Here is a 71754-nt window from a genome sequence, read left to right on the forward strand (position 1 = left end):
CCTGGCTAAACTTTGCTAGATGCGCCCCTGCACAGTTACCAGCCGTCAGCTACGTAGAAAAAGATCCTGGAGTAGAAAGTAATATTAAATAAATTCTAACAACAGCTGATCAAGCTTAAACGTGCTGCTGTTGTTCAGCCGCTGGTTTCCTCTTTCTGGTGCAAAGTGGGCCAAAAGCAAACTACAGAAAAGGACTCGCGACAGAAAAGCCGATCAGCTGATCATTAAGCAGTTTCATGATTGAAGTAGCAGCCGGAGAGCGAGAGGAGTCGCTTGTTAAGCTTAACGCAGGAATGCTTTACAAACATTCAGAGATGGACTTACACACTTGCTTTACTTCTCTCGGGATAACTTTGTCGGAGATGAAATGCCGGGTTGCTAGCGAAGCTCCAAATGCTATCCAGACCACCGACAGGTCCCGCATGCCACAGCCGCTCTATCACGTGATGCATACTGCTCCGACGTGCTAACGTTCTGAGGTGAGTTACGGCGTGTTGCAAGTTTTGTGAGGTGCTTTCGTGATATTTAATGGATCGGATTACATTTTTTATTTTTCTCCGATATCCGATCCAGTAATTTAGGTCAGTATCGGACCGATACCGATACGTAATATCGGATCGGTCCATCTCTAGTGTATATACAATATAGTTCTTACTAATATTACTGCTTCCATTACTGTTATAATTATTATGATTAATTCAACAACTGTAACAAAATAATTTGTCCAATACTGGATCAAAAATTAAAATAAATTGTTATACTGGAATATAACACAGTGAGACATTCTGCTTTCCTTTTTCGTGCTGAGTCAGCACACATACAAGGAAGGTTTGCTCTTCTCTTTTCTTTTGTGTTTGCCTGGGTCAAGATGTTATAAATGGGAAACAAGTGTAAGATGAACTGGAATTTCTCTTGAAATGAACATCCCAGCTGAGGCTAATTTAAACATCCACGCTGAGTGGTTTCCACTGTTACTTTAATGGCCTCAGGTCAGAAACTATCACTCATCTGTAATATGAGAGAATGGTTAGTATGCTTTTTATGATGCATCTTTATCTATTTAGGGCTCAAAATCTGTAGGGGAACAGTACAATCAGATCTGGTTTTGAATGAATGACAGAAATTCAAAGCAGCAGGTCATCTATGTTCTATTTAAGCACATAGGAGAAAAAAAGGGACCAGAGTCCAGGTTATTTGGAATTTATGGGTTTATGAGTAATCAAAAGGATGATAACTCATCCCAGAAATAGTCAGATATTTCCCATCTGCGACAGACGAAACAGCTATACCACAGCAAGGCTTAAAAAACTATCTGGAAAAATGGATGTTTGTCATTTCTATTAGAAAATCATATTCACACATGGCCTTACTATGCGTGCAGGTGCAGGAATCACACACCTTTCATATGTGTGATCACAGGCTACCACAGGATACTTAACCTTTGACTTCCACTATCCCTACTCTCTGAAAAACACAGAATCAGAATCAGAAACTTTATTGTCATTGTCACGAGAACAACGAAATGAAGAATGGTCCCCGATCATTGCATCATCCCTAGCAATATCAAAATATAAATAAAACAATAAAATTCAATAAATAAAATAGATAGAATACTTAAAATACTAATAAGATGTAACAGTAAAACATTCACATACATTTCCACACACATGCTTCAGGCCGTGCATAGATTAACACAAGAGTGGCGTGATGGACATTTTTTTGTAGTATTCAGATGTGTTATTGCAGTTGGATAACAGCTGTGTTTGAGTCTATTAGGCCTTGCTCTGATTGCCCTGTACCGTCTGCCTGAGGGCAACAGTTCGAACAGGGAGTGGCCAGGATGTGAGGTGTCTTTTATGATGTTTTGGGCCTTTTTAAAACAGTGGGCATTGTGTAGAACTTCCAGTGTGGGGAGAGGGCAGCCAGTGATCTTTTGGGCGGTGTTAATGATCCCTTGGAGTGCTTTCCTCTGAGCCCCTGTGCAGCTAGTGTACCAAATACATATGCAGTAAGTTAGAACACTCTCAATGGTGGCTCTGTAGAAGGACACCAGCAGTTTCTGTGTGATGTTATTCCTCCTGAGAATTCTCAGGAAGTACAGTCTCTGTTGGGCCTTTTTCAGCAGCTCGGAGGTGTTCACACTCCAGGAAAGGTTCTCCTCTATATTGACTCCCAGGAAGCGGAAGCTTGCCACCCTTTCTACACAGTCCCCATTTATGAATAGTGGTTGGATCTCTGCCTTTTTCCTTCTGAAGTCTATTATGAGTTCTTTGGTTTTTGAAGTGTTGAGGAGGAGGTTATTGGCCTTACACCATGACGTCAGCTGCTCCACCTCGTCTCTGTACGTAGACTCGTCTCCCTTGGTAATGAGCCCCACCACTGTGGTGTCATCTGCAAATTTCACAAAGATGTTGCTGTGGTGGCGAGGAGTGCAGTCGTGTGTGTAGAGAGAGTAGAGCAGTGGACTGAGCACACAGCCCTGGGGTGAGCCAGTGCTGAGACTCAGGGCTGAGGATATGTGATGGCCAACTCTGACTCTCTGTCTACGGCCCGAGAGGAAGCTGTTGATCCACATGCAGGTGCTGTATGGAAGCCCCAGGTCTTGTAGCTTGGCCACCAGTTTGTGTGGAAGGATGGTGTTAAAAGCTGAGCAGTAATCCACGAAGAGCATCCGCACATAGCTACCATGCTCTTCCAGGTGAGTTAATGCAGCATGGAGTGCTGTGGCTACAGCGTCTTCCGTGGACCGGTTTGCTCTGTAGGCAAACTGGTGTGGATCCAGGCTGCGGGGCAGGGCTGCTGTGATGTGTCTGCGGACCAGCTTCTCAAAGCATTTCATTACCACTGGGGTGAGTGCCACCGGTCTGTAGTCATTCAGGCCGGTGATGTGGGGCTTCTTAGGCAAGGGGACTATGGTGGAGGACTTCAGGCAGAGTGGGACAGTCGCCTGTGCGAGGGATTTGTTGAAGATCCTGGTGAAGATCCCAGCCAGCTGTCCTGCACAATCCCTCAATATTCGACCTGGCACACCATCAGGACCCGCCGCCTTCCTCGGGTTAACAGCCTGCAGCATGCGCCTCACCTCGTGCTCTTCCAGGGTGAGGGTGGTGCTGCTATGGGTGGCGTGTTGCTGCTGTGGCTCCAATACCTCCGGTACCCTGGTCTCAAAGCGGGCGAAGAAGATATTCAGCTCCTCTGCCAGCTCCAGGTCACCGTCCGCAGCTCCGAGATTGATCTTATAGTTGGTTAGGTGCTGGATGCCTTGCCACACCTGCCGGCTGGTATTACTCTTCAGATGGTCCTCAATCCTCCTCCTATAGTCCCCCTTTGCCTCTCTGATGCCTCTCTTCAGGTTGGATCGGGCTGTGGTGTAGTAATCCCTGTTCCCTGTTGACTGGCAAACATAGTGGAGGTGGACAGGTGTGTGGTCAACCAGCTGTTTTCAGCACACACCTCTGGTGTATTAATGTGCTTTATCCAGCAGAGTGCAGCAGCAGATTTCTATGTGAGTGTGTGTGTGTGTAATGGAAAGAATTCTGTATGCCCTTTGGCAGTGTCTGCACTCCTGATTCAGGAGTTTCGTACATGTGTACATCTGTAAAAATATATTTATGTTCCGGTCTGTCTGCGCTCTGCCTGTGTCTTTTTTATTGTGAGGTACGTATGGGACAAAACATTACACAGCACATGTGGTGAGTGATGTGGAAAACAACCAGGGGAAGGAAAAAAGAAAGAACCGATGGAGCAAAAGGAAAAATATAAAAGGGAATATGAGAAACAGGAAATTAAATGACAGAAATGGGAGGTCAGAGGAGAAAGAGAAAGCAAAATCTAAGGATGAAGTCAAATCACTCATGTCTGTCACTCCCACTCCACAGCTCCAACACTGTGGGAGAGGAACGTGCCGGGAAACTCAGAGAGGAAAGCAGCATAAAAATCCTGCCGACCTTAAATGACGATGTATAAATGATGAAAAACCAGAGGGATTATCAGCCCGCTTCTACCAACAAACATCTTTTTTTATTTTTTTTCACACTGTTCAATAAATACAAAATGTAAACAAGCTTCATATTCATAAACAACAAAGACAACGGGCATCATGAGATCTGACTGAAATTCAAAACAGGAAGAAGAATAACCAGAGCAGAGCAGAGAAGCGCTGAGATCGACTGGAGGTGTTTCAGACCTCTTGCTGTCGAGCAGCACTGATCCGTACGTGAGCGACAGCGGGTGGAACCACAACAATGAAAGCAGCAGACTGTGGCAGAGAGTTTTCAAACCCTGCCAACTTCACTGTCTTGTACATCTTGTATTGCTTATTATTTATATTCTTTACAGGTAAAAAAAAGGAAACACTTGCACGCGCACACATTCACACTGATTTAAGCTGTGCTTCACAAAGAAGCTCTGTCAGTCAAATACAACTAGCTCTCTCAATATTACCAACATTTAAAAGTCCAGCTGGATTTCTGAACACTGAACAGCGTTATCTGTTTACACCATTTGTCCATTTTTTGTTGAGCTGCTTCCAAAAAAATTACAATTAAAAATCCAACACATGATCAAGGCACGAAAATGAAGGCAGCATATAAGTAAATGCTGGTGGGTCGTCTCCGCAGTTTACATTCCTTCACTTATTGAGTCTTTTATTCCATTTTACAGGCCCGCTGTGTCCACTTTGCCTCGTTACAATCCTGAAGCTGATACAGGGTGGGTGTCAGGGGAGGGGAGGGAGGGAGGAAGGAAGACCTCAGAGAGCAGCTCTGGCTTTTTGTCCATCTTGGACGAATAAGGGAGGCTCAGGGATCAGTGGTGTCTCCAGGTTTGTCTTTTGTCTGGAGCCTTCATCACCATGTCATCTTCTTCTTTGTCATCTATAGATAAAAGCAAAATGTGCTGAGCACCCACGAAACAGGAAGTTGTGCTTTTACACTAACACTGTGCAGAAACAGCTTCCAAGTACAACGTTACCCAGCGAGAAGCAAATTCTTTCAGTGCAGATGTTTACATGTAATTAATAGCTATTTACACTCATCACAGATGTTTTATTACATATAAAGCGACCTTTCAAAAGGTCAAGAGAGTGTGCTTACCGAGACATTCGGGGCAGCAGGAGCCCTCTGTGCGGGTGATGTTGGAGCAAGTCAGTAGTGGACATTGTTTCCTCTGACACTTGGTCACACCATGCTGTGGAGAAAAAGGAAGGATTTGTGAAAATAAGCAACATGTGGCAGTAAAGGTTGTTTGTTTCCTCTGATAACATTAGATATACCTGCTGTATTTTCTAGCTGTAAACTCAACACTGAATAAATGCATTAATTGGGTCTCCTTTTTGATAATTTTTTCAGATTATCTGGCTTTTCAGCTACTAAGCACTATTTTCACTACCCACTCTAGCTAACAGAGTTAACTAACTCCATAAGCTAGAATGAGTACGTAGGATACAAAGTTTTTATTAGAGATCTTAACCGAAACCAGCTGTTGCCCACTGGAGCTGGAAATGAGGATGTTGAAAATAGTGAGAGTTGACCAAACAGATTAACCAATACAGCGAGCTGAGAGGTACTTTAAATACTGAACAGCAAAACTGGGGGATGACTCAACACACGCACACACACACGCACACACACGCACACAGCACACACACACACACACACACACACGCACACACACACACGCACACACACACACACACACACACACACAGCACATTCACATTACTGGCTTCAGTTCCTTATCAGATCTTGTATTCGGTTATCTTGAATACATTTAGTCTGAACTCTCTGGAAACTATGATTCATTTCCTTAGTTATATAATGAAAATATCATCTATCATCCATTAAGTATCAGAAAAACCATTAATAATATAAAAGTAACATTTTGGTAAAGTAAGAGAATTTCCTCGTGTCATATTTACTTACATCACACCAGCAGTTGATGCACTTCATCTCCCCAAAGAGTGGCACCCAGGGATGCCAGCTGTCGCTGTTGTGGTAGTAGTTCTTGCCAAATTTGCAGTATCTGGGGCTGTCTGCTTGCATCATGTCACTGTGCTCCAGGGCTGCAGTGGTCCTCTCCTCCTGGGGGCACACCTTGCAGCAGTCGGTGGGGTGACGTCTCACTGGGTGACTGCAGGTCAGCATTGGACATGTCACCTTCTCACAGTGAACCTCTCCTGTAGATCCCTATGGATAAAACACAGCCAACAGCAGGAGGTCAGCAGCAATTTTTAACTTCAGCAGCTGACTTATTGCTTTTTCCACATAAATAGTTTGGACATATCCCAAGAAAGAACTGATGAGAAATGTATTAAGGCTTCACTTTCTTTGGACTCTAATACAAAACAAATGACCCATTAAGAGCCAGAAAGTAAAGCCAGCCAGATGTGAGGGGATTTATTGATATGTATTTACCTTGCAACTGCACACGGCACATTTAATGTAGCCAAAAGGAGGAACAAAGGGGTGCCATGTGGTCCCAGGGGCATGCATCTTCTGGTCTCCTTCGAAGTAACAACCTGACAGAGAGAAAGGGTTACTGAGGACAGTCAGTAAGAAAATCCCTGAAGGAAAAAAATGCAGCACCGAGACATGCAGAAATAAAGGCAAAATAAAAATGAAAGAAGACCTGTTACACGTTTTATTTTTTACATATGCTGTTATGGTAGTTTATCTTTTACACGCGTGTACGTACAAGAGCCTTTAAATGATCATTTTGGTCTGATTTTTGGTTTAGTAAGAGCAGATATCCTCAATATGATCTTAATGTGATCATCTCTGGCACATAGCTCTGGCAAAAACTGCAGAATCCCCACCCACCTGTTGCTCTAATCTCTTTTATGAGGGGCAGCCAATCAGAAAAAAAGCTGACTGAAAAAAAGAGGAGGAACAGAGCTAAAATGACTTTCACTCAGCAAATAATCTGAGGAGCTTTGTCAAGGCCCAGTATTCTTTCAACTCACGCAGAAGTACTAAAGTAAAGATTAAGAAAAAATTATAGGAGATGGAAACGAGCAAAAAAAAGGTCCCTTTTAAAGAATGAGAAAGAAAGAAGAGCTGAGTTATAGACAGAAGAAGTGGTCCCTACCTTCAGGATGTTCATCAACCCTCTCTGGAACTTTCACGTCTTTGAGCTCCTTCGTCTCTGTACAGGAAAAAGGAAATGGAGGAATTAGTTTGAAGCTTTATGATTGCTGTGGGAATAAAATAGATCCACAAAAAGCAGTATGAAACCTGATGCTGAACTAAAAACGGGCTAACTCACCATCACAGATGGGGCAGCATTTGCCCTCCGGTTTAATGGTTCTGGAGCAGGTCAACGCCGGGCAGATGACTGGATCACAGATCACTGTTCGCTTCTACAGAAAAAAGCCCACAAAGATTTGACACGGACGTGAATTTTACATGACCTGCTTTTTAAATGTTTTAACATTCTATTAAAATGATTCATTTAAACATCAAAAAAACATTTTTTTGTGTTTCTGGTGTTAACCTGGCAGATGCAGGAGAAACACTTGTCATAGTTGGGCGTCCAGCTGGAACCATGAGGGTAGTGCTGGTTCTCAAAGAAGCAGGTATGGGGGTCTTTTTTTAGCTCCTCGGGGTCCTTTGACAGAAAGTCTTCCAACTCCTCCTCCTCCTCCTCCTCTGCCTCGCTCCTGGTCCCAAACTCGCAGTTGTTTGGCACGTGGACCTGGTGAGAGGGAATGTGTGAGGAAAAGAAAGGAAGCGACAGATGGACATGGAGGCCATGAAAGAAAAAGAAGAAGGGGGAGGGGGAGAAATAACAAGAAAGATGGAAAAAAAAAGAAAACAGGAGAAAGCAAGGTTAGAGCAAGAGTGATGTTGGACACAGCTGACTAAAAACCGGTGTCAAGTCATCTATAGTTAATTGTTCTTAAATGGAGCATTTTTGTGCTCCTGAGCAGATGGCTGTTTATGTGTTGGACCTGTTTCCTATTAAAACAGCTGGATACTTCTGTTCCAAGTGTGTGAGAGAGATCACTCTTCTTAGTTCAACTGTTAAACAACATATTGTTCAACAACTACACCTGCAATGCTGCAGCTAGCTTTGCAAGCAGCTGTGGGCTATGGCTGTGAAAGTGTGTTGTTTTGTGTAGGCTAGTAGGCACTAAGTGGGCAATCACGCAACCTCACAAATACAAGGCTTCTTTAGATTGCTAAAAGAAGCTCCCGTTTGCACACATCCAAAATTACACTTCTAAATGTGAAAATCTTAGTGGTTCATCTTTTATATATGACCTGAGATTGAAGTGCCTGTTTTAAAAAAATCCAAAATAAAAACAAACCACAAATTGAGCACGCCAAAGTTGTACATACCTGTCCTCGTATTTCTCCTCTCGGGTTGAGCTTGGTGCTGACCTGGATGAAGGCTGTTCCCTGGTCCAGATGTTTCAGTAATTCAACACTGATGTCCTTTAACACTCCCTGAGCCTTGAGGAGACCAAAAGACAAAAACATTGAGTGGCCTTCTTTACTCCAAATACACTGATGTGCGTAAGGACACATTTATTGTGTACACTGATGTACCTTTGAGCCATAGAAGCCAGTGAGCAGCCTCATGTGGGTGCTATCATCTAGCTCTCCGATCTCAGCCAGTCCGTGGAGGCGGGCGTTCACCGTCAGGTCGTCAGTTTGGCTGAGGCCTGCAACAAGTATCTCATAATGCAGGTGGCAGTATTTGTCCACTGACACCCAGGCGTGGCCAGAAGCACCTGTTCTTACTGGTGGGGACACAAAGTGGCCAGCTAGAGGGGTGGGCAACTCTGGAAGAAGAAGAAGGAAGCAGTTCAGAATATTTGCATGCATATTGGCATGGTTTTTTACATTAATTTCACAACCTTAATCAATGTATACCATGTCTAGGTGCCTCTAGGCCACTATAAGGGAGGGCCTTGATCTGCCCCCGCAGCTCCCCCTCCTGGCTGTGTGCTGTTGCGACATTGATGAAGAGCTCATTCTGCAGCAGCATGTGCATGTGTCGGGCCTCCAGGCGGCTCCAGCTTCCTATCGCCTGCCCCGTGGCCTTGCTGAACTCTGGCGTTAAATCGCACAGGATGGAGCGCTTGTTTCTCCTACGTGGCTTCAACTCGATGGTGAGGCTGACAACATCGCTGGTGAGCCCTGTGACCTGAACCTGAAGAAGAGGAGAGAGAAAGGTTGAAGTCTAATCACTGTCAGTGTTGCCTGTTTTATTCTAAGGGTGAGGGTTACTGCTGATCTCTCTGTGTTTATGCTTTCCATGTATACATGGAAACATACAGGGTGGGGAGGCCCCAGAACAGAGTCACACTAAACCACATGGAAATAATAATCCTATTTTGACTAAAGTACCTTGACAGAAATGCAGCTGGACCTCTTGCAACACTCAAATAAAATTTGAGTCAAATCCAGTCAAAATATGTATTGCAAGACACATTTGTGAACAACAACAACCCTGCAAAAGTGAGCAGACTCATACCTGGTACTGCAGCGTTCCATTATCATGGAGGTTGAAGATAGCAGATCCCACACCTCCCGTCTTCCCTGGGATCAATGCATCCCTGCTGGACATCACACTCTGAATAGCTGAGCCAGAGAAAGACAGATTCATATCAAAAGTCCACTTCAGAGCACATTCCTGCTCACACTACTTATCTAAAATCTGTCACATTCAAGTTTTCTGAGAATAAAAAATATTACAGCCACATACCCATGATTTTATCCATTTACTGAAAAAGAGTCATTGAGAGGGCAGATTAAATTGGACAACTAGTCAGGAGGCGTGTCTGCTTGTGTGGCACTCAGGCCAAATACATATATGTTAGCACACGTGCACACACACACATGCATACAATAACCCACCCAAGATTTAAGCTTCAAAATGAGGTAACTTTGGCTGAATGCAGAAGGCTTAAAAGAGTGGGCTGAGAGGACAGAAGGGAATGAGTAAGAGAGGAGAGTGCTGAGAAAAACGTCTGAAAATGACACAGACAGAAAGAAGCCAGAGAAGAGGAAAGATGCCAAAGAGGACAGCAGATGATGGGATAGAGAAATGAAGGGAGAGAGAGTGGGAATGAGAGTGGGAAAAAGTGAGAAGGAGGGGGGGATTGGGTTTGAATTCTTCAGACATAATATCAAGCTGTTAATCACAGGACTGGAACACTGGCAGGGAAACCCACGTCCTGCAGACTGTGACCTTGGCAGTGCAACTGTGTGAGTGACTATGTGAGTGTAAATATGTTACAAACCAGCATCTTCATACATATGTGTCTGTGTATTACAATAAATGTTTCACGCTAATGTGAAATGTCCAAATATGCATTGCACTGAAAGACTGTGTGCATGCTTTAACTGTTTCAGACGATTAAGCTGTCCACAACATTCCTCCAGCCATTCCCCGCGCGCACACGCACACGCACACACACACACACACACACGCACACACACACATGCAAACAGTCTTGGTGGGCCACCAAGTCAAACAGAAGGTCTGTAAACATGGTTTTCCCCCAGCGATAAGACTTGAAAGAACCCAGACAGAAAAAAAGTATTTATAGAGGTGAATGACAAAAACAGTCCACAGATGGACGAGCAGCAAACCAACAAACATGTTCTCAGCAGCCTCATTGTCTGGTGCCTTAACACTGCTGGTGACATGTAGGCGAGGATGGACCGATTGCAGTAAATACTTACTATCACAAGATTTTCTGCCTGTGATGAAACCTGAGATTTGCCTGGGATCCTGACCCTCGGCGGCCACAGCGATCTCTAGCTGACCGCGAGATAACCAGAACAACTCACGACTCTTCAGATCTGTCAGCACCTCTGCAAAGTCCGGATCCTGCACACATTGAAAAGTACGAAAAGTTAAATGTGGATAAATATAAAACCATTTTCCTCTTAAAACAAATGCCTTTTCAAATGCTAGCAATAAAAATGTCACATTATGCCTTTTTGGATGTTGTTGACAGGATGTTGGTTCAACACTGGCATGTTACCAGAGTAACGAAACCTCAACTTATTTAAACCAGTTTCCAGCTAAAATAAAAAAAGTTTCTTCATTTTGGGACAATTAAAATGTGATCTGCAGCACAGAGAGCAAAAACAAAAGCCGAAAGACAGTGAAATTGGCTTAAGATAAAATAAATAGGGCAGTCAGAAAGGAATCACGAAGTCAGAACGCATCAAGGGCACAAATGGCTTTCTTACAGAAAGAACACAGATTTAAAATTGCCCCCACTCATACATGCACACTTAAAACTTGAGGCAAAAAATATGGCTTGAATTGCCTTAAAAAGTTTCATACTGAGAGAAATTAGATTTAATGCAGGCTGACCGGTCTCCAAGAAGACGTTGAAAAATGTTGGATTAATAGGACAGATGCACACGAGTGTTGGAGAAATGTTACTTTTATGACCTGTGGGGCCGCAGTTCAATATAAATACACATGTACCATAAATCCACACAGCGAGGGGCTAAAACAGAGTGGGAATGGCGGGGGGTGGGGGGGGTGAATGGACACAATTATGAGAGAGGAGGAAATGTGTTGTACAAATAAAGCCAATTATCTTCATCATCATTGCCCAGCTAGAAATAGTGTATGATATGTAATTCATAGTTAAAGTGTGTGTTTTGCGTGTATTTTTCATGGACAGTCTCTCAGAGAAAGAGAGGTGCATCGGCCCTTCACGCAATTCCTGGCAGAATTAAAAACAGGCCCGCCTTTCATCACTCCTCCTCCTCCTCCCTCCATCCATCTCAGCCCCGCAGACCACTAACCACTGACATGTGTGAGGAGTGTGTACGCAGTGCATCCTCTTTACCTCCCTCCTACCCTCCCCTCTTTTCGTCTCCCAGACGTCTCACATCTGTCTCATGCAAAACTACTTGCTAACTTTCTCCCCTCTAGTTTCCTCTCCATCCAGTTTTTTTTTTTAGTCTTGTCTTTTCTGTGATCAGAGCAGCGGCAGTGGCAACATAACTAGGATGTGGTGACAAAACCACATCCATCTCTGAGAGAAGGAGGCGTGGGATGTTCTGTGTCCTAAGTTTTTTAGTGAAAACAACACTGCTCCTCCCCCAGTCACCTTTTAACTTTTAGTCTGTCTCAGATATAAATACATCTATTTTACTTTACCCAAAGTGCCCACTTATTTTACTTGGTGATGGATTGAAGAACATCTATGGCTCTTTTTGAGTACAAAATATAATACCTGTCAACATTTTTCAAAATCTGGCATTTTATTCAGTTCTTTTTCATTTAATTTTCAGCATAATACCCAAATATTTTGTGAAACTGTGACATTAAACTAAAAATTTCCCCTCAATATGCACAGTAACTACCTGTCACTTACGGATGGATGCATTATTTAAAAATAACATTTTTAAATAATTTCCCAGAAGAAACATGAAGAAGAAGTGAGTCTTAAAAAGGAGTGTTGCGAGGTGTGAAATGGTAGCTACACCAAGCTGGGTACTCACATGAGACGTGATGTTGGCTCGGATCTCTCTCAGGATGTGCTGCCGGCACAACAGTTGGACTCGGATGGGCACCAAAATGGGGTCTGAGAAGAGACAGAGTTGTCTCAGTGTCACTCTTTTACATTCCTTGACTTTCATATTAATGCATCTACATTTATAGAAAGATTTCAAGTGAACTTTCTCCTTCCTCTCACCTCTATCTCTGTGTTGGATGAGGCCCTGCAGGATGAGGATGAAATGGAGGTTGTTCTCAGTGTCACTCAGCGTCAACATAGCAATGCCTCCCATGGCTGAATTCTCTTCCTCTGACGTCAGTATTGAACTGAATGTCTCTGTATGTAACACATGTGCACATTAGATCTGCATTCTCTTACAGGACTTGTAAACAAAGCCGGCACATTTTAGCTACATTAATCCACGCGAAGCCTTTTAAGATTACATGAAAATATACACGGCTCTGCTGCTTTGTAAATATTGGGCTTCTTGTGTACTGTGACACAAAGACAAAGGCGTACACATGTCTCAAAAAAAAATGAGCCATTAGAGAGCTACAGCATCCCACATGGATACACACCAGCAAACAGTGCTCTGTGTTTGATGATCCTTCCCTCCACTTCGTCTCGTTGGCCTGTGGACGTGGACATACTGATGTGCATCTGCTCAGACTGCAGCTGTCGCAGTAGAGGCTCAGCCACGTTCTTCCATACTCCACAGATCTACACACACAGGTAGGTGCTTAAAAGATGGAAATCATTTTATACTTCTTCAGGATAGCATGCATGTGGCAAAAACACATATCAGACACCACAGGCACATCTGTTGAATACATCCAACCATTGTATTCTCAATCCTGGGCTGCAAAGCTTCAACATAAAACCTCTCCCTGAGAGCAGAGGGAAGAAATGTGGCGTTGTGCCTGTGCCTCATAACTCAAGAGTTCAGTGGTAATCTCCATTTTAATTAGCGATGTTCTCTGTCCCCCTGCTAAGCAGTGATGTAACATGTGAAAAATCCTCTCTTTCCCCAAAGTTTTGCTTAAGCAAAACCCCCTTCCTTTTCTCATGCCAGAGTGTTTTCTCTAAGGTCCTCTGGCGCTTGACGCTGCCATTTATCTAAAAATAATAACAGGCCCAATTTCTGGGACCTGCATTTAGGGGGCTCCTGCCTCACTGAGCAGGCAGTTCAGGTCTGAAATGGAAAGTGGAGATGTGTGTGTTTTGATGGGAAATGATGCTTAGTGACAAGAGTCAGACCTCGAGGAGCATATGGACATGCATGCACATTTAATACTGTTACATCAACATATCAGTTTACTGATTTATCTGGATAATGCTAGCCTGCTATTAACCTTAAAAACCTGAACGGCCACGTGTTGATGCTAACCGCAATCAGGCTGACTCTGTCATGTTTAAGAATGGGCAATGGAACAGAGAAGAAGTGTCACCGCATGTGTATTTGGCTGTCAGCGAGTGTGTTTATTGTTTATTATTGCAGAGTGAGTTATGAGTGAAGAAGTGGCAGGGTGAGTGCTCATTACACCGGTGCTTAGTTTCCCTTTCTGTCCAGGAGCACTCACGCACATGTAACAGGATGTGAGGAGATGATTTTCTATTCTTACCATGTCGGAGTCTCCCTTGGGGACTCTGTACTCGAAAGCAGGGGTCCCATCTGAGTCCAGGAAGACAATCTTAGTGGGATGGCCCATTCTGGAAAGCCAGAGGGAAATGTAAGCGAAATGCAGGCAGAAAAGTTGACAAACTTTTAATTTATTGAAAATAAATCTTTTTTTTTCACCAATTCCAGTTTTATATTCTATTATACTGACTGCTACTCAAAAAACAAAGTTTGTTTTTACAAAAAATAAAAATATATTAACACAGGAGGTTTGTTTGGAATAAGCTGGAAAGGCGCTGGAATAGTTAGCAACAGGCACTGATATTAGCGTACCTGATCTTTAAAAAAAAAGAACAGAACGACATCTGAAGAGAAGCAAAGAGTCTCACCTCTGGTATGTGATGGAAAAGGTCAGGCTGCTTCTGGTCAGAGTAAAGCGAGCTCTGGCAACTCCACTGGAGCTGGGCAGCCACGAGTCCTTCAGTCCTGTCAGCACTGCTACAAAGTCTGCACCACAACAGAATGTTTCATGAGCTGTAGTGTTTTATTCAGGCTCTGTGTCATGTGTGTTCAGGACAATTCTGTCTATTTGTAAGCAGGTGCTCCATATGTACCTGTGCGGCTCTCCCCAGGCCCCACGTCCTCAGAGCTCAGGTAGGATCTATCATTGTATGACTTGTGGAGTTCTTCCTCTCGCTCTTTGCTCTTTCGGGGGAAATATTCAAAGGAGTTCAGCACAGAGTCAATCTGTTTTTTACCACCTATAAAATAAAATAAAAACACTGAAAGTCACTAAAAGAATCTGTAAATTACTGTCAAATAGTGTATAAGCAAATAGACAGTTTCCCAAACTACTGTATTGAAATGTACACTGGCTATACACTGCAAATGTAAGTAATGACCTTGTGTAATTTCAATGATAATATAAGCATGTAAATTTGAAAAAAGTTTAAATGAAGAATGAAGGTAGAATTAAGTTATCTGTACTCTTTGCCTGCATTTATTTCATTTGTACTTTTTCTCACGGGAATAAGTTCAGTTAGGTTATGTTTAGTCTTCTTGTGGATGTGTAATGTGGTTTCCACTGTTTGTGTGGCTAAGAACACTCTAAAGGGTTAGCCAATAACACATGAATAGGACACATGCATGGGAAGAAAAATAAGATGTTTGTCTTTTAACACATAATATAAATCCTGTGTATAATAAGAGTGCAAAAGTTTAAAAAAAAGTTAAATCAAGTTTTTTTTAATTTGATATACTATAATTGGTATATTCTTTTGGAGGCAATGAGTCTGCATATTTTTAAGTAAAGTCAACGTGTCAAAATCGGACAGTGTGTGACTTATCCCACTTCAGTAAATACAAAAGTAAGAAAATGATGTAAATAAACATGTGGTGTAACTCAACTAAATACGAATAAGAAACATTAACTTAAGGCGTTTATTTTGACTTGTGAAATACTTCAGGATGATAAGTCATATGAACTGCACACAGCACGCCAGAGTAAAAGAGCTCTTATTTGAGCCACAAGTTCTTGCATAAGTGAAGCCAAGTCATCAAACTCTGGAAAAAACCCCAACTGCTATTAACTACTTTTATGGTACTGAGATTTCTTTCAGCATCTGCCTTTGAAACAGTGTCAGTACCTGGCAAGATAAACAGCATAAAGACAAACATTTGAAAACACATTGTGCCAAAGTCTGGTTCACACATGACAATAAAACACTGGCTGCTGTGTTTTAAGAATGGATGGAGTGCGAAGCATGTGGATAAAGGGATCGGACAGTGACAAATCTAGGCTGATCATGGCAGGTAGAAATTCCAGAAGAATGAGCAGAGACGGGAGGAAATAAATGAGGCAGAAGACGTCAGACGCCACTTATTTCTTGTTTCTCAGCACGAGGTTGTCTCTTGCAGCAGAGGAGTTTAAGGAGAATTGGGAGCGACACTGGCATGCGATCCTAACAATGACCTGCTGTTTCACACAAACTCTCCTGATGCTATGTGTGGCCTTCGCTGCTTTGCACACACACACACAGACAAAAAGTGACACATAAAGCCCTGCTCATTCAGCCAAATACAGCCTCTCTGATATGTTCTTTGAGAAAGCAATCCACACACTGCCTCTTACTCACTCAAACGCTATTTCATCAAGGCTTTTTTTCCCTGAGGAACTCAACTGGACTGTCTGCTGTGTGATTCACACACACACACACACACACACACACACACACACACACACACACACACACACACACACACACACACACACACACACACACACACCACCTAAAACTCATCTCCAATCTCATAATTCCACTGCTCTACTGGGCACGCTGAAGCCCTTCTGGGCAGCATCACTCTCACTTCTCCCCAGTTGGTAATACTACATGCTCAGGTGCTCACACACACACTTATACACCCACCATTTTCCAACACTTACATAAATATACCAGGTGCAAGGTTGCCAAAGCTAAGACAAACACACTCAACCTTTTCCTTAAAGCTTGACCACAACAGACACGCACACACATATATAAACACACAGTGTCTCCACAGTGTTTTACCTTTACTTTCCATTCCATTACCACACATGCCATGGAGAAAAACACCCATGGAGAATAACACTGCAGCATGAAGGCCCACCCTTTGTGTGTGTGCGTGCGTGTGTGACCATGTGTAAAGCAGCTCTGACTCCCTAATAGGGTGAGACTGTGTGCGCAGCAGTGTGCAGACAAGGTAAGTGACTATGTGAGAATGAGGCTAAATAGGTGGGTGGTGCTTTCAGCTGAGACTGGTTAGAGAAAATGTCCATTTGATGCGGCTGAATGGAAAATCAATTGACTCGCTCATTGTATTCAGCAGCTGTTCTGACGGCGAACAAGCTTACCCAAGGAGGGAAGAAAAACAACAACAACCAAGGAAAAGTTATAGAGAGGAAGAAGAAAAAGAAAGAAATAGAAGTTGAACGGAATAAACAAAAAGAAAGTTGAAAAAATTGCTCTTGTGACAAAAGGGGGGAAACAACTGCTCTCTCCACATACAGTTTGTTTACTGAATTAAGAATGTTCATGCTTGTTTATTCAGCTGCCTGTTTTTCGTGTGTTTAGGACTACTAGAATGGCTTGACATCTACAAAAGCTGAGAGCAGCATTTGAGCTGAGAGGATGATTACCTTGAAGACAGGTTTTGCAGCAGTGACCCGCCAGCTGGACGGGATTGTCGCAGTCCAGGGCCGGACAGTCCTGTTTTATGTTTTTGCAGTTTACCTTTCCCGACACCTTACCACGGCGACTCTTTTGCTGCCAGAGAAAAATAAAAACAAACACACACACATTAGTCAGCTCACCTGGAGTTACAGCTTACTGCAGGGGAAAAAAGTCAAACACAACATGTGGAGTGAGATCACACTAAGCCAAAACTTACAGGTTCACAGTGGCACTGGACACAGTGCATGATGCCAAAGGGCTCCCCCAGGTCTGGGTGCCACTTGTCCTCCAAGGAATAAAAGCGACCTCCAAATGAGCATCCTGCAATGCAAACGGTGTTGATTACACACAGCAAAAATTAGGCGATTACAACCTCATTTCTTTGGCTCTTTCCAAAATAAAGAACTTGATTAGAAAAGCAAAACGATATGCTTAAAAAAATGTTTTTCTTTTTGAGATATGCCAAAATTAATTAGGGAACACAACAACAACAAAAAAACTTTAAAAAAAAAACATTTTAAAAGATAAGCTGGACTTTCTGATATTTAGAGTTTTCCTACTATGTTCTGTTATAAGTGGTGGAACCTCATATTAAACATGGGCAATGTTTTCAAGGCCGAGCATAAGGCAAATAAGGATTATATTGAACGGAATATCATGCAAAGCTATTCTAGTAAGTTCTAGTAATAAAAAATTAAAACGTTTAAAAATAAAAAACACACAACTTAAAAAATAAGGATAATACTCCACTTTAATAGCAAGAAAAAGACTAACTCATTTTTATGACAAACCACAGATACCAGACCACGTGCCCATTTGCATACTTAAAAACAAATAAATCCCACACATGAGCTCACTGCCCAGACTTGCTGGAAGCTACCAAAACTCCCTGGATGCCTCAAATTTTGGAACTCGAGCTTTGCATCCTGTCTGACCTAAATGATCCAGAGAGAAGTTCCACTCAAACTTTTATCAGAGATTCCCAGATTCCCCAGAAACACACACACGTCTTAATTAATTCAGTGGGCATATTATAAAGATTATACAGTATACTGAACTTCTAGTGAAAAGGATTTTTACAGTACATGATGAGTTCAGTCTACTTTGAAATGAAAGTGAACAATGGGCTGCAACTCTTCCCATATTTTGCCCAAAGTGGATGCGATGGAACTCCAACACTCTTGCAGAACATGTGAGCCTTTCACTTTAAACCCAGTGTGCTGGAGCAGAGCTACGGCTATAAAATACACATCCATGTCCTAATATGTAGGGACGGGGCTGTATATTGATGTTACAGGGGATAAAAATAGCTTTCAGTGTTGTTATTACTAGGCTGCACTCATAATTAAGTGTTTGTCACGCCGAGTTACCGCAGGAGTATTATAATTATTTTTGGTTAGGGTGACTGTATGTGGTGTGTGCACGCACAAACTTGATGTTACCCTGGCCAGCTTCACTCGAGCTGATGGCTCTCCCCCGCTCACGGCTACCAAGCTGGTTCGCATTATTCTTTCATTAAAGTTACTGCACACTTTAAACAGTCCAGTCGAGTTAAAGGGAGAGCCAAACAGAGAGCCTCGCCACTCCGCGCTGCGCTCAAATAGAGGAGGAGGCTCCGAAGAGCCAGCGGTTGTAATGGAAAGTCGATTGATTTGAGTTTCCAACATGAAATTACACGTTATAAGGGGGTGGTTAACGTGGAGTTCCCGCTGCTCTGTGCTCCAGAGTAGTTACCTTATAAAAACCGCGGCGAGCTTATGTACGAAGGGGCTTTCACATATGAATCAAAAGACATCGACTGCGGTTATGACTCACATGTTTGCCGCTGGTTTACACATGAAGCAACCTGGAACCGGGAGAGGAAACTAGAAAAAAACGACTGTGTACTACTGCAGCGGAAAAAGCTAACTTTTAAATGTCGAGATTTAACGGTCTTTAAATGTTAGCTAGCTCCGCTATCGGCGCTGCTGTCGCGTGCACAGCTAGAGGGGTGAACTGGGGTCATAACCCCACACCCACGAAACAACTCACGGAAAAATAGACATTTTAACAGTAAGTAATTTTATATCAAATTATGCACATTTTTAAAATACATTCTTCATATAAAAAAAGAAATAATTAATAACAAAAGTTTTAAAACAAACAAAACTTTTAAATTGTTAATTAGCTGCTGCTCAGTGCTGCCCCCTGGGTCACAAACTGTTTACACAGCTGATTTGGAAGCCTGAAACTGATGCTAACAAATGCAGCTTAGGTAGCCAACTTCTTCAGAGGCTTTCAAAGCGTGCGGCCATTTTTATAGCTATTGCTGGTATAAAAAAAACCCAAAACGAGTATACTCCAGCTGCCAGCTCAATTCTGCAACACCGCTTTTCTTACGTGGCTTTTCTTACGTTTCCAAAAACAACATACCTGATGTTCCTTTGAAGGGCAGCGGTTCTCTCTCGGGCTGGATGGGCAGAGAGGGAGGCTTGAGCCGTGAGGCCGCTCCTCCGTGCAGCCACCACGCGCAGCTCAGCGCGCAAAGCAAGGAGTGGAGTGCGCAGGGAAGCAGCATCACAAACCTCCGCAAAGGACTCCCTTCAAAAACTTCCGAGAAACCGGCTCCTTTAAACCGGGAATTACAGTAATGAGAGGGAATAAAACGTTTCCTCCTTATAACAAAACGTCCTTTGTCGTTAGATGTGAACGTCCGCTGTTGAGAATCATCCGAGTTTCGGCCAGACAAAAAGTTTTCCGTGAGCAGGGCAGTACTTGCACCGTCTTTCCTCGGTACCAGCGGTCTCTTCGCAGCCTTGTCTCGTTTGATTTTATAGGCTGCTTCCCTGACAGCTCCAAACAGCCGGGAGGAGGAGGAAGGGGGAAGATGAAGGGTGGGCCGGGTGATGGGTGAGGGGGTGGATGATGGACAGGGCAATCGACACCCCTATCAACTCAATACGCTGTCGAAACGACTGGGCAGTTACAGCAGTGTGTTTCAACACACATATCTGAGACGAGGTGACGGCATAAATATCTTTCCTGTCATTGAATTAGCTTGGTAAATATTTTTTTTCTGGTTGTTGTTAAAATAAAATAGCTTCTCTGCAACACCCCCTCCTATTTTTTTCATGTTGCATGTTTGATGTTGAGGTTATAAAGGACCGTGGGTGCTTTTAATAAAGTTTAATACGCTGCTGCTTCGATATTAAATGTGCCAGGTATAATTGTTTTTTGTGTGCCAATCCCGTGCGTGGGAGTTATGCTGCTCTCTTGATTTAGTTCTTGTGTAATTGAATCAGTATTGGTGTTATTTAGCGGTGATTACCTATTTATCTGTCCGTTTCCCCAACTTTAATCATTTGGCCTTTGCGCACATTAAAGCGCTGTGCCGTAAGATAAAGTCTAATCTGCTCACCGCGATGAGCGGCACGCTTTCAGCCATCTGACGCCCACGGACATGAGCCACGAGCTCTGGGGAGAAAGTGGGAATCTCCAGCTCATGTACAGTAAGGAATGTGTAAGTGTCCGCTGTTTTCTGTTCCCTTATTTTTTCAAGTGCGTTTGGCGCTGAGACCTAAGTGACTTAACAGAAACAAATGAAAATAGTTGGAATACCTCATGGCAAATTTCTCCTGGCCCTTCTGCAGACCTCTGTGTCCCTCTCCCGCGCAGTTTCCCTTTGGCTTGTCTCGAAGCCATGCCTGCTTGAACGATTCCACTTAAAATCACATGTATTTTAAAATAAAATGTATTCATTTGTGGATGTGTTGGGGGCTATTTAACATAAAGTCTTTAAAAAAATTCACCACGTCAACAACAAGTGAATTTTATTAGGGACTATTTAGCCCTGGGAAATATCTCCATCAAACACAAGTAGCGGTTTACAGTCCAGTTCCTCACTGTGGTCCCTACAGAGGGGAGCCCAAAACAAACTGGTCAGGTTTACATTACAATAGTGCTGCTTTGGTTTATACCACAGGGTTCAGGAAAGGTCAGGCTTTGTCAGAATGTTACCAAGCTTTCTGTGTTCACAGTTCACCTGGTAGTTTGTGTCTCATTTTGCTCTTCTTTCCTATCAAATCCACACACCCCACTGATGCACAGCAGCATTGTGCACTCCGCTGTATATTATGTACCCCCTCCTATACCAGAAATCGACTGCAAGGGCCATTAATATTACCTCCATATTAAATCGTTGCGCAAAATGTGCTAAATCTGTATGGCTTCGCTGGTAGATGTGTTTTCGCCTCTACGCACCATTTCAAACTCCTCCGTGGATTACTTTGTCCACACATAGGCTAGAAAATGCATTAATATTGATAGCTCTATTAAACCGTTACATTAAAAAAAGCGCCAGTTTCATTCATTCCGTGCCAAAGGCGCAGGCAAGGTGTTATTTTTTTATACATGTGTCACATTACATGGCCTTTAGGAGCCACTTCCACCCGAGTGTGAGGATTTACGCGGCTCCCCCCATCGCAACTGCCCAACCCTCTTTCACCTCAGCAATGGGACTCAATGATGGGCTATTTGCTCTTCATGATAGGGTGATAAGCGACTCTTTTCTTCTGCGCTGCAAAGTGATTAATTAAGCAGACGGGATGGCAAATCGTCTATATAAAAAACCCCGCAGTGTACAGCCCCCCATACTGACAGCGGGTTTTTGTGTATTGGAGGTGTCCTGCGCTTAAAATCAGTCTGGCACATCTGTTTCATAGTACTTAAAACACGACATTTCTCTGGGGTCTCACCGTCATTCTTTTCGACCATCAACCAAAAGATCACAAATACACATTTAAGTTTCAAGGTGTCCGCTCTGCTCTGAGCGGAACTTTTATTTTGATGGTTTGTAAGGCTGGCAGGGGGAACGCTGATCGAATAGTTTAATCCTTCGGTGAGTTAAATCAGTCCTCACCTGCAGTATTTTATTTTATTTTTATCAGGGGAAAATCGTCATATTTCCTAACTAAAATCGGACTTTTAGGTTCAGAAATAAAAGCAAATGATCAATAAAGTCATAATTCGTGTATGTTTTATCAAGAGACACATTTAGAAAAAATAAACCTGAGCATGTTTATAATGACGTATTTATGACCTGTTGCTGATAACTCGCAAAGATTCGATCGCATTGTAAATCTTTTTTTAACGAGTGTATCTTGGCCTCAGATCCTTGGATTCCCCTCCACCGCAGAATTTATAGGGTCGTGTAATGGTCATTATTCGGTATTAATTACAGATTGTTTCCTGGATAAAAACAATGGTCTTGGATTGATCACTGTCCCTCATTAATCTTTAAGGCTGGAGATGAGCGGACTGGAAAGGAGAGGCTCAAAAGTCTTAAATCATCTCTAATTTGCCACGAAAGGTTACAGCCCAATAAAAATCGATTAACCGTGGATATGGATGCTGGCAGCTCTGTGCGGTTCTGATATAATTAAAAGCAGACATGGTGCTCTCTCTCTCTCTCTCTCTCTCTCTCTCTCTCTCTCTCTCTCTCTCTCTCTCTCTCTCTCTCTCTTTATTAAGATTCCCGCTCCGCTGTACGGGGAGCTTTCTCAGAAGAGTGCGTGATATGTGAGTGATATGAAACACTGCTGGCACGGAACGGCCGTGGATGTTTTTTACGTGACACCATTACAAGGACATTATTAAAAGTTCTCAGCGATCCTGCTGCGCGCGCCTGGGTTTGCGAGGGAGGGGGTGGTCAAGGGTGGGTATCGGCTGTCAGTCACGCATAATAAAGGTTTACCCATGAATACGCTCATGGATACTTTCCTCTGTAACGGAGAGCAAATCGCTGTGTATTTGCTCTTTTTTTCACGCCAGACGACCACAGCTTCATCCTACCCCCACCTCCACATCCAGACTCAGAGCGCTCACTCAAGGGGGGGGGGGGGGGGGGGGGGGGGGGCATCCTGTTTGCTGCTCGGAGTGACCGAAGGTGTGAATATCAGTCAGCCCTGGATGCCCCGCTCATGCACCTCCCTTTCAGTCACCACCTGTTCCCAGACTCGATGTGCCTCCACGCGCTCACATTGAGAAGCGTCGGTTTCGGAATTATTCTGTTTAGAGTCGAACACTCTGCGTGACCTTCCCTTTTTTGCCGCCATGCATCTCAAGACCCCAATTATTTCTGACTCATGTTTAGATACACGGCCCCTGTTGTAATTACGCGTTTCCCTTTTGGAATCCAGCGTCGTTTTAGGTTTCTATCAAGGGCGGACATCTGAAGAAGAGGTAGCTTACTTCGAGGTGCTGGAAACCGCCATCAACGTCATCAATAAAAATATTTTTTTTAAATCTATCTATCTATCTATCTATCTATCTATCTATCTATCTATCTATCTATCTATCTATCTATCTATCTATCTATCTATCTATCTATCTATCTATCTATCTATCGTGTTTTTAAAAATGTGCTCTGAATATGGTAAATTAAGACGCACACCATGTTTTCGCCCCTGCCAGTGTTATGCTGATGCTGATAATAATAAGAGGCTGTAGAGCTAATTGTGTACTGATGCCGGTAGCGGAAAAGGGGAGAGAGGGGGCGGGCGAGTGGGGAGTCAAATGGGCCTTTGCTCAGTCAGTATGTGAATGTGCAAATGGAAGAAGACGTCTTGCAGAGTTGGTGTTTATTCATACAAACTGAATCAATTTGCAGACACAGTCGAAATTGAGGAGAAAGGAGCGCTGCTCCTGTCTTCTCACCGTCTCCTATTGTGGATCGGGGAGGAGGCGTGACCATAATTACTGCAGGCAATTAGCGAGCATAGGCTATGTCCAAATGCAGCGGAGGTGAGTGTGTGTGTGGGGAGGCTGCTCGGTTTGTTTTGACACCTCCGGGAAAAGACCTGTGTAGTTACAGCGTTTAGTTTATCACCAGGAGAAGTTTGTGCGTGTGGGGAGTAACAGATGATTACTAGTGGAGAGTCTACAAAGTTATGCTGAAATTATAAAAAGCTCTTCTTATTTCCAGCCAGCAAACTTCCCGACACTGACCTGTGCACGGCGGTGATTAGGATGTGGTTTTCAGTGATCAAAATACTTATCAGTGAATAATTGTACTAAAATGTAGGTAGAACGATGAGCTAAGACTTAAAGGAAACAATAACGATTCCTTTTTATTGTAAGCATGTTTTTATAAGCAGTGGTTACTCGGGGCTAATTCCGAAGAAGAATGCTTTGTTAATTCCAGAGTGAAATCAAGGAGAAATATTTTAGAAGATTTTGAAAACAAATTATACTCTAAGTATTTATGCAATAAGCAAATTTACACAGTGTTTAGGTTAGCGTTTAGGTTGTCTGTCTGCAATAGCACTGAGCTTTATACATACATAGAAGTAACTTAAACATGACCTGCAAAGACTCAATTAGAAGTATAGGTCTGAATTTAATTACTCCGATATTCAAGACATGGTATGGTTGTGTTTGTCAGTCAGCACAAAATCTCAGATTGTGTGACTATTCAAGAGACTTAATTTGCTTAAAATCTGCTACTATTTCAACCCAGTATTGTAGAGACCTGACAAAGCTGGCAAGCTAAACTCAGCAGAATTCAGTTCAATTCAATTTTATTTCCAGAGCGCCAAATCACAACAGCTGTCACCTCAGGGTCCTTTATTCTGTAAGGCAAAACCCTAAAATGATAAAGAGCAACAATCAGATGACCCACCCATGAGCAAGCAGTTGACAACAGTGGAAAGGAAAAACAAGAAGAAAACGCCAACAGAATCAGGCTGAGGGAGTGGAGTCCATCTGCTGGTTGGGGGTAGATGGCACAGTATTGTTAAAGAAAGATTTAATAATTATATGTAGTGCGGTACTTTAAAGTCTGGCTATTTCAACAGTTAGTATGTTTCTTCTTAGGTTCTTTTCCTGTGTTAAATGCATTAGTCTGTTATGTTTTTCAAAATATCACTCTGCAGAGTAAAGGTGTATAGATAGATCCACAGACTCTGAAAGATCAGGTCAAGAATAAAGATATTGGCAGCTAGGTGCACTTTTGGGGGGCCTCTTTGAACAAGAAGACCATTCAAAGTAGCTACTTCACAGGATGCAAAAGACAAAAAGTGAACAAACACAAAGAACCAAAAGAAAATATAAAGAAGTATAAAACATAATGAGATCATAGAATAGAGAAGACGTGTTTGATTTAAAAGGTGAATAAAAAAATCAACTAAAAACATGCAACTGAAATGCTCAATTATAATTATCTCAAGCACTTGCAGTACTTGAGCAAAAGGGGGGAAAAGAAAGTCCAGCATCTTGCTGTGCAGTTCATGTTCAGAGAGCCAGAATACGACAGACGTTGCCAAATGTGCACACATGGCACGACACGTTATCCATCCTTCCTGGCAGACTCCCTTCCCGCCCTCCCCGCTCTCTCCTGTCGGCCCTTTGAAATCTGCATCACTCCGGTCTCATTTCTGTTTACAAGGCTCAAATTGCTTCCACACACTTTATTTGTAAAAGTCGATAGATGTGCAGAGGGGAGAGAGAAGGAGAGAGCGAGCTGTGCCAAAAGCGGTCACGGCACATGCATTTTTTACTCGCGCGGCAAATACCTCCACCGTTAAACATCAACACGCAGTCATCCTGATGAGTGGTCCGAGAGGCGACAGTCTAACAAGCTTCTCCTGACTCATCAGTAATTACCGAGTCTGGCCCGCTGCTTAACTGATTTCGTGCTTGCATGAAATGAATGATGCTCAATGTAAAGTTGGTCTGAGTTCCACTGCTACTCCTCCACCTCTTCAAAAGTGCCCCTGAAGAACTTCTGCTGGTTGATGTTTGTTTTAATTGCAAGGATTTTTCTTTTTCAATGAGATTTACTGTTTGGGTGGTCTGACTGAACATTGGAAGACAATGGAATAGGAAAGAAAAGGCAAACAATCGCTGAAGACAGGCAGGGAGGAGAGGATGGTACAGGAGGGAGTTGCGCAAAAGGCTTTATTGCCTAATCACAAGTTAAGTGGTCAAGAATGAATGTGAATATCAGCCGAGCCAAGAATAAATAGTCCTCGGCACCAGTGGTTCTTCCAGCGGGGCTTGGAGCCCTGAAGATTGAGGAGAAAATGAAGGAAAGTTTATGCTTTCATTATTTTCTTTGCCAGAGAATCACAAAATGAATCTTTCCCAAACTTACAAGTCCAGAAGTGTTTGGAACAAAGAAAATAAACAAAAAAGAAAAAAATTGAAAAAAGGGAGGTGCAAAGAAAGGAATAAAAACATAAAAAAAAAATATTACAGATTTGACAAATAAAATGGCAAAAACAGTACCACTTTCATTGTATAGTATGCAAAATATAGTATGTTATTAGTGTGGTGAGGCTATTAGTGAAACCAAGTGGAGCCAGAGACCTAACAAGGCATGAAATGTCCAAAAAACACAACTTTAAAGTTTTTTGTTGTTTTTTTTAAATCTGCAGATTAAAATGAATTTAAACACCAATAACAAAGAAATGAGCAAATAGCTGTTTCTGTTCAAAGAATGAACACACTTATGGCTCAGAATGGTTTCACACTGACGTGTGTAACATGGCCAGCTAGTATCATCGTTTGGTGTCTTCTTCTGCCTTCCCTCTTTCTTAAGTATTTTAAACTGTTTTTAAACTGTTCTTATGATGCTTTTCTGCAGCACAGGCTTGGGTCTTATTGGATGCAGATTCACAGATTGTTACTAATATTTTTGCTTTATTCTTGTGTCAAGTCAGATACTTTCTGTTAGTATACTTTTTAGCAGGATACAGGCCTGGCAGAGGTAGGAAGTGAAAGATTTCAAAGAGTATGAAAAAAAAGTGTGAGATTTGTCTAAAGACCCAGAACAATTGTCAGGACACAATGACTTGACCAAGTCAAGAATTGTAGATTTAAAGAAAACAATTACTGGAACCCTGCAAAGGAATGGATTGTGAGGATTAAGACCAAAAAAGAAAATTCTATTTCTACAGAAAAGATTAAATGAAACTAGAGATCTTTGGCCACAGAAACACTGCTTAAAAAGATGAGAGACATACAACCGAAAGAACAGTGTGCCCCACAGTGAAGCACGGTGGTGGGAGTATGCTGCAGTATGTCCAGAAGTGGGAATCACACTAAGGTGGATGTTTCATGAATATATAAAAGGATATGTGAAGATTTCAGGAGAAAACCCAAAGCGCTCAGCAACGAAACTGGGTCTAGGTCACTGGGCACAAATCAGGATTGTCCAACGTGTTGAGGTCTCCCAGATAACTTCTAAACCAGCTAAAGATACTAAGGATAGATTCTAATGAATGATTTTTATTTTTGAATATATTTTTCCATTCTGGAGAAGGATTTGTCTGCAAATAGGGTGGAAAAACTAAAATGAGCCACCAAGTTGGTCATATATCCAGTAAGAAGCCTTTGTCCAATCAGATGTCTAGAAATGCTGATCAAGTGTCCAAATATGCTCCTATCAAGACAACACACTTCTTTAGGGATTTGCTAGAGATATGAAACCTCAGTGAAATTTTAATAACCAGATTATGTGTTCAATTTCAGTCCCTGTCAACAGTTTTCAGACATATCTGAAAATTATGGTGTATGAGGTCAAATGCTGGTTTCTTTATTTGTTCTTGCTGTTGTTGCAGTAATACAAGTGGTCACTGAAAGAAGCTAGGGCGAGTAGGAGATAAAAACTGGTAAAATCAAGAAAGAAATACAATAAAAATGCTTCAAAAGTGTGCAAACGTCTTGATGAATGCTCAATCATCCAGGTAAGTAAATCTCCAAAAGTTGATTCTGTTCCAGATGAACAGAATCAACGTTTGGAAAAGTGTGCAAAGTTTCCTCAAAATAAGGTTTAAACAGTGTTTGTCCCATGCCTTACAGTAAAACAATTGTGAATCTTGATGGCATTACCTTGGGACCCAATCACGCTATGAGGAATCTTGGAGTCATTTTTGACCAGCATACGTACTTCAATGCTCATATTAAACAAATCTGTAGGACTGTTTTCTGCCATTTGCACAATATCTCTAAAATTAAACATATCCTGTCTCAGAATTATGCCAAAAAAAACTAGCCCATGCATTTATTGCTTCTAAGCTGTATTCTTATAATTCCTTATCCCCAGGATGTACTAAAAAATCCTTGACTGCTGATGTTTTCTCTGTATTATTGTGGGATCTTTACCTTACAATATGAAGCGCCTTGAGGTGACAGCTGTTGTGATTTGGCGCTGTGTAAATCAAACTAAACTGAATTGAATCTTTACTGTGCACATGTATCAGCGGAGAGGCGAGACAGATGCCATCTGTGCCATTTCTTCAATAGATTTGTCTTCCAAATTTATGTGTGTGCCACATCTGTCTTATAATATCTCAGACAGCTTAACATGCACATCCAGATATTTGCAAACAAAATAACTTTGATTTCAGTGAGTGCACAACACAAATATAAACCACTTTATTGTGAATGCTGAGCCGGCACAGCACATAAAGTAGTCATTAGACCTGTGACTGCAGTAATTGTGTAATTAATATAAAGTATTTTATAGCTAGGCTTTTAGTTCAAAAGACATTCCAGTAAAGTTTGGTTTTCATTTTAAAAAAAACAACGCAGTAAACATTCCTCAGTGTGTGCTCTGTGTGAGAAGACTTTATGCATTTGTCTTAAAGTCTTGTCGGGTTTTAATGAAGATTTGACACTGTAATTAAATAGTGTTGAATAAAGATTGTTTCAATTTAATTGATTTCCCTGTTTGATTCTTCTTAAAGTTCAATGAGCAAATTGGCAATGTAAAAAAGTATGCCATTCTATTAATATACTGTATGCTGCCTTAAAAATATGGTCTGAGCCATTTGATCCATTAGGATGTCTTGGAAGTGAAAGCAGATGGGAATCACTCTCTGAGCTCATTCCTTTTTGTCCAGTCCATCACCTGTTGTCTTTAATTTATGCATGCTGTTTTGTCTTTTCCCTCTCTGCTCTTTTAAAGTCTTTAGAGGCCCTATGGGTTTCAAAGGGTCAGAAAGGGGCAGGCTTACTGTCCTATCAAAGACAGGCTGCAGGATAAGCGTAGTATACCACCTGTCCTTGGTGCTCTGTGTCAACACTGCTGGTGTCGCTGTACTCATGCATCATCATCTCCACCCCCGGCTACTTGTACAGTGGTTCTTCCTATGCACGCAAACACACACACAAACACACCTTGAAATCCAAGACTAACTGAGCAAATGCTCAGAGTTAGTGCTTCTGCTCTCTCACACACACAAACAAATGTGCGCACTATGAGCACAGGACCCCTACTGTCTGACAACCATCACACAGAGACAAATCAAGGAGTCCTGCTGCTAAAAACCCACCCTTTCCTCACACTTCACATCACAGAGGACTCTTTCTGGCCCAAGCCAAATCTGTGGGGGTTGTTTAGCTGAGAAAAAGGTTGTCTCCTGGTGAGAAAGTCAATTGTAGGTCCGGGGGTCACGCAGGGAGTGGAGAGACACTTCCAAAAGTCTGTGAAGATTAAAAATTAGCCTTTCAAATGACAGCTAAAGTTAAAACTACACAGGTCATCTGTGGGAGTTTTTGTTTATCCTTTCATTGAAGAGAAGGTTTCACAAGCTCTTCTTATTAGGGTTCAGTTTCCTGTCCTGCTTTCCCTGACTGAAAGGTCCCAGGAACCCCCACATCTGGAAAGGAAGCCAAGGTGGAGCATGATGATCCAAAACTGGACACCAGACCTGAGTCTGAGTCAGAAAGTGCCAGCTTCTCAAACTTCTGGATCACTTTCCTAACCGACTGAAAGGGAACCTCTTGGCGCCACTCACTTCTGCTGTTTCCATGAGGCTCCCTGTAGGTTGAGCTCTTACTAAGAAATACGTAAACAGGTGGGGGTAGGCCACAGCGCAGTCTCAGTCTGCCCTGGCCCAGGCCCAGGGCTGGGACCACTCCAGCATTGCTGAAACGTGTTGGCAGTGTGGCGAGATGCTCCTGGGTTAGAGGGTTGTGGAAGCTTAGGGTCCCTCCTCCAATGTTTAGGAAGACCCCAATGGTTTTGATCTGAGGTGGGATGGTACAAAGTTGTTCACAGTTCCCATCATACACTGCCCAAAAAGTCAAACTGTGCCTCTCAAGCCACCAGCCATTAGAACCATCCACTGAGATCACACCTGAGGGAGACAGAAAAGTTTCAGTTTTCTCTGCACTTTTATGGATTTGGTTATGCATTAAAATAGTCTTTAACAATTCCTGGCTCTGGGGATAACACTTTGGCCAACGCTCAAATATCCCAATAGCCATTCAATTGATTTTTACAATATTTTATTTATTTATTCTCCTAAGACGATGCATCTGTTTGACTTTGGTGGCTTTCTTACTTTTCCTCTTGCACCACCATGAGGTTGACATTTGTAGTGTTTATAGACACTATCAGATCATTAGTTCACATTGCTCAATACTTTTATAACGAGTCAGCTTAATTAATGTTATTCCCATCTGTGTGGCTAAGTTAATATAATGTAACTAAAATAAGCTGACAACTGTACAATAATTTAGGGTTGAAGTAAATAGCTTAAGGAATAAATCAAATGCTACTATAAACTGTAGGCATTTCATTGTGTGTTTGTTATTTTTGCTTAGTGGAAATTGTTGCTCTTATTTGTCTGTGATGTAGTCTGGATGCTGAGGAGGTGAGCCACCAACTTGGTGGTATCATGGATAAACAAGGAGAAGACAAAAGACATCTTTCCTTGAAACACCACAGATATACCCCTCCTGCATAAACGATACCCTCCGGGACCATCACCGCAGCCTGGACAGGAACAAGAAATGCTGTGATTCATAGTTATGAGTTACAACACTCTCAACGATATTGCTCAAAAGAGTGGGAATAACTAAAAAGAATATTTAAATCCAAAAGAAGTGTTGAGTTTTTGTTTAATGTTGTGGTCTGCAATGGTGTTCTGAATAAAATAAGTAAGAAACCAAGTTTCTTTTTATGTTAAATCTTTGTTTTGTTTTAATTTGACTGATTTCATTTCATTTCATTTTTGTGTTGTATTGGCAAACAGAGTGAATAAATGTCTTTACTGAGTGTCATCTACAGCTGGGTACTGTTCTGATACTGTGAAGTATAAAGTTGGGTGACTATGAAAAACAACATTTTAACTTTGTTACATGCATGTCCTCTACGAGTTTATATCTTAAGTGGAAAACTTTAATTTTTTGTGTGTTTTTTTGTTGGGCAACATGGTGGTGTGGTGGTTACCACCATTGTGTCACAGCAAGAAGGTCCTGGTTGAAATCCGCTGGCCACCTGGGACCTCCCAGTGTGGAACTTGTATGTCCTCACTGTGCCTGGATAGGTTATTTCTGGATACTCGAGCTTCCTCCAACAGTCCAAAGATGTGCATGTTAGACTAACTGGTGATTCTAAATGAGCTGGAGGTGTGAATGGTTGTCTGTCTCTCTGTGTTAGCCCTGTGACAGATTGAGAGCATGTCCAGTGTGTACCCTGCCTCTTGCCCTATAATAGCAGGGATAAGCTCCAGCCCTGCCTTAATCTTGGATCGGTTGAATATAAAAAGATCCAATGATGTTTATTCAGAAAAACACCAACAAGGAAACCTCAGTTACTCACATCACTGCCGTTGAATGTGATTTTAACCACTAGAAAGCATCTGATCTGTCACACACACATATATCCACAAACACAAATCCAAATGTCTTGATGCATGCTCAATCATCCAGGTAAGTAAGTCCCAAAAGGTTGATTCTGTTCATCTGGACGTAGCGTTTTCAGTGAGAGAAATGTTTCATCACTCATCCAGGTGACTTCTTCTGCCTCAGCTGACTGCAGGTTTCCCCAACCTTATAAAGAGTATATTGCACAATGACTGAAACTAGCATCACTGAATGAACAATAGGCTGTGAAGTCAGTTCCTTGATCATTAATATGTACATTCTCATGACCATTTATTAACAACTACTGATCAAAGACCATTGATCATTGATCAAAGACCACTGATGGCTGCAATCACAGCATTTTAAGATGGCGAAAGATGTACCCTTAGGCCCCCTCCTCAATTCAGACATGGTCTTTCCCTTTTCATCTGACCGAAGAATGATGGACACCATACATTCTTGCCAGTCATACAGTAAAACATATCCTGTTTTCTTGCCCCTTTTTAACTGGGGAGACCATTATTGACCAAATAAGCTTCATGTTGTATTGTATAAGATTTGAATTTAGTGACTGACAAATAAACTCATTACACTAGAGTTTACTGAGGTCAAAGTGAAAAGACAATAAGGGCTGTTTTAATATAAACTTGTGTCTAAAGACACTTCTTGTTCTAAATGGAAGACTTGTCCTCTGTTGGCCATTTAAAATAATGCAGATTTAACGTTTGGCTGTCTTCTCAGTTCTCCATTGTTATCAACCTGCTTGTACAGCACAGAAGAAAAGAGGAGGGAAGCTGTAATGCTACTGATTTAGACACTGTGTGTGTCTTCCTATGTGTGCCATGAATAATTAAGTTGTTGTTTTTACCAATCTTGTAGATGGAGCTATTACACACTTCCACCTCCCAGTAGTACTGCCCCCGTGCAATTACTACATCAGCACGAATATGATGGAGAGTCCCTGGGTCTGAGGTCATCACAGGTCTTCCAATTTTGCCTTCTGGAGCTGGTACAGGGGGATTCTCTTCGTGGTAGGTGACAGTTAAAGAGGAGTCAGAAAGACGGAGAGATGGTGGGGCAGTTGAAGCATCAAGATGATCCAGAGCAAAATGCAGTCCTAAATTAGGCCAGAGTAAAAATAGGATATATATATATATATATATATATATATATATATATATATATATATATATATATATATATATATATATATATATATATATATATATATATATATATATATATATATGATTACCTACCAAAGACAGAAGCCTCCATTTCCTCCTCCCGGAGATCTACAGCACCATCCACTGGTGTTATCGTGGAACTGGCAACACTGGAATCTGGGCCAAAAGAGGGAAATGTCTAGGTTACCTTATGAGAATCTTTTGGGTTGTTGCTTGAAAGTGAGGTTGCTATACTTACAGTATAAACTGGTCTGACCTGTTACTTTACTGCTGTCCTCCTAAATGTGGCGATGTGTGGTGAGAAATAATGAAATACAGAAGAAAAATGCCAGAGACATTAGTCATACAGCATAATAATCCATTTATTTATTTATTTGCACAATCAAACTTTCCATGACTCTCTGACATCTCTCTTATTTAATCACAGTACCCATCTGAGATTCAGGATGAAGCATGTATTATTTATCAAATAAATATGCCAGAAAAACCAAACACATTTTATTTGCAGCAGAGGTTGTTGGATTGGATTGTTAAGTAATAACATAATGATCCTATTAATAATGACCATAATGACCCAAGTTTTTAAAAACCTCACAATGTTTTATTAATGAAAAGGACGTCTTGGATAAAATTTCAATATGGACACTGGTCTTAGAATTAAAACCTTTTCATTACAAGAATTTTTGTACTTGTTATTAATCTCTGTCTCTCTTCCACAGCATGTGTTCTATCCTGTCTTCCTTCTCTCACCCCAACCGGTCGCAGCAGATGGCCGCCCCTCCCTGAGCCTGGTTCTGCCGGAGGTTTCTTCCTGTTAAAAGGGAGTTTTTCCTTCCCACTGTCACCAAAGTGCTTGCTCATAGGGGGTCATTTGATTGTTGCGTTTTTCCTCTGTATCTATTATTGTAGGGTCTACCTTACAATATAAAGTGCCTTGAGGCAACTGTTGTTGTGATTTGGTGCTATATAAAATTGAATTGAACTGAATTGAAGAAATTCAAACTGAACAGCAACATATTATTGCTGAAACTTCCCCTTGTCTGAACATTTGTCCATTTTCATTGCCTTTTTAATCATAGTGCCTTAAAAAAACCCTATCTGCCCCCTTATTGATTTGGGCTTTTTTTTTGCATATATGTCACACTTGAATGTCTCAGATCATCAAAAAATATTGGACAAAGGTAACCTGAGTAAATATATAATATGATATATAATATATAAGCATTTTTCACTGATAAGTAAATACAAAATCATCATTTATAAACTGCATTTTATGTTTACTCTTGTACAGGAATGACACTGTAGGGGTATAAAATTTTCCTAAATCACAATTAAGTTAGTAATTGTGGCATTAAACCATTAAACCTCACCAGTTAAAACCTGACTGGTCTGTATTCAAAATATAGATCTGTTTATTGCTAGTACATATATATAAAATGTTGATGACTCCACCTTTTTTCAAAGATGTTCTCCCTCCTTCTCCAACCTCACCCATTCTGTGCATCTTAGGTGACAGATGACAGGTGGGTAGTCGCTTCTCCTGACTCTTGACTTCAAGCCATTGGTATTAAAGCTTTTTCACATGACTGTAGTAGTTCTAGTTCCCAGTCTGTTGATCCAGCTCATTCATCTTTTTGGTTGTACCTGTTTGTTTTTGTTTTTACTCTACATCAGTCAGACACTTTAGTCTATAGTGCCAATCTTGTTGAATGAATGGATAAGGGGATTGAAAGGGGTTTTATAAAATCAGTCTTGCTGTTTTTATATTTGCCTTCATCAGAGGCACTAGTAGTTAAATTACATTTCAAAAAGGTTACCAAAGGGGATTTATTTGACTGTACAAAATTAACCCATAAGAACCCACGGTGACACCTTTACACATTGAGGAAAGTTCCTGTTACATTTTCAACGTTGACTTGCTCGTAGTTTTCCTGACACTGGACCTTTTATGGGACATTGAGTATTTTATTTGGGGTAGTGTATATTGTCTATGAAACAAAATATCCAATGCCCCATAAAAGGTCCAGTGTAATGTAACAAAGCAATAAACAAAACAACAAAATACAAAAAAAGATTTAAAAATGTGCTTATCACTTCCCACAAATATGATACACAAAAAGGGTTGAAACAGCAGGCGGCACTTAGAATTGGAGATTATGTATCGGAATTTCAGGAGCAGGACCACGCCTCCAAACATGCTCCTTCCGGCTGTCATCTGGGTTCCCCCAGTTCTGCAAGCTGATCATTCTTGTTTACGTGCCCCACCCTCCCTCCCTCCCTCCTTCTTCTCCATTCTTCAACTTCTTCAATTCTATTTAGTACACGGGGATCTGCCAGGCCCGGGAGCCATTGGCAGTCCCCTTCGAGGCCTTCCCCAAACCGCAGCTCAATTCATGTCAAAGCATTGACTTTTACCTAGTAAAACACTGTCAAAGTTAAAATGAGGACATGGGCCCAGCTAGTGAAATAATAGATTTGAAGAAGTGTGCATGAAGAGAGAACATGGAACAGCTTTATCAAGTAATAGGCTACAGCTCTGTTAAAGACACTAACTAAATAATAAATAAATACATAAATTCTACTGTAAAAACATTTATTTAAAAGAAAAAACCCTGTAATTTTAGTAGGCCAAATCTGATCTACACAACTGGCGTCTGATCTTGTCATAGCTATGTAAAGCTTGCAATATGTCACAAATACAACGACAACTAATAACAGTGACGTGAGCAAAGTTACCAAATCTTAGGTCCAGAAAAGCTTTTGCCGTTTGTATTTGTTAATTTATTTGTTAATTTATGTCAACAGATATTTTTTTTATAACTAGAGCCTGAGTAACATTAGCTTGAATACTTTAAACAGAATATGTTTTGACAGTAGTGCCAGTGTGACACTCAGCACTGCATGCTAACACATGCACTTGCTGTTGTGCTTATGGGAGCCTGGCTAGGCTCACAGTTTTCACATAAAGCCCATCCCTGAATGGGTAATTATCTCAACAGGAAAAAAAGCTACAAGGTATCTTTTGATTTTGAAAACTAAAGCAGTGATATGTGGAGTAGCCAGACTAAGCTAGCTTAGTTACCAAAAAAAGTACATACAATAGTAAAGTACCTAACTCAAAACTCGTCATACAGTTAACTTTATTCCTGTAGATGTTTATTGATATTCATTACTTACTTGCTGGCCTTGATGTGCCATAAGAAGGCAAACAGTATAGATGTTAACTTTAGGTACACATTAAATAAGCGGTAACCTGAATTCTAGGCATGCTGGCAAGTGTATTTTGTTTTCTCTTGAAACACTCAGACTTGTTTCCATAGGTTTCAAGTGTTTCTGTGCTGAGCCAAGCAATGCTGTTTTGGCTTTTAGTGTACCTTGGAAGTATTAATAATCTTTTAATTTAATTAATCTAAATCTATCTATCAAGAGACACTTGTTCGATTACGGGTTTTTGGCTACTAGTGTTGTGCAGGTTTTGGTATCGATCCAGTGCCAAGTAAATACAAATTCAGTATTGGTGATACTGATAATTTAAACTTATGTAAGGACTTATGTAAGGAAGAGTAGTGTGTCAAGATTTATGAATGACTGATGAATCATCATTAGTTTGCCAATTATAAACACACTCTAGGGACCATTAAATACCGGTGAATGTACTTTGTACCATACTTTGTTAATGCAACAAATTCCAACTTTCAGCTTTTTATCAGTTTTTTGAAGACCTGAAATGTAAATTTGTCTGTCTTTGAAACACTTCAAATACATAATGATAAAATAGAAATAAATAAATAGGACAGAATATGTTTCTGTTCTAATACAATAATTAATTCATTATTATATGTATTTATTAATTTAATCTACAAATGATACAATATAAAGGTAATCAGTCTGTTAAAATAACAACTATGATGACCAATAATACGTGAGTACAGAGTCAGTCTCTGTGCTGGGGTTCTAGAGCTGCCTGAGGGATATCTTTCCTCCTGTTCGTTTCTTTTTTGTGTGCTCCTTCATATCTTTATATAAGTTAATAATGGTTGAGGGACCAGGAGAAAATTTCCTTCCATCTGCTGCGCTTTCTTACTGCAGCCTACATGTTGCTACTCAGAGCCGCTGAGTCACATGACCGCAGGACAAATAAACACACCAGAACAGGAAAGAGGGTGACAAAACAAAATGTGCAAGCATCGGTCCTCTCGTGCAGAGAACTGGTGATTGCACAGACATCTAGTGCTGTGTGATACTGCAGATTTTGGTACTGATCTGATACCAAGTAAATTCAGGGCCAGTGGTGCTGATACCAATACTGATACAGATACTGATACATTTAACCTATAAAGGCAGCATGTCATAAATCATGAGATAACTCTTAGTCAATTTGCAAATTCTGAACACATTTTATTTAACACTGCAAAATTATGAGTTTTACTTTCCACAATAATGACACCTTGCAGCTTTTCATGTATTTTTAAACTGGGTTTTCTAGAGACCTGAAATGTAAATATGTCTGTCTCTAAAGCACTTAGGGTCAGCTTGCTGTTTAAATGCTCTATATGGTATAAATAAAATAGTCGTGACAGGTAACACAAAAAAAGATCAGACATTTTGATAGGGCATGTTTGAGGTGTATTTTTTCATAAAAAAAAAAATAAAGAAAGAACTTTGAAAATCAAAACAAAGTATTGATCCTATCCCTCTAGTATGAATCTTATACCAATTCAGCATTGCTATCAATACAGTTGGATAGATTTGAATTGGATAATTGGTTTTGCTTGACTGGTGATTCAAAAGCAGTGATGCTGTGAGACTGGTCATTGTGTGTTTCGGGGGTTAAGGGAGTCTCAGCACCAACTGACAGACTCTTCTGGCTTTATCTGTTTGTTTTTTATTAGCGCTGTCACATTACAATTCATAATAATGGTGGTCAACAAAATCCCAACAATATTATTGCAATACATGTGTGAAATGTGGAAAGGTATAATAGCTAATAAGTTTTAAAGATATTAGGTATGATCTGTAAGTATAACTGCACAAAAGCTTACAAAAACAACAGTGATATAATCAAGTCATGATCTGGGTTATAAATGGTTATTGTCAGTGTAGTATTATCTTACCAACAGTAATAACTCCCTCTTGTGAATGTAGCATTGGAGAGTTAGGATTCGGAAGTGGGTTAGACAATCTATTTTTTTTTTAAATGTGCTATCAGGTTTATGGCTACTATCCCAGACCCCAAAAGGCAGAGTACCTACCTAGCCTACCTAGACCACATTGTGTTTAAGTGGAAATGCCAGAATTTCCCTAAAGGACATCTGACCTGCACATGTGGCGGGTGATCCTCAGGTGAGGCCTCTCTGTTGACATGATTAGATCTCATGCTGGGATGTTTTGGGAGGCAAGATATGGCAGATGACCAGGTCAAGCACGGCAGCTCCACAGGATGCCGACAACAGGGGCACCGCACAGAGCACATGGGTTGACGGCGTAGCCTCGCTCCCTCTCCAGCTGCTACACACTGACCACACATGGTGTGAGAGCATGGCAGGATCAGAGTGATGTCATAGTCTTGTTTACAAGCTGGACAGTGGGGGAACTGCTGCAAACAATCTGTGTCTTTGCCCTCATCCTCTCCCCTTCTGCATCTTCCCACAGTCAACTCCTTGCTCGTTATTTCAGAAGAACCGTGTTTCATTGCTATTTAGGTGTTCTGTCTAAATGCAATGTCATTGTAGATACACTACATCAATTTTTTGTTTGAGATCCACAGCTGTCTGACTGCATGTACACAGCCATGGTCTTCACAAGGCATCAGTCAGTAGAAGCAGCATTCGAAATCCGTTCTTCCAAACAAAAGGGACCACGCGTGCAACGTCTGTTTATAAAGATGTCCTTTTAGCAAACCGCAGAGATGTTCGAATGGGAAGTGGTATCCTCCTGTGGCCTTTCACAAAGTGAAACTGCAGAATAGGAGGAGCCCAGCTGAATAGATGTATTCTTGTTGTGGTGTCCAGTATGCCTCCCAGCTGGTTATGAAGGGGTGAAACCGGTGGAATGACCAAGCAGATAAAATATGGAAAGAGAGAGACAGACAAAGAGAGAGAGAGGGAGTAGGAGAATATGATTAGTGGGGAGCAGGAGAGAGGAGGCCAGCCTTTTGAAAAGTACTTATTGCCTGGCGTTGCCATGGTTATGGCTCTTCCTGCAGAGACTCACAGCTGCAAGATAATGCACCACAAAAACCCACTTGTGCATGCAGGCACACACACACACACACACACACACACACACACACACACACACACACACACACACACACACGTGCACAAAAGCTTGCAAAAACAACAGTGATATAATCAAGTCAGGATCTGGGATATTATTTTGCACTAAAAGATCAGTGTTTTGTACGTTAAAACAATAATTAACGATGACAATGTGTGTGATAAAAACATCTTAGACAAGCATGAACAGACTTCTGTGATCAGTGTGATTATCTGTTTTGGCAAGGTCCCCGGTATTCCTCATGGGAATTCCTGTGAACCACGATCACATAGTTGCAGTATTGCTTAACATAATACCAGAGAAGTTTGTCAAAGCCTGTAATCTCAAAGGGCTCACACAAATGTATGAATTTGTTACTGTAGCATGGGAGAGTTAGGATTCAGAAGTGGGTTGGACTAAGCAAATTTTTTTCATATTCAGAGAAGGGTTTGGGGGGCTAGTGACATATGGGTATTTTCTGTCTTTGCGGAGCAGTCAAGATATACAGGAAGGTGGGGACAGAGAGAAGGGAAAGGGCCGTAGGTCAGACCCGATCCCAGGCTGTTACGCATCAGGCAAGTGGCACATGTTCCCTCGCTCACCCACTGAGGTAATTGGCGCTCAAGAGGAGTTATTCGATTGCTCCAGTGAGCCAAATTCATACATTTTGAAAATACTACACCATCTGTCCATGGTATCCCAGCTACCATGGGGTGAGAGGCAGGGTAGAGACAGACAACAGACAACCATTCACACTCACATTCACGCCTATGGGCAATTTAGAATTACCAGTTAACCTTACCCAACTAAGTGCATGTCTTTGGACTGTGTGAGGAAGCCAGAGTATCCAGAGAGAACCCACAGAAACCTGGGGAGAACATGCCAACTCCACACAGAAAGGCCCCAGCCAGGTGGTAGAATCCAACTCAGGACCTGCTGATACTAATATATTGCGAAATAGTACCGAAGTTCACGTGTAGACTTGTTGTTATCCCATAACACTTTCAGCTATTGTACTTGTCCTTGCTGATATTTCTTTCAACAAGCTCCACCTTCTTTCTTAATGACTCACTTTCTCAACTGCTATGTGAAACAGTGAGCCTGGAGTACCTGAAAAGAATGCTCCCAAAGTACAGGTAGCACACCTGAGGACCTGAAGGTTCAAACCAGATATTCCCTTTAAAAAGAACTGTCTAACAATGCCTCATGAAAATAGGGCACATCCATACAAAAACATTGACAAAATATTTAACTACATTTATTTAGTTTATTTGAGAAAATACATTTATGATGAAAATATCTCTTGCTGTCTATTACACTCTACATGTGTGACTGCAGTGACAATTAAATGACCTGAGTAGTGTGCAAAAAATATTTTTGCATTTTGCTCACCATATAGAGATCACTCGGGAAAGGCGAGTAGTGAGTAGCTTCCACTGCTGAATTTTCTTGTCTGTGTTTCTGGTGTAATGGTTTACACAATCATTTAATAAACAAAAGATTCACAGCAGGAGACACAAATCCCTTTGGGGTTGTGTAAGGAAAGGCATATGGTGTAAAAAACAAATCAAAGATGGGGAGTGGAGTTTCTTGTTGTGGTGACCTCATGTGAATATGGGAGCTGCTGAAAGTAGCTTGCTGTATTTTCTGTCTCCTGTGCCACACCCTTGCAGGAAACATTCAAAGAATGCCACTTGAATGTAAAGTGCATTCATGGGGAAACCTCAGCTTGCTTGCTTTACCCATATAGCATGCATGTCTGTTCTGGAGAGGGTCTCCTCCAATGGTTTCATCACTTTTATTTTGGTATCTTTTCTTTCTATGATGGTGATCCAAAACAAACTGGATTCCTCTATGAGCAATGAACATGGCTTGACCATTACTGGATGTGCCAAAAGCAGCAGTTGAAACAATGTTGTTGTCACAAAAGCCTTCTCTAGCCTAGTGCCTTATGTAACCCATATCAACTACTGCCTGTCACATGACCCACGTCAGCTGATTTGAGGTCCCTCTTCTGATTGGCTCCTTTCACGTCGCGGCAACTCTGAAAACCGGCTGTGGAGGGATACTTCCGGGTTCGACTCCTGCTGTGGCTGTGAGCTTATGGCATTTAGAGCGGTATTGGAAAACAAAGCGTTTTCTCTCCTCAATTCATCTTTAAACTTTAAACTCAGCGGTAAGTGTCCTTAATATCTTACAACCTTTGTCAGTAACCAGCCGATCGTTTTCGCGATTAAAAAATGACTTTGTGCGGCGGCGTTCCCACCGCGAGCAGAACTTCGGTTCAAAAACCGCTGTTTTTGAACACTTTTGTTTACTTAAGCATTTTTATGGGCTTACTTTGAAACAAAGTGCGATTGAATGATTATTGTTATGTGTTGCCTTGAATTCGGCTATGCTGTCTGTTAGACAGTTGTTTTTCTTTATTGTTGTTTTTGTATTGTTTGTAGCGAACGCTACTGGAATGTATAGATTAAGCTACGTAGCCAAGATGATTAATGATTTAACTGTTGTACATTGATTGATTGATGATGATTTATGATTTGCATTGTTACCTAAACTTGCAGAAGAATATATTTGTTTACCGCTAAACTGAATTGAACTTGATGTGCTAATGGACATTTTTCTGACCTAAAGGTCAGGTTTTTTTCCCCCTTTGAATTTGATCTTCTTCATATTGAAGTGGCGAGCCGGTAGGACCATCCTTTGTTTTCCCCTCTTTTCCCCCACTTAGCCGTCTTTGGATTACGGACATATTTCCCCCTTGTATGAAGCTGGACCCTAAGGAGGAATACCTTAAAAGTGAACTTTAAAAAGAAAAGGACCAAAAAAAGGACTCTTAGCAAAAGGACTCTTGCACAGAAAAATCACAGCACTGATTTATTATTTAATTGTGGACATTTACGTTGTGTGTTGTGTTAATTATTTTGTTCCATTTCCCCTTTCCCCTTTCCCCTATTTATTCAATATATTTTTGGTACAAGACATTGCAGTTTTTGGTCTCATCATTCACACCATCTAGGCTCCATAAAGAACTATTTCTTCTGCGCGTCAGTCAGTAAATTCATCCATTGCCATAAACTAGTCCTTAAAAAACTTAGCGTTACACGTGGCGAGCCAGCCAGGAGCCTGATGGGTGAATGAGGGGTTTTTTTTGTGGTGTTTGATGTAATTTGATATTCGGTAATTTCTGTGGTTTTGATAAGGAAAAAACAAGAAAAAATGAAGTTTATTCAGGAAAGTGGGGTCAATGTTGCACTTTCTGTCATTGTTTCTGGTGCCACAAACACTGAGAAAGATGAGGAAATTCTTGATTATTTGAAACAATACGGTCGTATAAAAACGGTTATTTTCGTGGATGACGCAAATAGTGTTTTTTACAAAAACCTGATCGTTGAATATTGTGATAGTTCTGCGATAACTGCTCTTAATACGTTTTTTCCCATATACTCATCAGTCAAAGAATCACTCGGCTTTGACTTTTTGCGTAAGATCGCTTGCCGCAGAATGCACAGCCACAGGAGGAGTCAGGACCCCTGCAGATTACCTCGGCGAGCTCAAGCAACTTGCATGCCGCAGCGGCAGGGAATTCCCAGATATTCTGCGGGAAATGATGGGACAAATTAGTGAGCATCTGGAAGGAATCGAACAAGACAGTGACTTAGAGGGAGCCTCAGTCCAAATTGTGGAGCCTGCATCATCTCTGCCTGGCCAGCAGGGGTCGTTGTCTGGACACTCCGCAATCCCTGAGACGGCTACCAGCAATCCCTCACCTGACCAACAGGGGTCACTGCCACATCCACAAAGATTTTCACTGTCACAGACTGAAATGAACCCCCCGGAAATACAAAAGGTAGTGGTGGAGCATGTTGTAAAAACAGACACCGTATCTGCATTCAGACTTCGTCCTTTCTCTGGGAAGATCCCCAAACCAGCTAACGAAACAGATTATGAGACCTGGAGATCTCACATTGAACTGCTGTTAGCAGATCCAAATTTGGCACCTCTACAGATCACTCGTCGCATCCTTGAAAGTTTGCTACCTCCGGCAGCAGATGTTGTGAAAGGGCTGGGCTCAAACACAATTCCATCCATCTATTTAAAAGTGTTGGATTCTGCTTTTGCTTTAGTACAAGATGGTGAAGAGTTGTTTGCTCAATTCCTGAATACGTTACAGGATCCGGGTGAGAAACCCTCTGCTTTTTTGCAACGTTTACAACTCACATTAAACACTGTGATGAAAAGAGGTGGTATCTTGTCTTCAGACTTCAACAAACATTTACTCAAGCAGTTTTGTCGAGGATGCTGGGATAGCGATATCCTAAACAAACTACAGTTGGAGAACTTGAGGAGCGATCCCCCATATTTTGCAGAGCTCCTCCTACTGCTTCGAACTGAGGAGGGTAGACAGCTGGCCAAGGAGAATCTCATGAAGAAGCACCTAACTGCATCCAAGCCTCGTGCCGCTGTTCATTCCCAGAGCACATGTGCTTGTAGCCATTCAGACACCAAGGCTATTAATGAGCTGAAGCAACAGATACAGAAACTGCAGAGTCAAATGGCTGCTCTTCTCTCACAGAAATCTCAATTCTCCAAGCCAGCACCACCTCAACTCAGATCAGCACAACCAAGATCCAGCAGCAGTGCAACCAGTTCCCGGCCTAGAGCAGGCTACTGCTTTAAATGTGGAGAGGATGGGCACATGTCAGCAGGATGCGCCAACCCTCCGAACCCGACATTGGTTCTGAAAAAGAAGAAACAACTTGAAAAAAGACAGCAGGCTTGGGACAGCAATAACAAATCGTCAAACTAGAGGCAGTCTCTGTGGAGGGACAGACGGAGGCTGCAATCGACCCATGTCCCAGTTACAAGCAGGATGGACGTTCCATCACATTGCCTAAAGGACTCATTGGAACCAGAAGCACAGCACAGGTCACGATTGGAGGAACCATATTCAACTGCCTGTTAGACACTGGGTCTCAGGTAACCACCATCTCTCACTCCTTCCACCATGATTATCTTTCTGACCATGAGATTCAACCTCTGAAAAATCTACTGGAGATAGGAGCAAATGGCCAAGCTGTTCCATACCTTGGTTATGTGGAGCTGAATGTCTCTTTCCCTCCCGACTTCTTGGGTTCCACCACAGCTGTTGACACACTTGCCCTGGTAGTTCCTGATGTCCAATCAGCTCAACAGCCGTCAATACTGATTGGTACAAACACTCTGGACTTGGCATATGAGAGAGCATTCTCAGACCAACAACCCTCCATTCCAGCCCCACATGGATACAGAATGGTGCTGAAAATCCTTGAGCAACGATACAGACTGGCCAACAGTAACCATCATGGAATCATCAAGCTGCATACTGACAGACCACAGACCATCCCAGCTGGAAAAACTGTTGCCTTGGAGGGCTTAATTTGCGGACGCTGCCTCCAGGCCGAGAAGGCTGTGTTGGTGGAACATCCAACTTCGTCGCCTCTGCCAGGTGGCTTAATGGTCCCGTCTTGTGTCATGGATTTCCCTTCTCACCAGCCATACCACTTACCTGTGGTAATCTGCAACCAGTCTGATCATGACGTAACCCTCCCAGCCAAAGCCATCATTGCGGAGATCAGTGCCATTCAGTCTATTCAGTGTCAGGAAAGGAGTCATGACAGTATGCCTCCCAACCCTGTGACTTCTGGGTTCAACTTCAACTTTGGTAACTCCCCCTTAACACCGGAATGGAAGAGTCGTATTACTGAGAAGTTAAACGCCCTCCATGATGTCTTTGCAAAACACGACCTTGACTTCGGGAAAACCGACAAAGTGAAACATCAGATCAAGCTCTCTGACCCTACTCCCTTCAAACAGCGCCCAAGACCAATCCATCCTCAAGATTTGGATGCTGTGCGCCAACACCTGAAGGAGCTGGTTGACTCTGGGGTCATCAGAGAGTCAGAGTCACCTTTTGCATCACCCATTGTCGTGGTGCGAAAGAAGAAGAAGTGTGCGGCTCTGCATTGATTACCGGAAACTAAATCTGCAGACCATCAAAGATGCATATGCATTGCCAAAGTTGGAGGATACTTTTACAACTCTCTCTGGATCAGAATGGTTTTCAGTCCTTGACCTTAAATCTGGTTATTATCAGATTGAAATGGAGGAGGAAGACAAGAGCAAAACAGCATTTGTATGTCCACTTGGATTCTATGAGTTCAACAGAATGCCCCAGGGAGTCACGAACGCACCCAGTACCTTCCAGCGACTAATGGAAAAGTGCATGGGAGAAATGAACTTGAAAGAAGTCTTGGTCTTCATTGACGACTTGATTATTTTTGCACCAACGCTTGAAGAGCATGAGAGGAGACTACTGAAAGTCCTTCACCGTTTGAAGGAATTTGGACTCAAGCTCTCAGTTGAAAAGTGCATGTTTTTCCAGAAATCCGTTAAATACCTGGGGCATGTTGTGTCAAAGGATGGTGTGCAGACAGATCCAGATAAAATCGAGACACTTAAGTCCTGGCCGGTTCCAAAGAATCTTAAAGAACTTCGCTCTTTCCTGGGTTTCGCAGGATATTACCGTAGGTTCATCCAAGGCTACTCCAACATCGTTAAACCTTTGCATGACCTTACTGCTGGATATCCTCCATCACAGCGGAAACTCAGAGCCACCTTCAAGCGAGAGCAATATTTGGATCCTAAGGAACCACTTGCCAGTCGCTGGACTCCTGCATGTCAACAAGCCTTTGACACAATTATCAGAAAACTCACGACGGCACCAGTACTTGCTTTCGCTGATCCCCAGAAGCCTTACCTTCTCCATACAGATGCTAGTTCTACCGGGCTAGGAACTATTCTGTACCAGGAGCAACAAGGACAAAACCAGGTGATTGCTTATGCGAGTCGTGGTCTGTCGAGGAGTGAGTCAAAATATCCAGCTCACAAACTGGAATTTCTGGCTCTCAAGTGGGCTGTGACGGAGAAGTTTCATGACTACCTCTACGGCACCAACTTCACTGTCATTACTGACAGCAACCCACTCACCTATCTATTTACCTCTGCTAAATTAGATGCCACCAGTTACCGTTGGCTCTCTGCTCTTTCCACATTTTCATTCAAAATCATGTACAGATCTGGTAGGCAAAATCCAGATGCTGATGCTCTCTCTCGCAGGCCACATGGAGAACTCTCCAATGACCAGATGTCCCAAAAGGAGAGGGAGAGAATTCTCCGATTTGCCCAACATCATCTGGATCAGTCTTCCTCAATTTCCATTGATCAACACACAGTCAAGGCCCTTTGTGACCGGCAGCTCGTTTATAGTATGGCTGAAAAGATGTCCACCACCGCACTCATCCAGTCACTAACTGCCCATGCCGACAGTTTGCCTGACAGCTTCGTCAACGACACTCAGTTTGCACCTCCTGTTGTTCCTCAGCTAACGAATGCTGAAATCGCTGAGAGACAGAGGGAAGACCAGACCCTGAGGCATGTCATATTGCTGCTAGAGACTGGGGAAAGCCCACCTCCCGTCTTGCGGGATGAACTCCCAGAACTGCCCCTTCTACTCCGAGACCAACATCGCCTGGAGCTCCAAAACGCCATTCTCGTGAGGAGGAGGCAAGTTGGGGACCAGCTCTATCACCAGTTAGTTACCTCAGAAATTTCGGGCTGAAGTACTGTCAGAACTGCATGACAAGATTCTACTGGCCAAAAATGGCCAATGATGTGTGGAATAAAGTGAAGACATGTGAGAGATGCACCAAACGAAAAGCCTTACCTGAAACAGCGGCACCCCTGGTGAACATTCGAAGTTATCGACCTCTGGAACTGGTTTGCATGGACTTTTTATCACTGGAACCCGACAGGAGCAGAACCAAAGACATCCTGGTAATAACAGATCACTTTACCAAGTACGCTGTCGCTGTCCCCACTCCAAACCAAAAAGCAAAGACTGTCGCCAAATGTCTCTGGGACAGTTTTCTGGTTCATTATGGTATCCCAGAAAAGCTCCATAGTGATCAAGGACCAGACTTTGAGTTACGCACAATAAAAGAACTCTGCAAAATGGCTGGAATTCACAAAATAAGAACTACACCATACCATCCACAAGGAAATCCAGTCGAGCGCTTTAACAGAACACTCCTGAATATGCTCGGAACACTCACCACAGAAGAGAAAACTCACTGGAAAGATTTTGTTAAGCCCTTGGTCCACGCATACAACTGCACCCGGAGTGATGTTACTGGCTACTCACCCTATGAGCTCATGTTTGGTCGACAACCTCGCCTCCCGATTGACCTGGTCTTTGGACTGCCTGTGGACGGCAATCAACTGACTCATTCGCAATATGTCCAGAACCTAAAGTCAAATCTAGAAAAGAGCTACAAAATTGCCATTGGCAATGCGGAGAAGCTCATGGAAAGAAACAAGAGCCGTTTCGACCAACATATCACCCCCTCTGAACTGGACGTTGGTGACAGGGTGCTGGTACGTAATGTGAAACTCCGAGGCAAACACAAAATCGCAGACAAATGGGAACCAGACATCTATGTGGTGGTAAAAAGAGCAGAAAATCTTCCAGTGTACACTGTCCGACCAGAGAACAAATCCAAACCGATTCGTACGCTACACAGAGATCTCCTATTACCATGTGGATTTTTGCCGCATTCCACTAGAACCAACCGAACAACTGTAAAACCAACCAGGAAGCAGTCATTCAACCTTTCTGATGAGGACTGTGCACAACCTCAGTCAGACGATGAGGATGAAATGATACCGCATCAATGGTATGATCCTGTCTCAGAGCCTCTGCAATTCACCACTGTCCATAATCTACCAGAACCGTCATCCGCCGTTCCAGCCACTGAACCTTTACCATCTGATACACCAGTCTGTGAACCTGCTACGCTCCCTTTGCCTCCTCTTGAGCCAGCAGAGAGCGAAACCCCTGACTCGGAAACCCCTGTCAAGGAGGAAGCTCCTGATACTGTGGAATCAGAGGACAGTCTGTCCTCTGCTGAACCTACCAATGTTGAATTGCCGACTGAGTCCAGTATGTCCTCTGCTGCTGATCTACCATCTAACTCTGACACCTCCAGCTCTGAACTAGAACCTCTGAGAACATCAACTCGGACCAGGAAACCTCCGGACCGGTTACAATACTCTACGCTTGGTCAGCCCATCTTGAAGAGTATTCAGGCACTCGTCCATGGCTTAACCACTGCCTTTACTCATGCACTGGAGGATGAAGAGGACCATCTGCTTACTGCCACTGAACAACCTGTCATCCGGACCCAACCACCATGTACAGGGACGTACATGAGATGACCCAAAACAGAGCACTATAAGAGCGAAATTAACTACAGTATTTCATTATGAGTTCCATATGTCTGCATCATGGTGTCATAACTGGTTACTATAGTCTGGGTCTATGTGGTGCCTCTCTGGTCTTATTTGCACTGAGGAACCAGAGTCAAATATTAACTTCGGGCTAAGTCAAATACACAGACTTCTTTCTCTAAAAGCTCACAGCTAGGGTTGGGTATCGTTTAGGTTTTATCCGATACCAGTACCAAACCGGTACTTTTGAAACGGTGCCGGTGCTTAAACGGTGCTTGAACCGGTGTTTAAAGAATGGAGAACACACACTTTGTCCAGAAACCTCTCATGTTTAGCTGTTTTTTTTTTTTGTTTTTTTTTTTTTTTGTAAAAAAGATAACAATGTTAGCCTTTTCTGCAGCTATAGGGGATATATGGTATCACTCTTGGCTGGAAGCAGTGCCTAAACAATGGAAAAAAAACCCGCAAACTTTATCCAAAAACCTCTCATGTTTAGCTGTTTTCCACTTTTTCTTTGGTCATTTTAGCTTTTTTGGCCAGGGTGAAGGGAGTATCTGCCATCAAACAAGAAGACAGCCGCATGTAACTACGACGGTGTTTGCTAGTTCACCTTACATGCATTAATGTAATAACGTGGTTAGCCTACTCAACGTAAATTACACACGAACAACATTAAGCGACTCACCCAGAGAAGAACGGCTGCTGCTGCTGCCATCATCATCCGTCATCATTTCTGCTACACTGGCAGGGCTAGGGGCCAGGACTCTAATCTTTGGGTTTTTGGGGGATGTTGCTAACTCCGGGTCCGATAACAGGCACCACACCCACAGTAGATGTGCACGGTGTGAGGTCTTGCAGCAAGCTATCAAATACGGCGCATTTCTCTATGCGTCACCAGGTGTTTCATCAGATTCGAGGAGTTACCTCCTTTGCACAGTATCACCTTAAAGCACTTGTTGCAGGCTGCTGAGTTTGCATCTTTTGCTGTGGAGTACAGCCAGACTTTTGACCGCTTCGCCTTGGGCATTTTTAATCTGTAGCTCTGCTCTAAAAGAACGTACGTACCTGGGCCTGCCTACTATCCTTGGAAAGGTAAAATGATTGTCTAGAATTCAAAGTGTGTGACATCTCAGGGAAAAAAAGCACCGAAATAAAGCACCGAAATGTGCGCTGCTTTTCGGTCTGGTTACCACCATTTATGTTACCACCGGTACCCATCCCAACTCACAGCAAAGCCACAAGCCCCTCTCAATACACGCTTTATTGTGGTGAACAAGTGAAAGAGAAAATAGCTGAATGGAATCTTGATGCCAGTATTTCTGGGACTCTGCTGGAGCTTTGTAGACTGAAAAGAGACTATATGATTAATACGAAATGATTTCTGAACATATGCCCTAATTTTTATGGCAACAAAAAGAAGAAGAATGGAGGTTGAGGAACCATAGTTATGGAAACCATGCGTCCAGGAGCGGGTTATGGCGCATAGCAGTAAGTATGCTGCTTGTACTCTCAGAGAAGAGGAGGAGATAAAGCGACAGTGTGACTCATAGTTACAGTACTGTCCCGATTTGCGATGTTGATAACCAAAACAAAATACCAGAGGCCCAGAAGGATGCAATCAAACAGATGAGTTTATTGAACACACGCGTGGGACGATATACACTGCAAAACATCAGATGTAGATCTCCGCCCAAAAATACATTTCAGATTACTTTTATAATGTCAGGGTTGACGCCCCTTCTTGCGTTTTACAAGAACATAATTTGTATCTTATGAACATTATTTGCATCTTTTACAGACAATGATCATTTTTAAGAGCTAAATGCAGACACCGAAGTTCCCCTCTCTAGCATCTTCTTCCAAATATGGCGATGAATTCAGGCCCTGAAGGTCCCCATGGACTTGTCCTCCTCTTTGGCCCATCTTCTGTCACCTGTTACTAAGCAAACTCAAATGCAACAAGAAGCTGAATACATTCAGGCCTTCACTCAAGCCTGTTTCTAGATTATATGTATTATATGTGTTTTGTAGGCATGTATGCAGTTTTAACCTTCTATAGCTCCAAGTCACTTACACCGTGGATTGTCCGGACATCGCGCCGAACGAGGCTTACAACCTTTAATTAATTGACCGAGCTTCAACTCTTTAATAAGCACAAAATGCAATGTGTATAAAATGGTTATAGCTGCACCTGTAATAAAAATGTTAATGTAATGCCAAAAGCTTCAATAAATGCTTTAATGAAATGATGATTAATTTGATTATGACTTAATGCAAAGTTAATTAATGCAATGGTAATAATGATAAGTATGAGTAACAGTAAAATATTTTCCTCATCTCCACATTCCCTCTCTTAACGTCTCTTTCACCACACCGTTTGTTGTGTCACTCCTCGGCCCACTCGGCCACCTCCACGCCCATCAGTGGCATCATAGCCACCGAACTCACCAATTCAGAGTTCACGGCCCTGGTTATTACCTTCTCCAGCAGTCATCTGGCACAAGGAATGAAACAACAACCACAAGTGACCAAAATTCCCAGGAAACAGGCAACAGAAAGCATTACAGACATAACAACCCCTTCCATTGTCCAAACACGGATGTCATCCAGCTCTCCAGCAGGTTGTCGATTCCTGAGTGTTCATGCATAGTTTTAGACAGAGTTTTCAGCCCTTCCAGAGCTCGAGTTACTGAGCCATCTGGGGCAGTGTTGTTGGGGATAAAGGTACAACACATGTCTCTGAACATGGCACATACGCCCCCTTTCTCCGCCAACAACATGTCGAGGGCCATTCGATTTTGCACTCCCATTAGCGAGGTTGGACCCAACTGCTCCGCAAACCCTCCCATGGCGTCTCTGGTTAGGTTACATCAGTGGTTCCCAAACTTTTTTTGCTAGGCCCCCCTTTGTTTTACAAGAAAAATGTTCGCCCCCCCCGCGCACACACACGCACACATCCTCCAACCACACACACCCATATTTTGCTCCATTGCGGTTTATTTCACACCTCAAACATTTAGTAAGCCATTAACCAAATACAAGTAATCTGCAATAAATGACAGGTAGTAAGGAAATAAACTACTAACTCCTTTACGCTACGTCCACACCTACACGGGTATTTTTGAAAACGCAGTTGTTTCGTCCACACGTAAACGGTGTTTCGAATCACCGAAAACTGAGATTTTTTAAAACTCCTTTTTTGCGTTTACGTGTGGACGAGGAATACAGAGTTCGTCACGCAACGTCAAAGGTATGTGCCCTTTTTCACGTCACGCTGTGCGCCACGTTATTGTTTACATGAGATGAATTGCAGAATGGCAGATAGAGACAAAATACCGTTTCTGTTAATCTGACTATCTTCAGGTTTTCCACGCTTACATACACACACAGTTACTGTCCCTCTATTTAGAAAGGCAGAGGCGTCACAGTGTGATTATTTTACGTGTAGTTGTTTTTTTCCCCTGTGTAATAATATTCAAAATTGCAATCAAATCAAAAAATGCCTCGGTGCAAAATGAGTTTAAAAACATAAACAACTGTGGAATACTGTTTGTCTGTGATTTGAACCGGGGGACAAATCGTGGCAGGATGAGCCTGATATTATTTGTATCCCGCTGTAACTTTACTGTATAAAGAGCTAACATCTCCAAAATGTCAGGAGTAGTTAGTCATTACAATAAGTGTTTGTGAACTAAAAATCAAGAATGTGGGATACTGTTTGTCCGTGATTTGGAGAGCCCAGCGCTGCTCCCGACAAAGGGAAAACCAATTCTGCAGGGGAGACCAACCTCGGCACTTGTGCAGGTGAAACCAAAGGGAAGATATGCTTCACCATATTTTCTAGTCTTTGGCTTAGAATGAAGTTGGTTTGGAAATATATTCAGCGATGCTTTATCTCCTGCTTTGCGTTTCTGTAGGCGCCCTGTGCTAGCAGTGTCCAAGAGTTTTGTTTTTTCCCCCCCTTTTCATACCGCGCCCCCCCTGCCATGGCCCCACACTTTGGGAAGGTCTGGGTTAGAGAGCCTCAGCACGTTATAGTGAACATAATTTATGCGATCAACATTCTTGTTTGGAGTTACCCAGATGAATATACTTTCAAATCCTGAAGCTACTTGGTCTGCTAGCTTATACTCATTTGGAACTCCCCTGGGCACTCCTATTGAGTCAACCCATATGGAAAAGAAATAGTAAAAACGTATATGTGAATACTCATGAAAGTGGCCACTTTCATGAGTAAATCATATAAGGCTTACATGATTTACTCATGAAAGTGGCCACTTTCTCATTACTTTCATACATTGTTTTAGTAAGTATCCAAAACATACAAGTTTCCTCATATAATTTTTCAAGGGATCTTATGTCTGTTTTCACTCTTATATGCTTTTCATACAAGTTTCACACAAGACAGATACAAACTTTATAAGATTGATATATATCTTTTCCATATGGGAATCCAGGTGGGTGAATTCAATCTGGGGTCATAAGCATGTGCCCCCTGGGTCCCTCTCTTTGCCAAAATGTGTCTCTTATGTCTGGCAGCTAAAGTGCGTGTTTTGTGTTGTGGTATGGCTTTTACCTGGTTTCCGATCAGCGTGAGTGGAGCTCCCAGCCGTACCATAGCACATGTCCCTTCACTCCCCTGAGGAACCCGAACCAAAAGAGTGTTGTGTCCACAGTAATAATACAACCCACTTCTAGCAGATGTTCCAATCAGAGTATTCGGGTCACTTACATTGTTTGTGGTTCTTCCCGTGAGTGTGACAGCACACCAGCTTGGGTCAATTTCTCCCAATTTGTACTTTACCTCATCCGTTGAAAACTTAAAACATGTATAGTTGCCTTGTCTTGGCATAAATGGTCCCATTGTTGTCTGCTTTGGGATTGGCGGAAAAACACTAGACAACAGAGTGCAGTTGCCAGTACTCACTGCACTTTTAGTCAGCCGCAGCATACAGTCGTAGTCCCACTTGTCCTCTAGATACAGTGGTGCAGGCTCCATAAGCAAACATGGTCGGGCTGAAGCACAGGCAACACAATCAGATATGTTGTTCTTTAGTATTTTGAGCCACCCAGTCCAGCCATAGGTTGCTATCACTGAAACCAGTGGCACGCTCAATTAGTTCCTGAGGCTTCAACCTAGTGTAATCCACAGTCAGGACTGGTCTCCCTTTTGGTTCTGGCTCCTCTCGGGCTGCAGTTAACGACCCGTTCCCCAATTGCCCCGTTGTGTTTGTTACCGAAGTTATTGTTTTGTCAATTGTGTTTGACACACAATTGAACACAATTTGAATCAACAAACTCCATCTTCTTTCTTAATGACTCACTTTCTCAACTGCTATGTGAAACAGTGAGCCTGGAGTACCTGAAAAGAATGCTTCCAAAGTACAGCTAGCACACCTGAGGACCTGAAGGTTCAAACCAGATATTCCCTTTAAAAGAACTGTCTAACAATGCCTCATGAAAATAGGGCACATCCATACAAAAACATTGACAAAATATTTAACTACATATATTTAGTTTATTTGAGAAAATACATTTATGATGAAAATATCTCTTGCTGTCTATTACACTCTACATGTGTGACTGCAGTGACAGGAAGGAAAGGCATATGGTGTAAAAAACAAATCAAAGATGGGGAGTGGAGTTTCTTGTTGTGGTGACCTCATGTGAATATGGGAGCTGCTGAAAATAGCTTGCTGTATTTTCCCTTGCAGGAAACATTCAAAGAATGCCACTTGAATGTAAAGTGCATTCATGGGAAACCTCAGCTTGCTTGCTTTACCCATATAGCATGCATGTCTGTTCTGGAGAGGGTCTCCTCCAATGGTTTCATCACTTTTATTTTGGTATCTTTTCTTTCTATGATGGTGATCCAAAACAAACTGGATTCCTCTATGAGCAATGAACATGGCTTGACCATTACTGGATGTGCCAAAAGCAGCAGTTGAAACAATGTTGTTGTCACAAAAGCCTTCTCTAGCCTAGTGCCTTATGACCCAAAACAGAGCACTATAAGAGCGAAATTAACTACAGTATTTCATTATGAGTTCCATATGTCTGCATCATGGTGTCATAACTGGTTACTATAGTCTGGGTCTATGTGGTGCCTCTCTGGTCTTATTTGCACTGAACCAGAGTCAAATATTAACTTCGGGCTAAGTCAAATACACAGACTTCTTTCTCTAAAGGTCACAGCAAAGCCACGAGCCCCTCTCAATACACGCTTTATTGCGGTGAACAAGTGAAAGAGAAAATAGCTGAATGGAATCTTGATGCCAGTATTTCTGGGACTCTGCTGGAGCTTTGTAGACTGAAAAGAGACTGTATGATTAATACGAAATGATTTCTGAACATATGCCCTAATTTTTATGGCAACAAAAAGAAGAAGAATGGAGGTTGAGGAACCATAGTTAAGGAAACCATGCGTCCAGGAGCGGGTTATGGCGCATAGCAGTAAGTATGCTGCTTGTACTCGCAGAGAAGAGGAGGAGATAAAACGACAGTGAGACTCATAGTTACTTAGAGTGGTGTATAAATGTGTTTTATATCAAACATGGTGTGGTAGTCTCGGCCCTGATTTTTTTTTAGGACTCCTGCTCTGATGTATTTCTCCAGAACCTGAGAATTTCATGCTTTTTCTTCGGAACAGTGATTCATGACATCATTGTGACTTATGTAATCAGCAAGAAAAATAGAAAGCTAAATGAAGATACTTAGTGCTTTCACACTTTTACTCACCCCATCCTAACTTTCACACCTAACATAAACATATGCGAGTAGAACACATGAATGGAAATGGGTGTAAGGCTTGTAAAGACGCGACGGTATTTGGCAGAATCAGACAGCGACGCATAAATGGGCGGGCTATGCTGCATGCTGCTTACTTCACTGAACTTTCCGCATCAATGTGGATAAAAGAGGGGAGGAGATATAATGAAACAAACACAGATAGGTTAAATTGTGTCTGCTGTTGCATGAATGAGGTAGATGGCTCGTCAGTCATCTCCGTTGTGTGCTCCTCCAGGACTTCTGCTGCTGCTGCTGCTGACAGGAATGATTTTTACCCACCGACCTAAAGTTCATGCAACATCACTGTCTTTGCAGTTCTGCAAAAAATGTGTTAGGGATGAACTGATGAATAGATTTAAAAAGCAGGTGAGGAAATGATTTCTGCATTTTATCAATCTACCAAAGTAAGATTAAAACAATGTAAATGTGGGGATGCTGATAAGCAGTTTTTAAATGTACACATTTTAGGAGGCACAATTATAACATTTATTTATATATTTATTTTGAATTTTTATTGAAAGATCTTGACTCTTTTTGTTTAACAAAGTGAGTCATTTTCATGACTGCATGGATAATGTGCTGTTGTTGATGTACTCAGGTACTCAAGTGCAGCGTCTCAGAGAAGCTGCCCTCTTCAGTACGGCTATGTACCGCAATACGACCCGCAGAATGGAATAATAAAACTGTAAGTACAACCGAAGTATGTTTAGCAAAAACAGTTTGTCAACAAATATAAGAGTAGGCTACCAGACATCCTACTCTCAGTAAATGTATGCGTCAGTGGCCACTGACCAAGTCTCATTTTATTTTGTCTGCAAGTGTACAGTCTAACTTCAGTTATTTCTTACTTTTAAACTTTTTTTTCAGTTAGTTAACTGCAATAAGCTTCACCAAGAATACAGAAGACAATTAAACAAAGCAGCATTCTTGTCTTCTGTTCAAACAGCAATTTCTACTTTGTTAAAAATTTCAGTAACAGCTTGTGTTTTTAAGGCTGTCTCAAGGGCTTAGAAGAGGTTTAGAAGAGATATAATGTAGTGGATCACAGTCAGTTGTGTCACATGCACAAAACTAGACAGAAAAAGTTCTGGCACATACTGCACAGACTTCCATGGAAGTAATATACTCCCACTACGTTGCACTCGCCAAAATCTGCTGCTATTCCGGTCTGACAGCATTGTCAGTGTTGTTACTGGTAACTATAATAGATTTTTACTGTATATACACTCTGCCCTGACTCTGCCCATAGATTTATAGATTATATATTTGAAAATCTGCAAAACAACGAGCAACGAAGTGACATGTTTAAGGACATCAAGCAGCAATTCTGTGAAGTGTGTATTTTAAGTTATAGTCTATCACTGGTAGGGATGGGTATTGATAAGATTTTCACGATTCCGATTCCATTTTCGATTCTGTTTAACGATTTGATTCTTTATCGATTCTCTTATTTTTTTTTTAAAAGAACACTAAGGTTGATTAGCTTAGAACTTTGTTTTATATCTTCTCTTTGAACAAGATAGAAATTTAGGAGTAACATGGCCTTACAAACCCAACAGTGAGATCTTAAGAGATCCACAGCCTACAGCTCTTCAATGGGGTGTCACAGGGTCCTCAGGAAAATAAATTGTAAATGTAAAATAATAAAATAAATATTCTTCTGTAGCAATAATAAAGTATAACATAAATTATTCAGTAGCAATTACACAAGAATATCCAGTAATGTCCCTGCCTACAATTAAACACATTCACTTACTGAAAATCATCTGCTGTGGCAAATGGGTGCAAGCCTTTTACCACAAACTTAGTCACTGCTCGGTGACATTCGTCTATCCTGGCCTGAGACGCTGCCGGTAGACTGCAGTGAGAACTGCCAGCATCTGAGCCAGCCAGACTCTGTCTGTCTCTCTCATCATGGTCACCTAAACGCACAGTAATGGCAGGTTTTGTAATAAGGCAGATCGCGCTAACATAATATGCACTATTAGTTGATTATTTACCTGCCATATTAACGGGAGAGGACGTGCAAACGTTACCGCTGCTGCTGGGTTGAGATTCACGAGTCCGGAGCGGAATTAAAAAACACGACATTCATTTAAGGTTATCACGTGTTTTGTGAGCAAATGCTTTTGCATATTCGTAGTGTTTCCTCCCTTAAATGAAATATCTACTTTGCAAGTATTGCAAGTTGCCCTGTTGTCATCCGTATAATCAGTATAATCAAACTTTTGAGCATTTGAGCCGCCATGTTTCCTGCCAGGTAAATGACGCTCCGCAACGTGGTGACATCATTCGGGGCGACTGGAATCGATAAGGGAATCGTTTGCAAAAATGGCAAACAATTCCAAGGAATTGAAACAGTGGGAACCGGTTCTCAACAAGAATCGGTTTTCGATACCCATCCCTAATCACTGGTCCTGTGCTATCAGCGAATGGCACTGTGCATTGTAAGACTAGCAGTACTGTAGCCCAACTGCATCAATAGGTAGGCACCTGGGAGGCCCAGTCATGTCTCCTTGCATAAGCCCCTGCAAACACTGCTAACAATAAGAATGCGGACGTGCTGACAATTTGTTCTAAACACAAAACACACCTGATTGTTGGAATTAATATTAGGTCTGCAGATATATTACTAAATATCAAAAGTGATTAAAAGTAAAATGCTTTAATAAAAAATCATTGAAAAAGCCAACAACAAACATTTTAATCATTTCTTATCAAATGAGATTCACTGAACTGCGATAACTTCACATCAGCTGTAAGACTGACTAAAATGTGCAGTTCAAAACTCTCGAAAGAGAAACAAAGGCCATAACAGCTAAGATAAATCTGATAAAGACTTTGGAAGGAAAGAATTTAGCATGACCCCGCTCAGACTGCCTGCTGCTGTTCGCCTATGAGTGAGAGGTATGGCATGGAAGAAGCATCTAAAAATAAACTTTGCATCATTCATGTTCATTTATTCATATCGTACATGGGGACATGATGATATGAATAATGAGTGAAATTCTACTGAACTTAATTCCTTTTCAAGTCCTGAATGAAATTCATCAGAAATGGACACAATCCAAAGTTCACATTGCCAACATTAAGATGCTGGCGTGCATGATGGTGCAGACAACTGTAGGCCTTTAGTAAACACATATTGCCCAATCTGAACTTCACTGTGGGAATGATAGGAAGTAATAACATGCATTAAGTGGACAGATAGACCTGAAAGAAGGTGGCACTGCAAATTTATAAGGCATGATATTTTTCCAGCATTACTGAAATGATTGTTTTAATGATTTTTTCTGTTTAATATTTTGATTTGTAAAACTGAGGCTGCAACATTACAACTCAGGCTTCAAACGATCTTTCAGTTTGCTGATTCCAGTATAAGTTTCACATACAAAGCTTTACTATTTTCCCCTAAAAACAGGTCATCTGGATGTCAGCATATGTTGATATGCTCTATTTGTATTGTTGAACATTAATGGGACCACGATACCGTCACGTATGTTGGGATTGTAACCGATAGCAAAGTTGTAATCGTTTTTGTGTTTGTGTTTGTTTTTTTTTCAAGCTCCAGGAGAAGCATGCTGACGTACTGGCATCCCTCCAAATGTTACACGACGGTTTAGAGCAGGCTAAAACAAATCAGAGCTGCTTGGTTGACCTGCGTGCTATTGTCCGCAATTATCTGATACTTGTCAAAAATAACCTTCAGGTAATGCATCATAACACTACTTTTCCTAAATGTTGTGCAAATTTTTAAGGCGATAAAAGTCAAATAAGGACCCGCACCTTCTTGAATCTATGCCACAAAGAATTAAGGCAGGGAGGAAAAGGGCGTCCAACCTGGTACTAGTAAGGAACAAATGAAGTGGCCAGTGAGTGTAGGCTGTGTATATAGTTTGTTACAAATACGGAGAATTCAAACTACTTGACAACATATACCCTTGGAAAAGACAGAGAAAAAACAGGAATATTTAGAGAATGAGTACAAAGGGGACACCATGTAAAAAAAATACTTGACTTCATCTAATTAATTGAAGAAACTCACTTGTTTCATGTAACACCTGAGGTGCCCTTGGTGTTGCTTTTATGATTAATGAGACCCAATGAAACCATCTTTAATTTTTCAACATACTGCGTCTTATAGATGACACAAATTTTACATATAGATTTGGACACATGCATGCTATCAGCAGCCTTTATATAGAAATGTTTGTAGTTTTTCTGAAAAAAAAAAAGCCAATGAATGCTTAACTGAGTTCTTCTTACTTACAGAGTGGTCTGGTGACAGCGTCTCCTTCGGTAGTGCAGCACTGCTCAAATGAAACCACACTGAAAAAAGTGCTGGCTGGCTCCAAACAGCTACTCAAAGGAAAACTTGAGCTCTTTGCTAAGGAGTGTCCACAAGTTTCACTTAGTAAAAGGAAGGAATCTGATCCTGATCGAAGATGTGAATGAAGTACGCTGAGAGGACCCAGGAAGAAAAGACTGGGAGTTGGAACATTGTGACATTTGCATTGAATGGAAGGATGTTTAAAGGTAACAATCTGCGAGTGCTCTGAGTGCAAATGGAAGATGTAAACCTCATATGGAGGAAATGCTTCTGCAGAAAAGTTTCCAAAAGGCAACAAGAGCAGTTTTTAAAGACTCTAATTGTACAAGTGAAAGAGAAACCTACATCGGTGCATGGAGACAAGTGCTAGCATAAAGCCTAATAACATGCTCAACATCACCGTGATAACAAGCTGGAACTGACCAGGTAAAATTTTTTATACACTGCTTTGCATTTGAAGAAGAACACACAGCTTACTAAGGCTGCCTTTAGTTCTGCAGATATTTAATCCTAAATCACAATAGTGGATAAATTGAAGTTTGGACCTCATGCTGGCATGAGAAAATGTTTAGGGATCACTGCAGTCAATATGCTCAGATCATCCAACTAAGTTGGGAAATGTGAGAGTGTACTCAAGTTTGGAGCCAAGCAACTGACACATCAACAGATTGCCACGCATGACTAATATTAAGACATTCCATTCACCTTGAATCACATGGATTTAAGTGAAGGAGCCGACAGTGACTGATAGTAGAGTTGATAGTGGTGGTGGCAGTGTGCTTTAGATCTAAAAGCCCACTGTTTGCCTTTACAAAGATATATTGCGCAACCAACTGTGCCAGGAAAATTCAAATTGGCTTTTAAGATGAGGAAATCTGACTAAAGTGCTATTTACTCTCCTGGCCCACAGATGAATCATGCAAGGGAATCTGTGTAATAACTAGCTACCTACAAATGAACAAAGTCTGTCTGTGTGCTCATACTTGTTATGGCAAAGTGCAACAGAAACTGTGACTGTAGCACCCTCTGTAGGTATGAGGTTGCATTAATCGTATTGTGTGTCAATATGCATCAGATATTGTTCATCACCGTCACCACCTGTGGATGGCTCCCAACTCTGTGTACTTGGCCTGGAGTGCAAGGAATTGATTAAGTTTATGAGAATTTTGTATTCTACAACAAAAGTGATCATAATGACTGCACTCATGTCTCATGTTAATAAATAACAGATGGATGTGTATGGATGCAGAGAGTATGTGGTATTCTGCCTTATTTCTATATATTCTGCACAAAATGTATGTATGTGTTTGCTTATTTAAAACATGTAAAAGTGCTGCTCAGTTTATATATATGTATACGCTAGCCAATTATTGCTGAATGATTGCAGTGCCCATCAAAGACTTTGCTAGAGACACTCTGTTTTTTGTTATTTATTTATTGTGGAGGACTTTGGACTGTCTGTGGCAGCAGTTGGACCACTCTGTATTATGTGGATCGCTTTAATTATTGATATTAAATGAACTTTTAAAACATAAAAAAGCTATAAAATGTAATAGCTTTTTAAAAAAAATTATATTTTAAAATTACAGTGTAAAAATTTTGAAGGAGCATGACTGATCTGTGTTCATCAATGTTCAGTGTGCCTTCGGCAATTTCAAAAAATAATAAAGTATATAATAATAACAATAAGCCTGCATTTAGTATGTTTTCTGTCATAATTTCAAGTTTAGAATGGTAACTTTGCATTGTAACATTGTAAGACCTTGAAGGTATCCAGGTTCACAAGCGTAATAACTGGCTAACCTGATGCAGCAGGTGGCCGGAAAAATGGACTGCTGTGATTGGCCAACCCGGTCATATGACCAAAGGCAACAGGCAGGCACCAAGGGGCGCTGGAAAATCAGAAAATCAAGACGCTGCACTGATTGAAAACACAGGACAAAACCGGAAGTTGTGCACATTGCCTACAAAATAAAACATTTGTATAGTCGTCTGTGCTGGCATTAAAAAAAAAATCATGTTGGTCTTCATATGACACGCACACATATGAAAACCACACGGTAGCTCTTCATACACCTGCCTGCCGTTTGCATCCGGGGTAGTTAGGCATAATTACATTACGTTCTCATTACGTTCCCTGTGTTCTACTGTGGCAGTTTTAACCGGAAATCACCGCTATTAAGACAAAATGACATTCCCGTGTCACATGACATTCTTCTATATAGTTGTATGAGATGTTACGATACAACAGTCGCTTGATGTGGCATTTAACAGAATTATAACGCTATAGGAAAGGCCTACTCGTTTTAAAATGTAGGTTTAACACGCATTTGTATTTTAGTTTTTTTTATTATTAACATAACCACTGCTTTGCTATGTAGGTAGGTAAAGTTGATTCTTTTTGATGAGGACTCGCCACTGATACACTTGCTTCGGTTTTTGAAACGGTTGGAATACGCTCATTTGTACGCTCGAAGATATTCCACGAACCGGGCAGACTTGAAAATTTAACTCTGGTGTCTGATCGCTCAAATTTATCCGGGACACTTTTTTTAATGAAGTTTTGAAATCTAGTCCGGGAGCAGGTTTCACCATGACAGAGCGGACTCCTCTCCTCCACTACCGCCTCTCTACCAGCGTCAATGAATCCGAGCTGCGGTCACAGGCGGGCCGGCAGGCCCCGGTTCATAACCCGGGCAGCCAAGGGCGGAGGGCTGCCCAGCAGAAGCAACAGAAGAAACTCTCCACCTTCTTCGGTGTAGTCATCCCTACCTTGCTATCGATGTTCAGCGTGGTAGTCTTTCTCAGAATAGGTGAGTGCTCATTTAGACCGACGTGCGCTAATCACCTGTTTGGTAAGAGCGATGCCAAACTCTTTAGAGATTTTTAAAGTTGTGCACTTTTCAGCAAAGTTGAGGGTGTATGTCTCGACTGTGACCCCCCCCATTTTTTTTTAAACTTTCACGTTAAATCCCGTTATGTTCCGTTACTTGTCACTGTCACATGTCACTTCCGTGACATTCCGGCTTTGCAGTACAGGTGTGACAGCATATGTCCATTACCTGTATGCACGGCATTCATTCATTGATATCACGAGGAGGAACATCTATAGCTTTTTTAAATATTCAAACCCCAAACTGTCTCACATAGTTTTTCATATAACCTGCCTCTGTGGATGAATGACGTAAGAGAGATTTTCCCACCTCACTGATGTACAGCCTTTGCTTATTTGCTAAAAAGAGCTTTAGATAGCCAGGAATTTAATGTTATACAAAAGTGAGTAGATGTAAAAATTTCCCTCAGTGTTGTTAAATGAGGGAAGGTGTAACTGAGTGTTCTGCTCCGATTAAAAGCCTACAGGTTGTACTTGTTTGTGGACCAGTTGAGACGATGAATTTCTCTCTATATATCCATGAATCTACCAAAGAATTGTGCCCTTACAGTTAAGACTAGATTCTAGTGAAGATCACAGTGGGCTACAAATCTATTTAGCCCTTAGTCACGAGAGGAAAAACTATTGGTACTAGGGAGAAGGACTCCCCCCCCCCCCCCCCCCCCCCCCCCCCTTTTTAAGCAGAGAGGATGCAAAAGAAGGTGAAATGGTCTCCAAATATTAAACGACAGATAACATCTGCGTCAATCTCATCGGAGGTATGCTAACACCTCCTACCATACTCAATAATGCTAAAACAACATATTTGACAAATATAAAAAATAGACTATACTATATTAAGTAAGGAGCACTCTGAGGTCATCCACTGTTTACCTTGCTATGAAAATAAGCAGATATTTATAATTTAATGCACTTTCCCCTATTTCTGTGTTTAAAGCATTAAAAGAGGTCACATCTAACTTCACCTTCTCTTTTCTCTCATCACAACCCCTCATATCTGGGCATTGCTGCTTGTGTTAGTTGTTTTCCCCACCCCACCACCACTACTGTCCCCCTCCCTCAGTCTCGTGAGACGTCAGCTGCTGTGCAGTGAGGATTCCTAAAACACACACACACACACAGGGAAAACACAGTGTTGTGTCTGTTTTCAGACTCCTTGCACAGGAACTGTTAGGGGTTTCATTGTGGATGTGAAATTACTATTTTATCAGTCTTGACAATTGGCGCAGATAAGGATGAAGACTTTGACTAAAATATGCCCTACTGACAAGATAATAGTGACAAGAAAGTAAAGCTGCATTCATTAACCGTGCCTGCTGCATTCTTAAAGAGATTGTAGGTCTGGTCCTTGGAGATCATGTGAGATCCACAGCAGTACTGGTCACAGTGTATGAAACCATGGTGCTTTTAATGCCTCTCAAAGGTTACAGCAGAAACTAGTGATAATGTGGTAAATGTGTGTCTAGCATGGTGTAAAGTGAGCTTAATATCCTGTCCCAAATGTATTTAGATGCGCATTCATTCGCTTTTGAATATCAGAAATTTTAGTTATACTTATTGTTGTGTAAAAACTCGGAATTTCTTTCTGTCAGGAACCATTCCAACCACAGATGCTATTGTGAGAAGTGGGAATTTTCTTCCAACATGTGATTCCAGTTTCGCTTTCACTGAGGTTGGAATGTTTTGATGAGTCATTTTTTAAGCCGAAGACAGAGCTGCTTTCATTTTTCATTTCCTGAAGGAGTTTTGCAGATGTGTTCATCATACAGTTGAAGCAAGCATGAATTTGTTTCTGCAGTACAAAAGGCCATTTTCATGATGGTTCCGCTGCTTGTTTGGGGGAATTATCATGTTACTCTAAATTGCTCACATTTTCGATACCACATTTGGTGGTGTCACCAGTGCAACACCACATAGGTAACTTCTGCTTTCAGACAGTTGAGCACAGGATTAGTGGCTCAGTGAGGGAAGTTCATGTTTAAAAGTATTTTTCAAAGATGGTTCACTTCTTACTGGGGTTCATCTCCAAGCAAAGAGAATTTTGTCTACTGGCTTTACAAAAGACAAAAAAATAAATAAAACTGAAGTCTTTGTTTTTTATAGTCTGGGTAATATTTCTCAGTGTCACTCCCTACCTTGGATGACTGATAACTGACCCAAAGCAACACATTAGGAATATGAGCCACACCTCGATTTCAACCAGCAAGTCAAGAGTTTAGGTCAGACTTTCTATGTACAGATTACAGATGTTACCAACATCTGAACAATTCTCGACAGTTACTTAAGTACGTATCTGCGCCCTCATTTCTTCCCACATTGAGTATTTAAACTCACTGTGTTGCCTGCGTATAGCTGCACACAGCTGAAAGGGTACTTACTTTCACTGGCTTCCTGTTTGCTGCAGAATTCAACTTAAGGTTTTATTAATTACTTTGAAATCACTACATGGTATGGTTCTGCCTGATATTGCAGAATTTTTATACCCTTATGCCACCCCCACCCATACAGACTGACTTTTGTATGAATTTTTTAAAAAACTTTTCATCTTGCCCTCATTAATTTATCTGTTTTTTTCCTTGCATGCTCGTAATTTATGGGTTTTCTGATTCAGGTGCCGCAGGGTAAATTAAACCATGTCTGAGAAAGAGATCCTAGATTTTTCTAGGTCTCTATTGTTTCTAGTGCTTCATCTCACCATGTTTGTGCTTTCTGACTAGGACTTGCAGTGGGACAGGCTGGGCTCTACCAGGCTATTGCCATGTATGTTGTGGCCTACATCATCATCTGTATGACCGTGCTGTCTGTCTGCGCCATCTCCACCAATGGAGCCCTTGATGCCGGGGGAGCTTATTGTATCCTCTTAAAACACACACACACACACAGAAACGCCATCTGCATACGACTGTAACAGTGCCAGTGGTGCAGGCACTAAAAGAACAAAAACTAGTTAAACAAATATAATCTGTATGTTGGTGCAGTTCAAGACTTGTCAGTGACATTGAATGGACCTAGGGTTGGCGATTATTTGTACTAAAGACACCTTTAAAGTATCATGTTTATTTTGGGTCCTGACCAATAGAACCATTATAGCCACATTTATGCTAAAATGTGTAAATAAGCCAGGATTACATTTTAAGTATTTTTGCTTGAAGGTAACTGTGAAAGAATAACACTATGGATTTTGGTTCATTTGTAGTATCTGGGCAACTTAATAAAGCCTTCTAGCAATTTTGCTTTTCCAATTCCAATTCGGATTTTCTCTCATTTTATTTGTGCCATGACCCTAGATGAGGCACTGACTTGGCAGGAGGAAACTTGGGAGGATCCAGCCTTCCAACCATGACCATGTCCACGGTTCTAAATGGTGCATTTCCAAGATTATTCAAAATTCCTCTTAGCCTAGCTTCAACAACTCTTTCCTACATCTTCATAGCATGGCTTATCAACTTTATACTGCAGCTGCTACAGCTCTGCCCTTCACCTGTTCACCCTACATATCTGTATATCTCCATTTCTCAGGCATTCTCTCACTTTCCTCGATTGTGTGAAACAACCTGGTAAAAAGTCCACTGCCCTCTCTCCTAAACATTTCCATACCTGCACAGCTATGTTATCTGAACCACCTGCCTTTCCACTTTTCATCCTCTTCATAGCAGCCCTTACAACTCCTAACTAATCCTCTGCACTTCCTAATTCATCTTTTTTCCATCCATCCTCTTCTCTCTCTCTATTTCTTGGTTCATCAGCTCCTCAGAGTACTCCTTCCATCTTCTCAATGCACACTTTTCACTTGTTGAAATTCCCTCTGTCCTTAATCACTAACGCATATCCTTTTCAGATTAGTCTCTGTCTGTCTAGCCAATTGATGCAAGTCTTTTGATCTTATCTTGGTGTCACTATAAATTCACCGTAAGCCTTTTCCTTTGTCTTTGCCGCTTCTTGCCTTTGCTGTATATCTAGCCTCCCAGTATTCCTGTCTACTTTCTTTTTACGGCTGTTTGTTTAAATGTTGTTAGAAGTGGGTGTTAACCCACATGGAAAAGATATATATAAATCTTATAAAGTTTGTATCTGTCTTGTGTGAAACTTGTATGAAAAGCATATGAGAGTGAAAACAGATATAAGATCCCTTGAAAAATTATATAATGAAACTTGTATGTTTTGGATACTTACTAAAACAATGTATGAAAGTAATGAGAAAGTGGCCACTTTCATGAGTAATCACATATAAGTTTTTACTATTTCTTTTCCATATGGGAACAGCCAGTATGCCTCGGTTTAAAAGGAACACAATCCACTTACCAGCACTCCCAAAACTCACTAACTGGTCTTTGGACAGCTTGCTACCTATTTTTCCCAGCTTGAAGTCTTTATGCTAAGCTAAGCTAATATAAACCAAAAAAACTACAAGGGAGGTAATGATATTGCCCGAAACTATTAGACTACTATCCGTAGAGAAATGCACATACATGTGAATGAATGAAACAAGTGTGCTTTGCCTTAATGGCACTCAGACATGATCAGCCGAGCATTGGGACCAGAGTTTGGTGGCAGCATCGGCATCATGTTCTTCCTGGCTAATGTGTGCGGCAGTGCTCTGATGGTGCTCGGTCTGGTTGAAGCCATCTTGTCCACATTTGGAGTCCCTGAAGGTAACTTTCACTTTCATAGTTTGTCTCATTAGCATAATTGTGTACTTTTGTTTGAAAAACTCACATCAGGTTGGGAGTGGTGTATTTAAGCTTTCTTAACATTATTAAAATGGGTCTCTCATTTCATCCTTCTAGCTGGGAATGTAGCCACTTCTCACTACCAGGTTCTTCCATCTGGCTACTGGTGGTCTCTGCTTTATGGCACTGGGATTGCCCTACTGTGCCTGCTGGTGTGCCTGGTGGGAGCCCACATTTATGCCAAAACCACCTTCCTCATCTTTGTGATTGTTATTGTTGTCCTGATCACTGTCTTCATCAGCTTCTTCGCCGTGCACCCTCAATCTATCACGCTTCCTGACCTGAAGCCCAATGCGACGGGCCCCACCACAGCCAATTTTACAGGCTTCAAGTTGGAGACACTGCTTGGGAACGTATGGGGTAAGTTAGAGGACTGCTGGGTCAAAAAGTATAAAAAAAATTATACCACCATGTTGGTATGAGCAATAAGTGTCTTTTATGCTCTTCTGTATGTTTACTGCTTGTGTACATTGTGCATGATACCCATACACTCCCTATAAAAGAATTAGCCACCATGATGTCAAATATTGGTTGGCCCATTGTGAAGCCTTAAACTTTTTGGTAAATTTAGCTACTCGTCAGTCACTGGGTAAGCTCACCCAGCGATTGTTATCCTTTTTACCACAAAAACACCACGATGTCCTATTTAGAAAAACTTGAAACTACGGACTGAAGCCATCAATTCATCAGAACACTGCTTCCAGTAGATATCTTTCAGTTTTTAGTCATAACGTTATGTGCACATTGCTCAAGAGTTGTCTGCCATAGTGAACGTTTCCCTAGCCCCGGTTGTTTGGAGATGTTTTCCCTGAATAGAAAAATTCACTAGCTACTAGCCAAAAGTAAAATTTCAGTAAAAGGTTCACCTTCGGCGCCGGTTTAGCTCACTGGAGTCAGTGGTTGTCAGCTGGTCGCAGACCACTCTATTGGACTCTGTGTGTGGAAGAACTCTGGCTTTATTGACTTGATCCTATGTCACTATAGAACTTCGTCTTGGCCTCACTTTGATATCCTGAAGATATCTACATACATCTTTTACAGTCTATGAAAGAAAGCTCAAACAAGCCAGAGTGCTATATATAAGATTTAATAATAACCAGCTCAGCTCTGGATGACGTAAAGTGGTCTTTGAACTGTGCAAGGGACAAAGGTGAATAGCAGGAGGTGTGGACAGAACTGATTAGCATTAAAGATACATTCATTACATAATAATTACTTACTCAGACAGAATCAAAGGGTTTGCCTGATTTAGCCCACAAAGCATTTTAGCAATTTACCTTGGAGAGCTCTAACAAATGTTTCTTTATTTTTTTCATAGATTTACTATTATAACGGTGGTTTTCTTTCCAATATTGCCATTGTTGATTGCCAAATTTCAAATATCAAGGTCGGACCCAAAATACTTCAGAATGCTCAGTTTCAGACTGTTCTTTCTACACTTGGATGTGCATCGTGTCAGAGACAGTGCATCCCTAATAGGGTTATATTTTAGATATACAGAGGTGGCTGTGAGCACGGACGCTCAGGAACCTGCTCTTCAGATCATTTGTTTGTAATAACCAGCTAACTGGAACAAATAACTAGTTAGCGCTAGTGCAAATATTATTTTCTGCAGATATTAGAAGTATTCAAATGGTAACAGACTTGTGTTAGCACAATGTTACCTTGATGACTCATTTCTTACTACCTGAGCCCTTTCATCAGGAACAGCCACCCTTCTCATTGCTATATTTAATTTTACTGTCACTTCCTGTAGTCTTAACTTGTTACCTGGCAGTTTCATGGAATAATTCTTCAGGAAGATGTTGTCCTGCATATATCACTCCTTATAAAAAGCTTCTGTTGGTCTTATGTAATGATTAAGCAAATTAATTTCATGGCCCATTATTTACAGGATTATAACATCACACATCAAGCACTTAAAAATATACCAACTTCTTTCCCACAGAACAATATCAGCTAAGTTAATAACATATTAACTGTTGACATGCACCCGGTTACCAGTGTCCTGTCGGCCTGGGGGTTACAGTTATTGCAAATGTGAATATTCCAAAGCAACAAAAGCAACTGCAAAAGAGTAAAAGAATGCAAATGCAGATAATTGTTCCCTTATAAATAAGTTAGAAAATCTGAATGATCATTTTAATCATTCATGAGAATCGTGGGTCAATCATTCCACTTGGTCATGTCTTCATGTTATTATATGAAAGAATAATAAAAACATCCCCATACAGAGATACTCTTTCAGTTTTACCTTTGTAATAAAATGTATCCATACTGATCTGATTTGGGAAGAACAAAAATAAGTATTTTTGTTTGATCTGGAAAACACTGGGAATGATTCACAGTGATCAGAGACCATAGAAAGTGAAGTCTATTAGGTGACCTCAAGCGACTATGGGCAAAATAACTGCTGATGACGCGATGTGCGCAGGTCCAATGGGCAAGTGAAGAGACTACCAATCAGAGTGAAGAAAACAGTTGACGTATTACTTGTTAGTAAATACATTAGGGGGTAACCTAGGCAGCTGAAGCCTTGCATGTCCGCAAGAGACCTACTGGCAGCTTCAAAGCGATGCATAATCAGCAAATTGCTTCCACTGTGTATTCGGCTTAAGTGATTTTTTTTCTTTTTTTTTCTTCATTCCAAAATCTCGGAAAATGAAATGCAGCATGTTAATAAGTGAGCTTCATACATGCTGGTCGGCAGGTTTTGTTACCTTTGGACTGATTTGACTCTATTCCCTGCAATCTCAGCCAAACATGTGAAGGTGTAAACACCAACCAGCGGAAGTCGCTGTTGTGGAGAAAATGGTGTCATTCTTCTGACAGTGGCTGCTTTCCTAAAAGCACATTAATTTTTTTTTTTTTTCATTTTACTGCTGACTGAAAAGGAAAGCTTCGTAATTAGAGGTTATACATGTGTCCAGGATCTTAATATTCACAGAAGCCAATCCAAGCGCTGCTCTGTGTTTGCACTGCCTTACTGTAAAGCACATGATTTGTGAGCTAATTGCTCTAACTCAGGCATGCACACGTGGCAGCTATTAAACACACATCTTTGGATAATCCCTGTTTTCAGTATGAGGACGCACATGCACGCACACATACACATGCACAAATGCTTGTAAAATAAAAGGTTGTGCTAGGATTTGACTGAAAATTGTTCTCCAGCAAAACATTTGACTTTTTATTCCATCAGTGACAACATCAGTACTGAGCTTTTATTTGTTGTGTACCTCCCTGAAAAGGGACCCTGTCATGCTCATTTCCAAGCGGCAAGGTTTTATTTATGGAGCCTACTATAGTGGCTTTGCATGCCTCACAGTTCAAAATAGTGCATCACTTTCTTATCCTGGGCCTTGGTTCAGCAGCTCAGTTGATTGCCTCCTTTCTGCTTAAGACCTTTACACACCAAACATGTTAAATCTGTGCAAATAATTTGTGCATTAGAAATATTTTTTGGACTTGCCTATTAATGCAGCCATTCACACCGACTGCATGATGTCGCTGGATGAATTTGCAGCGTTTATTTTTTCGAACCAAGCTTGACATCATTGCTTGATGTGAACTTCATGTTTTTTCACGGTTCATTTTTTTAGAATGAATGCTTTCGGTGTGTACATCCGTTAGATGACAAGTTTGCATCCAAAAAATTTGGAATTTTGTGTTATTTTTCACACGTGCTTGCTGTGCAATGGCTGTTGCATTTCTAACTAATTGGCTGCCCCTTGCAGACAGAAGTTTTAAGCAGCAGATGCGTGCTCACATTGAGCACAGACCAAATAAGTGCTATCCGCCCTCACTGAGATTATACAGAGCAAAGGCCAGGAAACCATTGACACTGAGCTTTTATATCACTGAACGGTGATCACAAGTCTGTCTTGTTCTTAGATAGGATGTGCACTCCCAATTGTTTTGTCTGATACAAATAGAGAAGACAGAGAATAGATGTCTCACAGACTGGAGCTGCAAAATTGAATTTTTCGAAATAAATCATGTGATAGATTTGATGGCGCTCTGTAAACAGCAGAGAAGCTTTACAAAGGATTGCTTTCTCTAATGCTCCAAAACATGATGAAGCTGGATGGGCAGGCAGGTGCAGCAGATTGAAGTTTTCTTTGAAGAGTGGTGGTGTCGATAAAAGCATTGACTCCAGGGATGTCTTCCTGCAGCTGATTACACTGTAGATTACACAACGCAAACCACGATGACCTTCGCCACCGTGTTCGCCGTCATGTTCAACGGCTGCACGGGGATCATGGCCGGCTCCAACATGTCAGGTAAGTGAACAGATG

At 41.6% G+C, this 71754-nt stretch overlaps 4 protein-coding genes and 1 long non-coding RNA gene across 5 annotated transcripts in view; 3 read left to right on the top strand and 2 right to left on the bottom strand.

Moving 5' to 3' along the window:
* Nucleotides 1-3998: 3998 nt before the first annotated feature.
* On the bottom strand, nucleotides 3999-20129 carry chrd (chordin). Its single transcript, XM_026193455.2, has 21 exons — nucleotides 19718-20129; nucleotides 17523-17626; nucleotides 17272-17398; nucleotides 14711-14857; nucleotides 14486-14603; nucleotides 14101-14188; nucleotides 13057-13198; nucleotides 12677-12814; nucleotides 12483-12565; nucleotides 10695-10842; nucleotides 9481-9587; nucleotides 8877-9156; nucleotides 8550-8785; nucleotides 8340-8453; nucleotides 7492-7692; nucleotides 7264-7357; nucleotides 7087-7143; nucleotides 6414-6517; nucleotides 5922-6185; nucleotides 5094-5187; nucleotides 3999-4874 (listed from the first exon to the last, which is right to left on the bottom strand). The coding sequence occupies exons 1-21, from the start codon at nucleotides 19860-19862 to the stop codon at nucleotides 4807-4809; spliced, it is 2859 nt and encodes a 952-aa protein (XP_026049240.2). The 5' UTR covers nucleotides 19863-20129; the 3' UTR covers nucleotides 3999-4806.
* Nucleotides 20130-24844: 4715 nt separating this feature from the next.
* Nucleotides 24845-39492, bottom strand: LOC113036945 (uncharacterized). Its single transcript, XM_026193570.2, has 5 exons — nucleotides 38444-39492; nucleotides 33383-33404; nucleotides 33199-33282; nucleotides 32808-33056; nucleotides 24845-30426 (listed from the first exon to the last, which is right to left on the bottom strand). Exons 1-5 carry the CDS (start codon nucleotides 38816-38818, stop codon nucleotides 29888-29890), a joined length of 1269 nt encoding a protein of 422 aa, XP_026049355.1. The 5' UTR covers nucleotides 38819-39492; the 3' UTR covers nucleotides 24845-29887.
* A 1900-nt stretch (nucleotides 39493-41392) lies between these two features.
* On the top strand, nucleotides 41393-42369 carry LOC145419910 (uncharacterized). The gene is made up of 2 exons (XR_013901168.1): nucleotides 41393-41560; nucleotides 42022-42369. It is a non-coding gene; the product is annotated as an uncharacterized LOC145419910 (long non-coding RNA).
* A 12213-nt stretch (nucleotides 42370-54582) lies between these two features.
* Nucleotides 54583-61522, top strand: LOC145420054 (uncharacterized). The gene is made up of 5 exons (XM_080288805.1): nucleotides 54583-55167; nucleotides 55739-55869; nucleotides 56102-56188; nucleotides 59069-59212; nucleotides 59776-61522. The coding sequence occupies exons 1-5, from the start codon at nucleotides 55155-55157 to the stop codon at nucleotides 59956-59958; spliced, it is 558 nt and encodes a 185-aa protein (XP_080144931.1). The 5' UTR covers nucleotides 54583-55154; the 3' UTR covers nucleotides 59959-61522.
* A 521-nt stretch (nucleotides 61523-62043) lies between these two features.
* The window catches only part of LOC113035853 (solute carrier family 12 member 9), an 81774-nt gene continuing 72063 nt past the window's right edge, over nucleotides 62044-71754 (top strand). The window contains exons 1-5 of the mRNA XM_026191630.2: nucleotides 62044-62646; nucleotides 65444-65578; nucleotides 67241-67378; nucleotides 67514-67816; nucleotides 71632-71739. Coding sequence (XP_026047415.1) covers nucleotides 62427-62646; nucleotides 65444-65578; nucleotides 67241-67378; nucleotides 67514-67816; nucleotides 71632-71739 — 904 coding nt within the window. The 5' untranslated portion in view covers nucleotides 62044-62426. The remainder of the gene's footprint in view (nucleotides 62647-65443; nucleotides 65579-67240; nucleotides 67379-67513; nucleotides 67817-71631; nucleotides 71740-71754) is intronic.

The sequence above is a fragment of the Astatotilapia calliptera genome, chromosome 14 (genome assembly GCF_964374335.1).
Source record: "Astatotilapia calliptera chromosome 14, fAstCal68.1, whole genome shotgun sequence".
Taxonomy (NCBI): Eukaryota; Metazoa; Chordata; class Actinopteri; order Cichliformes; family Cichlidae; genus Astatotilapia; species Astatotilapia calliptera.

Coding starts and splice junctions, on each gene's coding strand:
- chrd (XM_026193455.2), bottom strand. CDS start 19,862: ATGCTGCTTCCCTGCGCACTCCACTCCTTGCTTTGCGCGCTGAGCTGC. Junction 14,189..14,485: donor TTTTCCATCACATACCAGAG/GTGAGACTCTTT, acceptor CTGGCTTTCCAG/AATGGGCCATCCCACTAAGA. Junction 7,358..7,491: donor GTTTCTCCTGCATCTGCCAG/GTTAACACCAGA, acceptor TTTTTTCTGTAG/AAGCGAACAGTGATCTGTGA.
- LOC113036945 (XM_026193570.2), bottom strand. CDS start 38,818: ATGAAACACGGTTCTTCTGAAATAACGAGCAAGGAGTTGACTGTGGGA. Junction 33,405..38,443: donor ATCACCCGCCACATGTGCAG/GTCAGATGTCCT, acceptor CGCCACATTTAG/GAGGACAGCAGTAAAGTAAC. Junction 33,283..33,382: donor GGACAGCAGTAAAGTAACAG/GTCAGACCAGTT, acceptor CTTTTGGCCCAG/ATTCCAGTGTTGCCAGTTCC.
- LOC145420054 (XM_080288805.1), top strand. Junction 55,870..56,101: donor TGAATAGATTTAAAAAGCAG/GTGAGGAAATGA, acceptor TGATGTACTCAG/GTACTCAAGTGCAGCGTCTC. Junction 56,189..59,068: donor CAGAATGGAATAATAAAACT/GTAAGTACAACC, acceptor TTTTTTTTCAAG/CTCCAGGAGAAGCATGCTGA.